This window comes from Quercus suber, unplaced genomic scaffold (genome assembly GCF_002906115.3).
Source record: "Quercus suber isolate HL8 unplaced genomic scaffold, Cork oak 2.0 scaffold_23, whole genome shotgun sequence".
Taxonomy (NCBI): Eukaryota; Viridiplantae; Streptophyta; class Magnoliopsida; order Fagales; family Fagaceae; genus Quercus; species Quercus suber.
In genome coordinates this window covers 575,826-647,914 of record NW_027069488.1, presented here as the reverse complement: position 1 = coordinate 647,914, position 72,089 = coordinate 575,826, and the positions used below count along the sequence as shown (strand labels likewise).

At 34.1% G+C, this 72,089-nt stretch overlaps 2 protein-coding genes and 1 pseudogene across 2 annotated transcripts; 1 reads left to right on the top strand and 2 right to left on the bottom strand.

Annotated features, from left to right (window-relative positions):
• Nucleotides 1–13,919: 13,919 nt before the first annotated feature.
• On the bottom strand, nt 13,920–19,065 carry LOC112012595 (G-type lectin S-receptor-like serine/threonine-protein kinase LECRK1; annotated as a pseudogene).
• A 1,129-nt stretch (nt 19,066–20,194) lies between these two features.
• LOC112004964 (probable CoA ligase CCL9) lies at nt 20,195–23,341 on the bottom strand. Its single transcript, XM_024037206.2, has 4 exons — nt 22,875–23,341; nt 21,719–22,769; nt 20,770–20,873; nt 20,195–20,672 (listed from the first exon to the last, which is right to left on the bottom strand). The coding sequence occupies exons 1-4, from the start codon at nt 23,073–23,075 to the stop codon at nt 20,454–20,456; spliced, it is 1,575 nt and encodes a 524-aa protein (XP_023892974.1). The 5' UTR covers nt 23,076–23,341; the 3' UTR covers nt 20,195–20,453.
• A 28,784-nt stretch (nt 23,342–52,125) lies between these two features.
• Nucleotides 52,126–58,426, top strand: LOC112004769 (probable copper-transporting ATPase HMA5). The gene is made up of 6 exons (XM_024037000.2): nt 52,126–52,560; nt 54,801–56,192; nt 56,307–56,561; nt 56,922–57,044; nt 57,201–57,680; nt 57,774–58,426. Exons 1-6 carry the CDS (start codon nt 52,246–52,248, stop codon nt 58,188–58,190), a joined length of 2,982 nt encoding a protein of 993 aa, XP_023892768.1. The 5' UTR covers nt 52,126–52,245; the 3' UTR covers nt 58,191–58,426.
• The last annotated feature ends 13,663 nt before the right edge of the window (nt 58,427–72,089 follow it).

The following is a 72,089-nucleotide window of genomic DNA, read 5'->3' as shown; positions in this document are numbered from 1 at the left end:
ACGAGCTTACACTCATCAATAACATTACTCAAAAATCAAATATTTGCATACCTCCTATGAATATATTTTTTTTTTATTGCTGCAAAAAGTACTGAGTTTGTATTAGAAAGAGTAAAAAAATTGTGTATGCAGTATACTCATCCTATGTTTTGGCCGTGTGTGAAGGGAGAGAATGAATTGAGAGAAGAACTAAAGAAGGGTAAATATAATTTGGGTTAAACTTGTCTATTTCATACAGTTTTATGGACACCCTCAAAAGCAACTAAAATCATGATAATATGTTTGTTTGGGATGAGTAAAGAGAGGAAAGAATATTTGTAGACTATTTTTCACCCGAGTACACAAATTTTTTTATTCCGTTAATTTTGTAGGAAATTTTTTAACCATTCTTTATGAAAAAATTAAATAAATCAATGTTTTAAGTTTCTTTCTTAATGGACTAAAAGTCCATGCAAGTACACATTTTATAGTCTATCCATTAGTCTGCCAAGGTCAGGGCCGGCCACTCGGCCAGGGTCATTTTTGCTCAATAATACCAATTTCCAAGTTACCTGACCAGATAACATTGTTTTTAAATCACTTTAAAAATAGTATTTTCTCTCTTTTCTTTTTCTTTTTTTAATCTAAGATTGAATTTTACTCCAACATAATCTATGTGTATGAATGTGAAGTTTCTTCCTAGAGATTTGAACTCTGACTCTTACCCCCAACATCTCAAACCACTTATATCTGTAAAGTGACCATTATGCCAAAAATGTGCAGTAATACTCTTAAAAATGCGAGTTTCATGCCATATTTGCTAATGTGGTTGCTCCAACAAAAATGGAGCTCTTTGTTGTTGTTGTTTTTGTTGTTGTTGTTGTTGTTTTTTTTTTTTTTTTTTTTTTTTTTTTTTTTTTTTTTTTTTTTTTTTTTTTATTTTTATATTCTGAATGGTTAGCTAACACAGTGGTGGTAAAAAAGAAAAATGGAAAGTGGCACGTATGTGTAGATTTCACGGACTTGAATAAAGCCTGCTCAAAGGACCCCTTCCCTATGTCTCGGATTGACCAGCTAGTGGACGCAACTATAGGCCATCCTCGGATGAGTTTTTTGGATGCCTTCCAAGGGTACCACCAGATACCTCTGGCTGTTGAAGACCAAGAAAGGACGGCTTTTGTCACCCCTATAGGGAATTATCATTACAAGGTGGTGTCATTCGATTTAAAAAAATGCAGGGGCTACCTATCAAAGGATGATGACCAGGATGTTTGAGCCTCAATTAGGAAAAAATATGGAAATCTACATCGATGACATGGTAGTTAAGAGCAAAGTAAAATCCAACCACATTGTTGATCTTGGGAATACTTTTGATACCTTGAGGAAGCACAAGCTACAGCTTAATGCTTCCAGTGTTCATTTGGCGTTAGATCAAGGAAATTCTTGGGTTACATGGTTACTCACTATGAAATTGAAGTCAACCCTAACCAGATTAAGGCAATTAACAACCTACAACCACCTCAGAATCCCAAGGAAGTTCTGAGGCTTATAGGGATGACTGCTGCTTTAAACCGATTCATTTCTCTGTCAGCCGATAGGTGTAAACCTTTCTTTCAGTTATTACATAAGTGGAAGGGGTTTGAGTGGACCAATGAGTGTGTCCTAACTTTCTAGCAGTTGAAAGAATATCTGTCTTGGCCTCTTATTATGTCTAAACCTGAGGTAGATGAGGTTTTATTTGCCTACATCGCAGTGGCCTCCTATGCGGTAAGTCTGGTGCTAATACATGTTGATAATGATGTACAAAGGCCAATTTACTACATGAGTAAGTCATTACATGAAGCCGAGGTTCGTTACTTACTACTAGAGAGGGCCATTTTGGTAGTAGTGCATGCTAAACGTAAGCTTCCCTACTATTTTCAATCACACACAGTTATCGTCCTAACCCAGCTCCCATTTAAATCTTTACTACAGAGTGCGGATTACATAGGAAGAATTGCAAAGTGGGGCATGATTTTAGGGGCTTTTGATATCAAATACATGCCACGCACCTCTATCAAGGGTCAGGTTCTTGCTGACCTGGTTGTTGAATTTGCTAAATACTCGAAAGAAGAAAAAACAAAAGAGTGAAACATGGATGGAAAATCGATTGGAATGATATCCATACAAGAACCTGCATTTTAGAAAGTCTATGTTGATGGTGCAACGAACAATAGAGGATCTGGTGTGGGGCTAGTCTTAATATCTCCAGAGAGCATTACGATTGAAAAATCCTTAAGATTGGGCTTCTCGGTTACAAACAATGAAGCTGAATATGAAGCTCTGCTAGAAGGGATAATCATCGTATAGAAAATGGGTGGAAAGGCTGTGGAATTGATATCTGATTCAAGATTAGTTGTTGGCCAAGTCCAAGGAGAGTTGGAAGCCAGAGATCCCAGAATGCAAGAGTACTTAAACCAGGTCAGATATTTACAGTCTAAGTTTGAAACTTTCAATTTAACACAAGTCCCTAGAAGTAAAAATACACATGCAGACTCTTGAAAAACTAACATTGAATGAAGAAAACCTTTCACTTTTGAAATTAATGAAATTAAAAGTAAAAGAGTTCAAGAAGTTGGAAAAGTAGGTGGAACGAAATCTCTTAATCTTCTACATTTATAGCTTAAACTAGTCACTGATAAAAAGATGAGGTGATGCGAAAGGCTATATGAAATACCATACAAAGCACCACATGGTGGAGCCTCATTTTCTCTTGCATGAGGTATTTGCAAATATATATATATATATATATATATTGATTTTGTAAAAAAGTTTGTGTCTATAACTGACGAGATTGATAAGTACTGACGAAATTGGCAAGTCTATCCTATGTGGACGAGTCCTTCGATATGGACAAGTATACCCTCAGGACAGACGACGTGGAAAATAACACTACTGACAAGGGCATCCAAGCCATTTAATACAATCAACTAAACGGTTATACCTCCAACTGTATGAACCGTTTGAAGACATTGATGCCTCATTACACAGCCCCAAAACGTTACCAAAAGGAGCATTAAGACCTCCATAACTCCTCCAACGGCTAAAGGCCATGAGAGCATATATAAAGCCCACACACACTCCCACGAAGGGGAGAAAGATATACAAGTAAGAAAGGAGATTTTTTCTTTAATTTCTATTCATCTTATATTGCTTTATTTTGAAGAGAGTTTCATATTTTGACTTTGGCATCGGAGACATAGTGGCAGGCACCACACCGGTGACCATCGGTGAAAGTTGGAAGATCACCTCCATCTGACGAACATTACTGACGAGCTTAAACTCATCAGTTTGGCGCAGTCTGTGGGAACAACATTTTCGTGTTTAAACTTGAAATAGTGGTTTCCTATTCTTACTCTTTTTTGGATGGAGTCTAATCAAGATTCTGCAGCCCTAGCTCAACAAGTTCAGGCCCTTGCAGCCACAGTTGAAGAGCTGACTAGGCAAAACCAGGAAATGAGGCTACGGCTTCAGCAGGAGGAAAATCGTTCAAGGGGGAATCAGGAAGATGAAGGGGATAGCCACAGAAGAAGTGACTATCGAGGGCTAAACACTCCCGCTGGGCAAAATTCAGACCTTCTTCGGGAGATGAGGAGAAAGATGGACAAACTTAGGAATGCCATCAAGGAAAAAACAGAGCGGAGTGTGGATCGGATGGTCCAAGCGACGGATTCGCCATTCACAACAACAATCCTCGACTGTCCAGTGTCGTCAAAATTCCGGTTACCTCAGCTCGAGCCCTTTGATGGGCTGAAGGATCCCCAAGATCACCTAAATACCTTCAAAACGACCCTGGGACTTTAGCAGCCCCCAGATGAAATATTGTGTCGTTCCTTCCCAACAACACTTAAGGGAGCTGCCCGGGAATGGTTCACAAAGTTACCAACGTTGTCCATCGACACATTCGAGCAGTTGAGCAACGCCTTCCTGCGTCACTTTATTGGAGGACAACGATCAAAGAGAACCACGGATCACTTGCTCACCATCAGGCAGGGAGAGAAGGAGACCTTGAGGTCATATGTGAAACGCTTTACCAGGGAGACACTGGAGGTAGACGAGGCTGACGATATGGTGCAGTTGACGACCTTTAAGGCAGGGTTGAAGTCTAAGGAGCTCGTTACCTCACTCGCGAAGAACCCCCCAAAGACGATGGCTGAAATGCTCCTTAAAGCGCAGAAGTACATGAACGCTGAGGACGCGTTGGCTGCTATCAGGGACGGAGATAGACCGGGGGACAAAGGGAGAAGGGAAGACGACCGTAGAGGACAAAAGCGGGACCGTCCAAATCGTCGAAATAATGACGGAGTCAAAAGGAAAGATGATAAAAGTCCACGAATGTGTCCATGACAGGAGTAAGTATTGTCGATTTCACAAAGATCATGGCCATTACACCGAAGATTGTAGGGATCTCAAAGAGCAAATAGAGGAATTAATACGAAAAGGGAAGTTGCAGAAGTTTATAAAGAAGGGAGAGTACAACAAATTCCAAGACGAAAACAAAGGCCAACATGAGTCCTCGTCCAAGAGCGAAAGCCGTCAGTCCCAGCTTCCTCAAAATGTGATCGGGGAAATACAGACGATTACAGGGGGGCCTGTCACAGGAGGCTCATTCAAATCACTTAAGAAAGCACATCAACGAAAGGCGAATAGCATCCACAGAGTGCCCCTGCCTAAGTACAGACGAACTGATCAGGATATGACCTTCAATGAGAATGATGCTAGAGGAGTGAAACAGCCTCATAATGACCCTTTGGTCGTGATGCTTACCATAGAAGGGTTCAACACCAAAAGGATCCTTGTGGACAATGGTAGTTCTGCTGACATCATTTACTTTCCTGCATTCCAACAACTGAAACTGGATCTAAGAAAACTACGTCCGTTTGATTCCCCCCTTGTTAGCTTTAACGGTGACAGAGTATATCCCAAAGGCATAGTGACGCTGGCTGTAACAGTGGGAACATACCCGAAGCAGTTGACTCGTCAGATAGACTTCTTGGTAGTAGACCCTAAGTCCTGAGATGAGAACGAAGCTCATTCAGTTTCTTAAAGAGAACTTAGACGTCTTTGCTTGGAGCCATAACGACATGCCAGGCATATCCCTAGAAGTCATCCAACACAGGTTGAATGTGGACCCAGAGAGGAAGCCCATCAAGCAGAGATGAAGAACCTTTGCGCCCGAGAAAGACCAAGCCATCACTGACGAAGTGAGCAAACTCTTGACTGCAGGCTTCATCAGAGAGGTATATTATCCAGATTGACTTGCAAACGTCGTTCTAGTAAAGAAAGCAAATAGGAAATGGAGGATGTGTGTGGACTTCACAAACCTAAACAAGGTCTGCCCAAAGGACAGCTTTCCTCTTTCTAGTATAGACCAGCTCGTAGACTCTACAGCTGGGCACAAGCTGTTAACGTTCATAGACGCGTTCTCAGGGTACAACCAGATAAAAATGGCTGACGAGGACCAGGAGAAAACCGCCTTCATTACCAGTCAAAGGCTCTACTGTTATAAGGTAATGCCGTTTGGACTGAAGAACGCAGGAGCGACTTATTAGAGGTTGGTAAATAAAATGTTCTTCAAGCAGATAGGCAGGAATATAGAGGTGTACGTCGACGATATGCTCGTCAAGAGCAAGGAAGAGCTTGCACATCTGGACGACCTTAAGGAGACATCCGATACCCTCAAACAATACCAAATGAAGCTGAATCCTGATAAATGTGTTTTTGGTGTTGCCTCCAAAAAATTCCTAGGATTTATGGTGTCTCAAAGAGGAATAGAAGCAAATCCTAAGAAGGTACAGGCCATAATCAATATGGCATCACCTAAGACCGTCAAGGAGGTCCAGAAGCTCACAGGCCAGATTGCAGCACTCAACAGGTTCGTCTCTAAAGCAACGGACAAATGCTTGCCATTCTTTAAGACCCTGAAGCAAGCCTTTGAATGGACTGACGAATGTGAAGCGGCATTCCAAGAGCTCAAACGTTACCTTAGCAATCCACCACTTCTAAGCCCGTCCAAAGAAGGTGAAAACTTGTATTTGTACTTTGCTGTATCATCTACAGCCGTCAGTGTAGCCTTAATCTGAGAAGAAGATAAGAAACAGCTCCTAGTTTACTACGTCAGCCAAGCTTTCCAAGGAGCTGAATCCAGGTACCCAAAAATCGAGAAAATCACGGTCGCATTAATAGTAGCCTCACGCAAGCTCAGGCAATACTTCCACGCAAATCCAATCTTAGTGATGACGGACCAACCCATCAAGAAGTCTATGAGCAAGCCCGAAGCAGCTGGGAGGATGGTCCAATGTGCGATTGAACTCAGCCAATTCGACGTGGAATACTATCCCAAGACGGCCATTAAAGCACAAGCGTTGGCAGACTTCATCGCCGAGTTTACCTATCCAAACGAGCCCAACCATGCCAGCAAGGACAAAACATGGGTAATGCAAACTGATGGCTCGTCAACCCAAAAAAGAGGGGGAGTAAGGGTCGTCATAACCACTCCTGACAGAGAAGTATTGAGATATGGAGTTCAGCTAAAATTCCCAGCCACCAATAACGAGGCTGAGTACGAAGGAATTCTGACAGGCTTAAGGCTCGGAAAAGGGCTTGGGGCCAGGAACCTACTGGTCCAGAACGACTCAAAGTTAGTAATTAGGCAGATCAGAGGAGAATACGATGCAAAAGAAGAAAGAATGCAGAATTTCTCAAATTGACGAAGCACTTGACTCAAGAATTCGAAAGAATGGAATTCATCCAAATCCCGAGAAGCCAGAATAGGGCCGCAGACGAAGTTTCAAAGATAGCCTCGTCGGAAGAAGCAAAATCGAAGACAGACCTGATGATTGAGATACAGAAAAACCCTAACATAGAAGAAATTTTAACATTCGCAGTACAGAGCACAAGTAGCTGGATGACGCCCATCATGTCCTTCCTCCAGGATGGCCACCTACCTCAGGATGCAGATGAAGCCAGGAAGATCAAGAAGAGAGCTGCCAGATTCACGATTCTCAATGACACCTTATACAAAAGGGGTTTCTCCATGCCCTACTTGAGGTGCGTTGACGAAGGAGAAGCCGAATACGTCCTGAGAGAGGTCCATGAAGGAATTTGCGGAGACCATGCAGGACTAAGATCCTTAGTGAGAAAGATTATGCGAGCAGGGTACTTCTGGCTAACCATGCAAGATGACGCATCAAGGTTTGTCAAGAAATGTGACAAGTGTCAGAGGTTCGGGAATATTCAACGACTGCCATCAGAAAAGCTGACGACGATAACATCTCCATGGCCGTTTGCACAATGGGGAATCGACATCGTTGGCCCCATGCCTCAAGGCAAAGGTCAAGTAAAATTCTTGCTAGTTGCTATTGATTATTTTACTAAATGGGTTGAAGCAGAGGCATTGTCGACCATCACCGAGACCAGAATCTAGGGTTTTGTGTGGAAGAATATAATCTGCAAATTCGGGATTCCACGGACGATCATATCAGACAACGGACGATAGTTCGATTGCCAGGGTTTCAAAGACTTCTGCTCAGGCCTAGGCATCAAGAACCAGTTCTCATCACTAGGCCACCCACAGGCGAATGGACAGACGGAAGTGACGAACCGCACGTTGCTCAAGACCATAAAGACCAAACTGGACGATGCGAAGGGTGCCTGGCCAGAAAAGCTGCCCAACGTCTTGTGGGCCTACAGAACCACGGCTAAAACCCCAACGGGAAAGACCCCCTTCAGACTTACCTACAGTACGGAAGCAGTGATCCCTGTCGAAGTGGGAATAACCAGCACCAGACGAGAAGCGTTCAATGAAGAAGAGAATGGCAACCTACTACGAGTTGACCTAGATTGTCTTGACGAAGTACGAGACAAAGCCTTCAGCAGGATGACGGAATACCAGAAAAAAAATGACAGACTACTACAACAGAAGGGTGAAGCTCAGGCGACTCAACATAGGAGACCTCGTCCTGTGCAAAGTGACCCAAGCAACCAAAGACCCAACTCAAGGAAAGCTCGGCCCCACGTGGGAAGGACCATACAAAGTCATTCACTACTCCAGACAAGGTAGCTACCACCTATGTGGACGAGTCCTTCGATATGGACGAGTATACCCTCAGGACAGACGACGTGGAAAACAACACTACTGACGAGGGCATCCAAGCCATTTAATACAATCAACTAAACGATTATACCTCCAACTGTATGAACCGTTTGAAGACATTGATGCCTCATTACACAGCCCCAAAACATTACCAAAAGGAGCATTAAGACCTCCATAACTCCTCCAACGGCTAGAGGCCATGAGAGCATATATAAAGCCCACACACACTCCCACGAAGGGGAGAGAGATATACAAGTAAGAAAGGATATTTTTTCTTTGATTTCTATTCATCTTATATTGCTTTATTTTGAAGAGAGTTTCATATTCTGACTTTGGCATCGGAGACATTGTAGCAGGCACCACACCGGTGACCATTGGTGAAAGTTGGAAGATCACCTCCATCCAACGAACATTACTGACGAGCTTACACTCATCAATAACATTACTCAAAAATCAAATATTTGCATACCTCCTATGAATATATATATTTTTTTATTGCTGCAAAAAGTACTGAGTTTGTATTAGAAAGAGTAAAAAAATTGTGTATGCAGTATACTCATCCTATGTTTTGGCCGTGTGTGAAGGGAGAGAATGAATTGAGAGAAGAACTAAAGAAGGGTAAATATAATTTGGGTTAAACTTGTCTATTTCATACAGTTTTACGGACACCCTGAAAAGCAACTAAAATCATGATAATATGTTTGTTTGGGATCAGGGCCGGCTCAATACATTGTGGGGCCTAAGGCGAAAATGTTATGTGGGGCCTTTCTCATACTATAATATTAAATTAATAAATTTTTTATTTAACTTTTTATATCAATTTTTATTTAAATATATTTTTTCTGTTTTTTAAGATACAAAGTTATTGAAAAAAAAATTGTATTCAAGTTTCTTTAACATTTTCTTCAATATAACTAATCAACCTTTTTTTTTTTTTTGTGGCATAACTGATTATTTATACTTTTTTTTAGCAAAATTAATTTTTTTTTGTTAACAACTAGAATATTATAATTAAAAATCCAAAAAAATATATATGCATATATACATAGAAACAAAGAAGAAATTGAACGTAAAATTTGTTTTAATTTTTTTTTTGTGACTAAAATAATAATAAAATTAAAAAAAAAAAAAAAACCCTAAGAGATAAGTATGTAGGAATGAGTGGTTGGAGATTACTATGCTACCACATGTCCCAAGGACCCTAGCCCAACCCAATTTGACAAGTCTATGCTTTGTCAGAAGGTTAAAGTTTCACAGTGTAGCAAAAAGTATCAAACAACCAAGTAAACATTCTGAGAAAATAAAACAAAGTAGCAAGAACCAAACAACGACATAAGTAAGCAAGAATAAGACATTTCAGAGAAGTGCAAAAACCTCAAGGAGGGCAACGCTCAACGGAGAGGAGGGTCCAATGTGCTGCTAAGAAACGTATGAAAAAGTCACTCTCCAACAATTCATTAAAAATATTTGAGGTTTGAGGTTTGAGATTGATTTTGATTTTGATTTTTTTGTCTTTTGATTTCTGTTTTGCACAGTCAATTTGGTGGTTTTTTTATAAAAAAATTAATAATACTTTCAATTTATTGGTTAATATTTGGGGCTTAATTCATACTCTCAATGGTAAAGAAATATCTCTATTTCTTAAATTTGATTTTTTCTTTTACTTTTATTGGTTAATATTTTAGGCCTAATTAATCTCACAATGACAAAGAGATATTTGTATTGCTTAAATTTGGGGGCCTTAGGAACTTAGGGGGCCTTAGGCGGTTGCCTCAATTGCTTCATGCATTGAGCCGGCCCTGTTTGGGATGAGTAAAGAGAGGAAAGAATATTTGTAGACTATTTTTCACCCGACAAATTTTTTTATTCCGTTAATTTTGGAGGAAATTTTTTAACCATTCTTTATGAAAAAATTAAATAAATCAATGTTTTAAGTTTCTTTCTTAATGGACTAAAAGTCCATGCAAGTACACATTTTATAGTCTATCCATTAGTCTGCCAAGGTCAGGGCCGGCCACTCGGCCAGGGTCATTTTTGCTCAATAATACTAATTTCCAAGTTACCTGACCAGATAACATTGTTTTTAAATCACTTTAAAAATAGTATTTTCTCTCTTTTTTTTTTTTTTTTTTTTTTAAAAATCTAAGATTGAATTTTACTCCAACATAATCTATGTGTATGAATGTGAAGTTTCTTCCTAGAGATTTGAACTCTGTCTCTTACCCACAACATCTCACACCACTTATATCTGTAGAGTGACCATTATGCCAAAAATGTGCAGTAATACTCTTAAAAATGCGAGTTTCATGCCATATTTGCTAATGTGGTTGCTCCAACAAAAATGGAGCTCTTTGTTGTTGTTGTTGTTGTTGATTTTTTTTTGGTTGAATTGCTAAAAGAAAAAGAAAGAGCAAGATAGTTGCCATCCGGGACAATATCTTCTCCATCTTTTTTCCTTAACACTGGTTTGAAATGGAAAATAAATAATAACGCTTAGGAATTAAAAATTCAAATTCAGTCCATCTCTCTCTCTCTCTCTCTCTCTCTCTCTCTATATATATATATATATATTTTATGGAATATATAGTTTTGTTTTCTTTGGTAAGCATATATTACAAATAGCCAATATATAGACTACAAATCGAACAATGGCTCGAGTGGTTGTCTCTTATAGTTTGACTTAGTCTGTATCAAGACCAAATATCTGCATACCTAGAGCATATTACATATAGTCCATAAATCAAACAATGGCTCGAGTGTTTGTCTCTTATATTTTTTAACAATGGCTCGAGTGGTTGTCTCTTATAGTTTGACTTAGTCTGTATCAAGACCAAATATCTGCATACCTAGAGCATATTACATATAGTCCATAAATCAAACAATGGCTCGAGTGTTTGTCTCTTATATTTTTATAATGCTGCAAACAATACCAACTTTTGGTGTTGTATAGGTTAAACAATTGTGTATGTGCAAAGAATCTGCATATCAAGAAAAAATCATTCCTTTTAAGTCTCTTTCTTAGTGGATTGAAATGTCAGTGCCTATACACATTCATAATCTTTCCACTTGTCTCCCAGTGAATTATCTGAGAGCCAGCTTTTACTCGGAAAATTCTAGTGGCGCATCCAAACCTATAATAAACTTGTGTGCAAGTGCTAACTTGTAATTAGAGCACTAAGGGTCTGTTTGAATACCACTTATTTATTGAAAATTGAAAATTTATTGTTGAAAACACTTACCAAAATATTTTTTAAAAAGCAAAACACTGTTCACAAACACTATTCATGCGTTTTGTGTTTTGGCTGGTCCATAAACAGTGCCATGGGACCAGCTAAAAAAATGCAAACACAGCTTCAGTGCTAGGCAAACGCACACTAAATTGTAAATCCTCTTTTCACCAAGTATCCATGGTGATTGTAAGTGTATATGTGATAATTCAATCACATGTTGACACACAAGCATAATATAAAACTGAATGTAAATTTAGGCGAGTTTATAGACGGACTGTATACCCAATAACATTATTTTGCAAATTATTTTGAAAGATAATATTGTTTCAAAAATTATTTGAAATATAGCAAATTTTGTACCTATCCTTAAAGAATGGAGTCTTCAATAAGACGAATTTAACCACATGTGACATTGGACTGTAATTATTAGAAAACTAGCCGCAAACCCGCATGTTGTGCGTGATAATTATTTTTATGGTGGTTTTATTAAAAAAATTTTACAATTTAAACTAATCTAATAATGAGTAATGTATTTCGTAATTATATTTTTATTTATTATAAGAACAATCCTAAATGTAATATAGGATCAATCCAGAACACCAAAAAAACATAAACTAAAAAAAATTAATAAAACTTAACAATGATTAATTGAACCAATATTAGGATAAAATTTTGTTTTTGATAATCTATTAAGGTTATTTTCTTTGTAGAAATTATAATTTCGGCCGCCCAAAACATATTATCAAATACACAATTATTAGCAATTGAGGGACTCAATTTAGAAAAGTTCCCTAACAATACATTTCTAGAGAGTGGGACGAAAGGTTAGGCCATAACAGACTAGCAACAGAACACAAGTCACTTTTCACCATAGAAGGGGAGTAGACCCAATTTACAACTAAGGGTAGCTCATTGGCGCTCGTCCGAGGAGGTTTCCCCCCCCCCCCCACCCCCCTGAACTACTTTCTGCCTTTCTTATATAGGTCCCTCCCTCCTATCCCTTCTTCCTTTGTTGATCATCCATTGGCCTTCCCTCTGACCGTCTCCCATAGAGGCTAATCATACTCGCGTGGTTCACCATGATCAATGTTACCGTCAAGGGGTTACCTCCCCATTAATGCGCCAGGGGGTTAGGTGACCGCATTCAGTGTGAGGTGACAACTTGTTCTGGTTGTCCCCCACCTGAAATTAGCCTCGGTATGCCGAGGACAGGGATGTCCTCGGCGGGTCAAAAAGGCATAGGTCTTCATATACCAGCCTCGGACGATCATCTCCCCTCGGCATGGGCCTTGGGCTAGATGCAAATGGGCCCAGGCTACAGGCCTACGAGCCCACAAGCAAAATCTAAAAATTAAATTTCTATACATGCATTGTTATAAAATAATAATAATAAAATAAAATTTGCAAAAGTTAAAATTTGTCACCTATCCGATTATTTTTGTTTGGCTAACCTTTGCTTTTCTTTCGTTTGGCTAACCTTTGCTTTTCTTTAAATAAATTGTATTATAAAGTAGTTCTAGTACAACTATTAAGAGTACTTTGTCCACCACAAAGGATTAGAAATAAACAAAAATTAGTAAAGTCTCATAGTTTAACATTAAATTGAGCATTATAAAAATCATCTATGTAATAGAATAAATACCAAATTATCTAAATCATGTATGTAATAGAATAATATTATATTTTTATATGCTATATTTAATTCTTTAGAATCCAATAGGATAACATTTAACATTCAAAGAGAATAAAAAATAAAAAAAAAAAAAAAAAAAACAACAACAACAACACATTTAAAAAACAAAACTAATCAATTAACCCAAAATAGAGTTTTAAAGAATATAAAAAAATTATCAACCTAAAGTAGAGATGCAAGAAAAAAAAAATCCACCAAAAAATTTAGAGAGAGAGAGGGAGAGAGAGGGAATCTTTTTTTTTTTTTTTTTTTGGTAAGGGAAAACTATGCATAGAATAGAAGAGATAGTGACAAATTTATAGTAAGATGTATGAATAAGAAGAGACAAAAATAAAGAAATGAAGGGAAAAGGAAGAATAATATTAATGTAGAGGGTGGTGGGGAGATGAAAAGGTAAAGAGGGAGAAAAATTAAAGAAGTAGTGGGGAGATAAAATGGTAAGGGAGAGAGAAAGGTTGGAGAAGTGTAAATATTAAAAAATAAATAAATGTTAAAAAAATTATAGGAAAATTGAAAAAAAAAAAAAAAAAAAAAAACACCTAAAGCTTGAAAGGCTTCAACGTTTTTTTTTTTTTTTTATTTTAAGCTGAAAAGGCTTACACAAAACCCTAAAGCTGAACTGAAAAAGTTTTGGGTTGGGCTTGATAGTGGAACTAAATAAATAAAAAGTAGGCTGGATTAATTATACAAATTTATTATAGGGTGATAGTGGAAGTAAATAAATAAGCAGTGGACTAGATTTATTATAGGGTGATAGTCGAAGTAAATAAATAAGTAGTTGGCTGCATTTATAGGGTTGAAAATTGTAAAAACCATTTTAAAATTGTAGGAAAATAATATTTTAAAAAAGAAAAGAAAAAAAAGAATGACGTGGCAATTGATGTGGCGCAACATGAGAGCAGCAGCATTAAACGCTACACTTCAGCTTTTAGTAATATATAGATTTAGAACTCGGTTGATTTGAGAGTGTACAAGAAAGAAACTTAACAATATGATTGCACGAATCAGCCTTCCATAACATCCTATGTGAGTTTTAAAAAGATAGAAGTACAACTATATTTTTCCATGGCCTTTAGGCCAATTGAATACTGAAACATCCCTATGTAATGGAGGGAGTTATTTCACTCAAATTCTTTATAAAACTTCGCCTAAGAAAAAAAAAATACAAACACCTTTTACACGATACTAAGAGAAGAATTCGAATTTGGAAGGATTGGGATATATATCTACACTATACAGTCCCTTCCAGCATTAGCAGAACCTTCTTTATTGAAGGGTGGACTGATGGGTCATCAAGAATGCACCAAAGTCCCACTTTAACCATTCTCTCTGATTGCCTTTTGTCAACGTCCTTAGCACTCACAAGTTTTCCAAGTTCATGAGCCTTAAAGCAATGGTATGTCCATTCTTCAAGAATAGCTTCTTTTTCTTCAGGAAGATTCCAATCCTTATTATTTCCACAACATATAAGCTACAACAACACAATTCCAAAGCTGTATGCATCTGCTTTGATTGTCACTGGCTGTTTTCGGTGCCACTCCGGTGCAACATACACCTTTGTCTGTTGGATGCCCATAGAGGTGTTGGTTTGGTCTGGCTTTAGCAGCTTTGCCAATCCAAAGTTAGAGATTTTTGCGCATCTATATTCATCAATGAGTATGTTTTGGGGTTTTATGTCACAATGAATGATTTGTGACTCACCCTTTTCATGAAGATATAGAATTCCTTTCTCTATGTTGCAAGCGATTTCAATTCTTTCATTCCAACAAGGCTGTTTTTCATGTTTGAAGAGCATATCTGCAAGTGAACCATAACAAATATACTCTCCATCATCTCAATACCCGAGTAGATGGACAAGGTTCTTGTGGTATGTTCTACCAATGATAATGACATTGACCTCAGTTTGAAACTCTTTTATCCCTTCTACCAACACTTTCTCTAGCCTTTTGAAGGCTACAAGCTTTTGATCATTCAATATTGTTCCCTTGCACACAGTCCCAAATAGGGGTGTTCATAGTGCAGTGCAATGCAGTTTTGGGCCATTTTTAGCATTGCACTTTACAGTGCGATTTAGCCAAAACCATAACTGTAACACACCTTATTTTTGCGGTCACATGTGTGTTATGGTGCGGTTTAGAGTTTAGCCAAAACCATAACCGCACCTCATTTTTGTAGTTACATGTGCAATGTGGTATATAAGATGTTGTTTGAATGATTTGAAGTTGATATATTTGTCAAATTTTGGGTTTTTCTTACCTAGCCCAAGACTAATTTTTCTCTTTTTGAGCCAAGTTTTAAACTATTGAGCTAGTTTTTCTTTATTTTGGGCTGGCTTTCCTAGTCAACACTTGCTAGAAGTATCAAACTTTTTTTTTTAAACTAGGGTTATTAAACTATTAATAATATATTTAATATTAAAAATAAATTAATTAATTAATATATAGAGAGGGTGCGGTGCAATGCAGTGCAGTGTAGTTATGTCATTTTACGAGCAGTTTTGGTTCAATTTTTGCATTTTGTGCAATTTGGTGAACACCCTAGTCCCAAATGATCCCCTGCCTCTACCTAGCTCTTCCTTGAAACCATTAGTTATTTTCTCAAATTTGAATAAGTAAATGATCTTGGAGAAAAATCATGATCTTAGTGAAAAATCCACGATCAGACCAACTTGTCCACTATTACAGACCCTTTTATACACCCAGACCCATTTCTATTAATCACAATCCTAAAAATTACTAACATAATGTGTTCGAAAGCAGCAAGTGAGATGCTTATAATGAGTATATGTTCTTTAGATGCCTTTTGTGGTTACCCATGAGTACAGTTTTATTATCTATGGTGGGTTTGGATATGCCTACCTTGAAAAATGCTGTGTTTGAATCATTTAGTACCATTCTTCCATATTTTAAAGGAAGCTTCAGCTTTTGACACGTACTATTTTTGTACATAGGAGCTTCACAGTTACAGTCCTCCAAACAAGCTGCTCGGCATTCCTATTTAGTTGATAATGGCAGAACGGAAAAATAATTATTATCCCATACAGTATTGGATCCTGTTTCCATGGTATAGTTCATATATGTCTTTGCTTTTGCAACTTTCTGCAGTGAAATTCCTTTTCGCAGCCTGAGCTCCAATTCCCCCAGTTAACACTTGTAAATCCTGGAATGCATGAGCAATTAGCTTCTGTACCAATATTAGTACAAAATCCGTCGAGGCCACACAAGCCCTTAGGGTCACTTATTATCAGAAGATGACCATATGACTGACCAACTCCCAAAATTGTGAGTATAGCCTGAAGATCCCATCGGCATCAATTCGCATAAGATACAATTTATCTTTTGTTGGATATCCATCTTGAGTCAAATTTTTTATGTTTGTGCCAGCAGAACTGAGCAAGTAAAGATGACCATCATCAACAAGACATAGTGAAACGTTATCGCCTTTTCTATCTATCCAAGAAGTCCAATAACAATATTCATGCCGTGTCTGAGTTTTGCACTGGCTCTGCACAAGGTTTCCATCTGTCTGCATTTTCAATTGAAATATTCCTGTTGATTGATCAGATTCTGATACTCTTGAAACCAGCTCTTTTCCCGCTGCGTGGCATTGACCCTGTAAAAGAGTATTGGTTGGAATATCAAAAGTTTGACATGTTATCTTATTATTAGAATTATAGAGAACAAAGTTTCCTGAATCAAGCATCGATGCTGATGTTGCACCATCAGAAGGATTGGCAATGTTGGTCTCTTTGCCTTGTGCCGATTGCAGGATGAGATTCCCATCTGTAGTGAAATTGAATGTAGCATCAGGGAGAACGGGAGGATCGTCTCGGTTGGCTGTCCAGAGTCCCAGACTACTGTCCTTTCAGGCATCCCGGCAAGAAAAACTCCTATAGCATAGCCATTAGCTTGTTGGTAGAAGCCAAAGGCATATAGATCAGAGGGTGACAGCCATGGAGACAGTGGTACGTGCTAAAAAAGAGCCCTGGTTTACTATGGATACTCCTTGCTGAATAGCTAGCTCTCTCTCTGTTTTCCATTCACTCAGTTTTCAAATAGAAAATGAATAATAACGTTTTGGAACCAAGAATTCAATCCACCTCCATGCAATATATATTGTCAATAAAACAGACAATGACTCAAGTCTTTGTCTCTACATGAAGATCGAATATCTGCAAACCTTGTACGAATATGTATGATTGCTTCAAATTTCAAAAACCAAGTTTGGTGTGGTTTAAGAGAAAATTTTTGAAGTTGTTTGAAACGAAATAGTTTAAAAAGAATACCAGGGACTTGAGGAAATAGCTTTTCAGTGTAATGAAAAGTGGTCACTTGTCGGTTTGTGTATATTCTTCAAAGAATCTGTATAGGAAAGGAATTATTCACTTTAAGTTTCTTGCTTAGTGAACTGAAGTCTCTGCCTGTGTGCACATTCAAAGTCTCTCAAGTCTACACTAGTCTCTGCCAATGAATCATTAGTCTTATGGTCCTTGCTTCTAATCAGAGATATGTTAATCCAGGGGCAAATTGCAATATTGATAGAAATATCATAACTCATAAATTTATAAATAAAAAAATTATCAACTTTGATATATTGTCATATTCTTAAATATTAATGGAAGTACAAAAGGCAGTCTATTTTACCATACACATATACAAAAATTTGCATACTATTATTTTAAGCACTATCAACCCATCATTATATATAATACTGAAAATTTTATTATTTTTTAATGAATTATTCAGCTCCTAATTTCAAATTTAAAAAAAAAAAATGATGATGTGGAAAGATATAATGTATTATCATATAGCAATACAACAAATTGAACAACTTAATAAACAAAGTATATTCATAAAACTAAATGACCATTATCATATATAAAAAAAGCATAAATCTAAATGCCCATATGATGTAGAAGAAACAAACAAACCTAAAATACTGAGACACAAGAAGAAGCTGGAACTGAAAGCAAATATGGATAATTTTTTTTAGATGAAAGGAGTTTATTTGATTTCTACCCTTATTGAGAAGAGAATTAATGTGTTTAGAGCAATCAATAATGAGAGTAAAGAAACATGAGGCAGTGTAGGCTTGTATCAACAGGAGAAAAAGTAGTAGTGATTACTTCTATTTTCTTTGAGAATCCCGTAGGTGGCTTCTTGAGATTGAGAATGATGGAAAGAAAAAGAGTAAATTTTTGTTTGAAATGAGTGGTAAAAGATGAAACTTTGAGGGTGTGGATTATCGTCTATTGGATATTTAGATTGTCAACAAATCATTTAGACAATTGGGAGAGCTAACTAGTATTTTATTTGAGGACTTTAGGTTATCTATTGGACTAAATAGAGATCCTAGGAAGAATTGGGGGGCCGGTCATTATTTTCTAGGAGGCCATAGTCTTTTACTAATTTTTTGCTATCAGACTCATAGCCTAACAGCAGAAGAAACCAAAATTTTGGGGGGGCCAGATAACGTAGCTCCGCCCCTGTGTTAATCTAATGCAATAGGCCCAAGTTCAATCCTTCTAGTCTGGGTTTAGTCCTAGACTAGAAGGATTGAGCTTGGGCCTATTGTGGGCTAACATATCTCTAACGCTGGCAATTTGTCAGCTGAGTTTGACTCGCCAATCCAAGCTGGCTTGACCCAATGCATGTTCGATCAACAAAGGGACATTTGTTTTGCTGTTGAGAATGTAATATTAAAAAAAATTTACAAAGAATTAGACAGGGAGTTCAAAATAATCATTGAAACCTGAAAGTGAAAGGTAACTCGGTTCAAATAATCACAAATTTTGTCAAGTAAACCTCTAGATTGTCTCAAAGATTAATTCTTGGTCCCATGACTCCGGGCTAGAAAAGTTGAAATGAAATCTAACGAAGATGTGTAAATATTAATGGTTGTTGAGTATTTATGGTAATGATTTTAAAAGATACCTGCAGAAAGTCCAACTCTGATCCAGTCTATCTGATTAATAGGTTTTATAGTAACTTCATATTCTCCTTCAAAGGTACCAGCAGAAAAAGTCCCATTTCTAAGGCTTAGATTGACTGCGTTGTGTGCCAACGCTAAACTAAGATGTAACACTAAATCAAATTTTTCACCATAATTGTTTAGTGTCAGTTCTTAGAACCTATAAAAACAAAGACACCCTTTAAGAAAACAAAAACAAAAACACCCAATCAAATAGTCGTAGTCTTAGAGAGTTTGCCCCTTTTTTATCAAGCCTAAATAGCACCGATGCTGGGCCTGGCATCAAAGCAAATGATGTAAAAGTAATCCTAGTATATATTTTATAGTTGACAGAGTTAGTGCACCCCATTAATTCCATCATTCTCAGACTCTCAGTCTTTACTCAAGTCTCCACTATTTCTAATTCGAGCAATCACCATTCACCAACCATGTTTGTATAATTGTATTTGTGTTTGCGTAATGGGATTGGCTTCGCCCATGACCATCGACTTTCAGTATTCAATTCCAATTTTTTACTAACTCTCTTTTAGATTCCATATTGCCATTTCCGTTACGGCTTGGTTGTCCTCCTGTTTCCCTTATTCCCTGGATCTGGACTATACAAACGTGTACTTTACTTTAATTATAACAAGTCAACATTTTTTTACAACAATATACCAACAAATCCTATTATAGACTTAGCATTACTCAGTTACTATATTTTATTTTGCAGTGACAATGACACTAACATGAATGTTTTTTGCTTTTAAAAAAACATTACCGATCATTTGGAATTATTTCAAAATAAAAGATTTTTAATTGGAAGAATGCATGCATTTACTTGCACGGGGAATCTACTTGCTGGATAAGGTGCAAATGAACCAACGTATCCAATTAAAAGTAAGCTCTACAGTTACACAAAATGTCAGCTCAGCTGTTTCATGTTTGATCATCTTAAAAACTGAAAAACATAAAACATTGCTTTTACAGCTCTGCATTCTTTGCGCCAGGAAGGATGCCATGCTTGAAAATTGAAATATACACACCCCTGCGGTCTGGCATTACCATGCTTCGAATATACACACTTATGAGGTCAATCAAAAAAAGTGACCGACTGAATTGTAAAATTAGGTACACGTACTGTCATATTTGTATATTTAGCTATTTATTATAATAAAAAAAAAAATCATAAGGACAGGGCTCAAAGACTGAATTGTAAAAATTGCTCATAATTTTATTCGACCATGTAAATAACAGCTGTCAAAAGAATTTAGGAACAAATTCATTCATCATATTTACAAAAGAAAAAGTAATACAGCAACCATTTGAAGAGGAGCTCAAATTAAATCAACCAACCATACCGCATATTCCTATCATTGAGAATTTTGTCATACTTGAATATCAAGCGCTAGAAACTAGTCCGTTTGAACTATAATAGCCATGCCACAAATGATGTTTGAAAAACTCATCAAGCTCCAAACTTGGGAACTTTGGCAGTGGAGATTTGAGCAAGGAAATGCTCTGCTACCAACCTGCGTTGAATCTTGCCCGTAGCAGTCTTTGGAAGAGAATCAGTGATGAAAACCTTCTTGGGGACCTTGAAAGCTGCAAGATTTTTCTTACAAAATTGCAACACTTCTGCCTCATCTATATTCGACTCTTCTCTAGGAATTATCGCACAGTTAATCTGAAAAAAGATTGAACACCAAAACAATTAGAACTTTTAACACCAAAAAATATAAATCTCAAATGGTTTGGGTTGAAGGGAATGACAATTTTCTTACCTCTTCACCATATTTATCGTCAGGGACTCCAAAGGCAACAGCCTGAGCAACATCCGGATGAGATAAAAGCACCGCATCAACTTCAATTGGCGATATCTTCTCCCCTAAACAACAAAAAAGAAGAAGGAAAACAACCCATAAGTAAAAAATTATATAGCATTATTACTACTCCCATTCAATGTACCAAACAAAACACATTGCATATGCAATACCTACCAATATCCGAGCATCAATTATGAATATAAATTATAGAGTATAGACCCACAGTTTCCCATTTGACCCCACATTTCGAATCCATGCCTAACCTAACAACTCAAGTTTGGGTCTTTACTCTTTAGTCATGTATGCGTTTCATGCATGTCATCTATCATTTGTTACATAGTAGAATAAATGAATAATCAAATTTAATGGTAAGTACATTCTAGTTAGTTCAACTAAGACACTTTTAGTCATGTTTCATGCATGCCATTTATCATTTGTTATCAACTATCAAGTAGAATAATCAAATTTAATGATAAGCATATTCAAGTTATTGAATTAGTAAAGTTTAGAGAGGTTTTTCTAATATTGTTTTTACCACACAAAAAATAATTAATAATTATTGTTTTAACTTTTTTTTTTTTTTGAGAGAGAGTTCCAGTCTATGACGTCCGCTCCTGATGATAGGTCTTTATACCAAAATACCAATCAATTTTTGATGTAGGCAAGAATTGAACCCCAGATATCTTATAAAACCATTAGAAATTTTACCAATTGAGCTAACTAGAACTATAAAAAATTATTATCATGATAAAAACAATATCATAGCTAATCTTATTGTATCATATAGTGTTATTAATATATCTATAATTGTAGCATCTAGCGGTCAAATCTTAATTTACTAACATAAATATTGCATAAACTATGAACACATGTGAGAAATATGTTACATTAAAGTAAAAGAAAATACCTCCACGGTTAATGAGCTCCTTGATCCGACCCACAAGGTGCAAATACCCATCGGAGTCAAAAAACCCGAGATCACCAGTATGAAACCACCCGAATTGAAAAGCAACCTTATTAGCCTCTGGATTGTGCTTGTAACCCTTTGTCACATTGGGTCCCCTAATACAAACCTCACCGGTGACACCTTCTTTTTGTGGGACCCCATTTTCATCCAAAACCGACATCTCCTGACCCACGGGTCGACCCACCGACCCGGCTTTGTGCCCACCATCTTCGGGCAACGGGTTTGAAGCCATCAAATGAGAAGCTTCGGTCATTGCATAAGCTTCTAGAACCGGCGCGCCGAACGATTCCTCGAGCCGAGACAACACTATTGGAGCCAGTGATGCGCTGCAGCTACGAATGAATCGGAGCTTCGGGTACGACGGTTCGGGTTTGCTGAGGTGGCGATCCAAGATGATTTGGTGGATGGTGGGGACAGCGGTGTACCACGTGGCGTTGTAAGCGCGCATGTCGGACCAGAAAGTTGAAGCGGAGAATCGGCCGGCGGATGGAAGAGTTGCGGCGGCGCCGGAAATGAGTGAACTCAGTAACCCGGCAATTAACCCGTGGACGTGGAATAAAGGTAGGACCAACACGGTCGAGTCGGACTCACTGAGTCTGTACACCGATTTGATGTTCCGGACCGAAGAAGCTAGGTTGAGCTGAGTCAAAGGCACGCCCTTGGGCCGGCTCGTGGTGCCTGACGTGTGCAAGAAGAGTGCCACGTCGGACGGATCGTTCACGAGTTCCTTAACCGACTCGGAGTTGGAATCGGTGGAAACAGAGTTTCCGATACTGATACTCGACGCGCCGTCTGAGAGCGCGGCGGTCACGTGAGGGAGTTTCAGCTTGGAAGCGGCGGATTGAGCCTGTTGAAGTCCTTCTTTCGGTGTAATCAAAAGCTTCGACTCGGAATCGGAAAGGTAAAACTCGAACTCCTCCGCCGTGTAAGCCTGGTTCAACGGCGCCGCTATGGCTCGGCATCGAATAACTGCCAAGAACATCACCACAAACTGCACAATCCCAAAAAAAAAGGTTAAAATTTTAATTTTTGTTTATTGTGTTTGGTTAGCGAGAAAATGAAGGAAAATAAGAAAGAAAGAAAATTGAGTGTGTACCTCGATTGTGTTGGGAAAAGAGAGAGCGACAACATCGCCGGGATGGATTCCGGAGGCGAGTAAGAGAGAGGCGGCGTGATCGACGAGGTGCTGTAATTGGGAGTGAGTCAAATCGAGTTTTCCAGAGACGGAAAGGGCTCGGCGAGTTGGGAATTCCAACGCGGCTTTGTTCAACAATCCTGTGAGAGTTAGATTTTCCATTTCTTTTTGTGTGTGTGTGTATTTTGTTGTTTTTGATGTGAGTGTAAAATTGATTGTGAGAAATAAATAAAGGAATTGGTGACTCTTGATAGGAACGAAGGGCCGGGTTTTGGGTTATATATACAGGAGAGGGAGGGGGAGGGAAGGAAGAGTGTGGGCGGGCTTTAGGGGAGGGGAAGGTTGGAGCTGGGAAGGGAGGTATTGGGACACGTGGCAGATTTGAATGTCGTTTTGGAGGTTTCTGCGTCCGTCAGTTTTGATCAGAGACTTCTGGTCTGTCGGTCACTTCGAGTCGAGTGTGCTTCGTCATGAATTTGCTATGTTTCTTCTTTGGCTGACGCGTGCATAGCTGCAATGCTACTTACACAACATTTTATACTATTTTTGTCACAACTCTTCGTATTGTAAGGGATGAAAATATGGACCCATATGTACCCATAATTTTTTTACATCAGTTGAGAGTTGTAATAAAAATTATGTAAAATATTGTGATATTAACATTTTCACCCATGAGTCTTTAAGAAAAATTTATTTGATACATGACTGCGTGTGATTACTATTTAAAATTTGTTCTAAAAATATTATTTACATAACATTTTTTCATAAAAAATATTAGAAAGTGCTAGTTAAATACTTAAGTTAAGGCTTTAATTTTTTTTTTTTTTTTGAATTTTTATGAGAAGTAATACATGCTTGCATGATACTTAACATCAATAAATACTAAAAAATTGACAAATAATTCGTAGTTAGAAAAAAGGATATCAAACTAATTGAGTTATAAGATTATTAACAAAAAATTTGATATAAGCTTATTTAGGGTTCGAATTTGAGCACTTCTACTATTGAGAAAGTGAACTCAAGTCCGGTTGACCTATTACAATGAATTTGTAAAGAGTGGGTTTAAGAACTAGGCCTTAACAAACGGACAACGCCCAATGTAGAATTCCCCTCCATTGAAGGCTGACACACCAGGGTTACCTTCAAAGGTCGCTCCTCGACACCAAGCCGAGGAGCTTTGCCGTGGTCTCCCACCCCCCTCCTCATTTATCTGTTTTTTCCCCTTATATAGCCCCCTTTTCTCACAATCTCTTATTTCCACCTGTTGATCATCCGCGCCCCTCCCTTCTGACAGCCCGTCCCATCAGCCGCTTTACCAATACTCATGTAAGTTACAACAACCAAGGCTACCCTGTCCAGAAGTCACATCCCCATTAGTGCGGCCAGAGGGTTAGGTGAGCGCATTTAGTGTGGGGGTGACAACCTATCCTGGGCTTGCTCCCCTACTTAATGTTGGTCTCGGTCCTCCGAGGACAGGGTCATCCTCGGCGGGGCTCCGAGCAACTTAGTCCTTCATGCTTCGTCCTCGGGCGCTCCTTCTTCCTCAGCATGGGCCCTGGGCCGGATGTAAAGTGAGTCTGGGTTACTAAATTCTCAGGCCCCACAGCTTATAAATTAATATATAAAATTTAAATTTTTTTTAATAATTATAATAGAATTAGAATATGTACATGTTCCATTCTATAATAATACCATTTATCATCAATCTGTTTGTTATAGGTGGAATTTAAATTTATATCTGTTACTTAAGAATGAGAGATTTTACCAATTGAATAAATTCTAATATTAATTAACAAGCATTTGTTAGTGTGAAATGCTATAATCAATTGTATAGTGGGAGTACCCATTTTGTTAAGTTAATAAATGTTTGCAAAAAAATTAGCTACAATTATTGATTTAAAACTATCCTCCTTCAATTCACTATTTAATACTCGTTTGGATAGAGCTTCTTTGTGTTTGCGTCTGCGTCTATGTTTTTTTTTTTCTCTAAAAAAAAAAAAAAAAAAAAAACCTCTTCGTGAAAAGATAGGAAAGGTGTGGATCCCGTGCACTATTCACGGGGCCTACAAACCTCTTTTTTCACCAATACTTTTATTAAAAATGGATCACATGCCACTATTCACACATTTAAAAATTATTTTGCTACAATGTTTTCAATTTTCAGCAAAATAAGCAGTATCTAAACACACCCTTAGTAACTAAAAAGACCATCAATTTCATGTGTAATTTTGTGATATAACCTTTTTAATGAGTCGTATGATTTGTTTGAATAATATATATGGATGGTCTATTAAATCGGCACGTAAGGGGGGTTGGAGGAGATAGCTCCAAATTGATTTAGAGTTTAAACTTTATTATTTAGTTTTAAGCCATTTGAAGTTGCTTCTAAAAAAAATTATTGAAGTTGCTATATTTTTCTTAGAATTTTTTTTTTTTTTAAAGTTCTTAGAGAAGCTTAGATTCAAGATTTATTATAAGTTTTATTTGTTTGTCTTTTATTCTGTGGCGCCACTCTTTTTCACTGTTATTGTGGTTGCGGGATCTTCTCTTGTGATTTGTCTAGCTCGACATTGACTCTCATTTAACCAAAAAAAGAGACTAAAGTGGAACAAGTATCCTTGATAAGTGCAAAGACTACAACCAATTTCCAAACCAATTATAGACAAAACAACTAAACAAGCAATTACGACTTCAAACATATTCCATTCTCATCCCAAAAAAATAAAATAAAATAAATGATAGTGTCTGTCATTTCATATTCACCTATCTAATTGACAGATTACATTTGTCCTTCTACATCCCAACAAAAATAAACCATGTATTGTTTATTTGACAATGTTGTACCACAACTTATGTGGTTTGGAATATTATTACTATATAAAGGAAAAACCTCAACCATTTATTGTTCATGCTTTTCTATAAAGGAACAATTAATAGATGGATTCAGATGACTCACCGCACAAGTTAGAATGTATAGTTCTTCTCAAAAACAAAAAACAAAAGTTAGAATATATAGAATATAATATATGGTTACACTTTCTTGCATATATAAGTCTTGCTTCCTGGGTTTATCAAAAAAAAAAAAAGTCTTGCTTCCTGGAAACATGTTAATAGCATATAATATATAGCTGGATCCCTTTGTAATATCCTTGGTTAATAGTAATAATCCACTAACTCTTCCACGTCTATGTCATTTAATTTGCTAGCTTCATTTTCTTTAAGCCCAAGTTTGTTCAAAAGTGAATTGTCTTAATTTATTAGATTATCATTATTATTTTTTTCCCTTTATTGTATATGTTAACCAATACCAGAATAGGAATTTACGTATGGTAGTCCCATGATATGATAATGAGTCCTGTATATGATGGGGACTTAACCTCATCATGTATATTTTTAATGCAAAAAATGTCCATCATCTTATATGTCTCAACTCAAGCCTTTCGTTCTTTATTTCTAGGCCACCAAAAATGACCATTTATTTCTCCTCTCACTCTTCTGTGTGTTCAGCGTGTGTTTACGTTCAACACAAGGATGTGACCCAGTTGAACTTACGAGAAGATTTTCCATTCAAAAAAAAAATTCTCCATTGAAAAAAGATTCTTCATGCATCTAGTGTATGTATCCCCTTCTCACATGGGAATACATACATTCAATGCATGGTATATTTTCTCCTTTCAATAGTGCTTGAGATGATCATAAATAATATTGCCATGCAACTGTCCTTTAAATTTTCTTCAAAGGATCTGACATTATATATATATATATATATGTTGACAATGATAATTGGATATCTTCTTTACACTACATTTTATACGTTATTGAGTTTGAGTCTATAAACAATAAACCCAATAACTTATAAAATAAATAAAATAAAAATAAAAAAAGACTTTGAAACCCCGTTAGTTTTACCTGACCTGTATAAATTTTGAATGAAATCAGTCGTTAAAAGGAATATGATAACCAGGAGAATGAGAGGTGGACTTTCATAGTTCATTGCCGACCATACTTTGTAATTTTAGCATCGCTAGTTCTCTCATTGGAAAAGGGTTGCTCAAGTTAATTGATTGATTAAAAGTTTTTTTTTTTTTTGGTACGAATGATTATCCAAAATTCGTCTTAATCGATTGAAAATTACGTCAGGTCTTTTGGATTAGGTATAGTAAAACTTTAAATGTGTTTTTATGTATTTAAATATCACTTAAATAATATTTAGTTTGGTTTAAAAATAAAATAATATTTAGTTTATTATTAATCATTTTAATTAATGTTCAATACTACAATTTTTTATATTAAAATTTTTTATTCTTACTTTTTATTATAACTGTAGGGACTGAATTTGAGCACTTCTTTTATTAGATAAGTGGACTCAGACCCAACTAGCCCAATAGAATAAATTTGTAGAAAACGGGTCAAAAAGTTAGGTTTTAGTGCATAGGCAATAGTTAATATGGTGTTCATGACAATCAAACAGAGATAAATCGAGTTTATCAAAGAAAGTTTGTTCTCAGCACAATCCGAGGAGTTTTGTTCTAGTAAATATTGAATAAGAATGATTACAGGAGTTCTTGAGATTGTTATAGTGCTATTTCCCCTGATCCCAGCCCCATCTCTATGGTGAGTTTCTCCTATTATATAATCCTCTTTAAACGATCTTGGCCTTCCATTTGTTGATCATTCAAGCCTATACTGGAGTGTCTGTCCCATCAGACACCCTCTCTAGCGTTCTGTGAGTTGCAATAATCGAGGTAGTACTTTTTTTTTTTTTTTTTGGTACGAATGATTATCCAAAATTCGTCTTAATCGATTGAAAATTACGTCAGGTCTTTTGGATTAGGTATAGTAAAACTTTAAATGTGTTTTTATGTATTTAAATATCACTTAAATAATATTTAGTTTGATTTAAAAATAAAATAATATTTAGTTTATTATTAATCATTTTAATTAATGTTCAATACTACAATTTTTTATTTAAAATTTTTTATTCTTACTTTTTATTATAACTGTATGGACTGAATTTGAGCACTTCTTTTATTAGATGAGTGGACTCAGACCCAACTAGCCCAATAGAATAAATTTGTAGAAAACGGGTCAAAAAGTTAGGTTTTAGTGCATAGGCAATAGTTAATATGGTATTCATGACAATTAAACAGAGATAAATCGAGTTTATCAAAGAAAGTTTGTTCTCAGCACAATCCGAGGAGTTTTGTTCTAGTAAATATTGAATAAGAATGATTACAGGAGTTCTTGAGATTGTTATAGTACTATTTCCCCTGATCCCAGCCCCATCTCTATGGTGAGTTTCTCCTATTATATAATCCTCTTTAAACGATCTTGGCCTTCCATTTGTTGATCATTCAAGCCTATACTGGAGTGTCTGTCCCATCAGACACCCTCTCTAGCGTTCTGTGAGTTGCAATAATCGAGGTAGTACTATTCAGGGGTCATTTCCTCATTAATGTGGCCAAAACGTTAGTTGTGGGCATTTATTGCGGAGGTAACAGTTTCTCCTTAAATTGCTCCTCCATTATGCTCCCATGGCTGACTCATTATACCTGTCCTTTTCCTTAGGATGCTCCGGAAGGCTGCCTTTGATGGCATGCCGCTCTTCCCTTCTGTGATCTTGGTTTGCCAAGGACAAGATTGTCCTCGGCGATGTTTCATGGCACCTTGGACTTGCTTCTTTCGTCCTCGGACATTTCTTCCTCTTCGGCGTGGGCCTTAGGCTTAGTATAAAATGGGTCGAAGTTATCAAATTCTATGGCCTCACAATAGCTAATTCACTTGAGCGGTGTTTGGATTTTATTATTTTATTTTATGAAAGATAATATGAGTCTTTGTGATATATATATATATATATTTGGAGAAAAAAATACAAAAAATTATGAAGGAAGTTAGATATTCAGTGTTAATAAATACAAAAGATTTGACAAGCTTTTTTTAGAAAGGAAATTAGAAAGTTGGGGAAAAGGTGTGTGTAATAAAAATCACCCTTTGAGAAAATCAAATTATAGCAAAATCAAATTATAGCAAGATAAGGTGAATGAGGGTAATCAGAACAAGTCTTTCCATAATATAGAAAAGAGATTGTATACAATATTTTCACAACAAATCATAGGTGGTAAGTTACTACTGATTCTAATTTGAACCTATCACTAAATTACTCTTTTACCTACCAATTAAGACTAGTAACAACATATTGTAAAAATATTGTGAACATAAATACATCACATTTCTTAGTAGGAAAATATCTATATAACCATCATTTGTGTTTCAAAAAGGTCCCTACAATAACCATGTTAGATGTAAGAGGTTCAATTTAATTGATTGTAGTCCCATGATAGTCAGTCCTATATATAATGGGGACTTGACCTAATCATGTATACTTTCTATTGCAACGAATGTCCTTCATCAGGTGACCTCATATGTCTCAACTCAAGCCTTTCTTTTTAACTGTCACTGACCTAGCTATGGTACTCTTTATTTCTAGGCCACCAAAAATGGCTATTTATGCCTTTCAAGCGTGCTTGGGATTCCTATCAAAAAAAAAAAAAAAGTGTGAGGCCATGGTTGAGGTTCTAGGGAAGTTTTGCTCCGAGTTTGGTCAAAAAATCAGTATGGAGAAATCTGGCATCTACTTCTTAGCTAATGTGAGTAATAGTGTAAAAGAGGAAGTCTGTGAGATATTGGGCATCTAGGCAACCCAAAACATTGGGAAATACCTTGGCTTCCCTATAATACATAGAGAAGCAAGTACACGACAGTACAACTTTATTGCTGAAAAGGTCATGAATAAACTTGCGGGTTGGAAGGCGAAGTTCCTTTCCTTTGTAGGATGGGCTGTCCTAATTAAATTTGTAATGTCTGCCATCCCCAACCATGTGATGCAAGGGGTGGCTCTCCCTGTGCACATATGCGATAAGTTGATAAGATAAATAGAGACTTTTTGTGGGGTTCCACGAGTGAGAAGAGAAAAATGCACCTTGTTGGCTGCAATAAAATTGTCAAACCCAAAGAGGAAGGGGGTCTTGGAATACAAGAAGCTAGAGCTAAGAATATAGCTCTTCTTGCCAAATTGAATTGGAGAATGTATCAGGATCAAAAGGCATTATGGGCTAGAGTAATCCTGAAAAAAATATTGCTCCTCCTCAAGAGCAAGAGATAGAGATCCGAATAAGCTTCCTTCCATCCCCTAATTGGAAGGCAGTCAAACTAGGCTTCCCTGTTTTCCTTAAAGGAGTTTGTTGGGGAGTTGGTTATAGTTCAAGAATTCAGGTTTGGATAGATAATTGGATAAAAGGTGAATCTCTTAGAGAATTAATTGAAGGCCCGCTGAAACAAGAAGATCATATGCTGACTATGGAAGATATCCATGGGGATTACAGTTGGAAGTGGGAGCTATTGTCCTTTGATCTCCCTGAGTCCATTAAGGATAAAATTAAAGTATCCCAATTCAAAACTATGGCCTTATGGAGGATACCATAATGTGGAAGCACACATTAGATGGTGAGTTCTCAACTAAATTAGCTTATCTTTTATCTATCAAGGGAGAAAATTCTAGTCCGGTATTCAAGGGAGCATGGGTATGGAAGCTTGATATTCTTCCAAAGATCACTACCTTCCTATGGCTATGCCTACACAATAGTATTCCTGTAAGAGAGGTTTTGGCCTTAAGGGGCATTATGTGTGATAAAATCTACCCATTATGTAAATCTCAAGAAGAAATAATTCTTCATCTTCTTAGAGATTGTGAGTTAGCCCATGATTGTTGGAGGAAACTGGAGGTCCCCCCCATGTTAGTCTCCATCTTTTCCAGAAATCTAGAGGACTGGTTGCAAGCCAATTGTCTAAGCAATGTGGGGCATAAATTTGCCAACCCGTGGAGCACACTCTTCCTGTTCACAGTATGGTCCATCTGGAAGAATAGAAATAAGATAGTATTTAACAATGCCATTCCCAACTCCTCTCTCCATAAAATCTGCCTAAGCCAAACTTATGAATACTCCTTTTGTGTGAACAAATTTAAACTCATAGTGCAGAAAGTTGTTGTTCCAGTTAGATGGAGTAAACCTTTGGAGGTGTGGTACAAGCTCAATACTAATGGTGCATCCTTTGGGAATTCAGGAAAAGCTGGTGGAGGGGGCATTATCAAAGACAGCCAAGGGAATTGGGTGAAAGGATATTCTAGAGCTATTGGCTTCACTACCAGCATCATTGCTGAACTGTGGGTTTTGAGGGATGGGTTGAACTTAGCCATTCAACTGGGTCTACATTGAACTTGATGCCAAGGTGATTGTGGACTTGCTTAAGTCTAATAAAAAGCCTAACACAGCCTACACCCCTCTCTTGTCTGACTGTAGGTTACTCCTCGCCATGGTTCCACAAGTCAGGGTAGCTCATGTGTTTAGGGAAGCTAACAAATGCGCTAATCTATTGGCTAAGAAGGGTTGCTTCATGAGGATGATTTTGTTCAGTTTGATTTTTCCCCTTCTTCTGATTTTGAGTCTGTGCTAGCCACGGACTGTAATGGTCTGTATGTTTGTAGAATTGTAACTGCCAATGTGGCTGCTGTACTAAACTGGCTTTGGCTTCTTTTGTTTAATAATAAAATGATTGAAAATAAACTAAAAATGATCCAAGTGTCCTATCAAAAAAAAAAAAAATATATATATATATATATATTTAAGTGATATTTAAATACACAAAATCCCTTTTAAAGTTTCACTATCATGAAATGACCTCACCCAAATGACGCGACGTTCCAAGTCATATGTGCTTGTAGTACCCAAAAGCAATTTATTTGTAGGGCGTGGTCGGCTGTATTAACACACATAAGCCACCTTTTTTGTTCCTAAAAAAAAAAAAAAAATGACGCGACGTAATTTTCAATTGATTATGATGAATTCTAGATCAATCATTCATACTAGAAAAGAACTTTAGATCAATCAATTAAGGTTCACACACTTGAGCATCACTTTTTCCAATGAGAGCACTAGCGAGTAGTGATGCTAAAATTGCAGAGTATGGTCGGCAATGAATTATGAAAAGCCCACCTCTTATTCCTTTTAACAAACTGATTTCATTCATATTTAACGGGGTTTCATAGTCCTTTTATTTTTTTAAAGTTATTGGGTTTATTGTTTATAGACTCAAACTCAATACCTTGTAAAATGTGATATAAAAATCACCGTTGTCAAGATGCTATCATGTTGGATCCTCTAAAGAAAATTCAAAAGGAACATACATAATAATAATAATAATATATAGAAGGGTCATCCCAAGCACGCTGCAACTTCAACTTTGTTAAACAAAATGATGTCATCAGCAAAAAGAAGGTGCAAGATGTCCAAATTACCACAAGAAGCTTTCAAGGGTGCCCAGGAACCAACCACACACTTCTGCTCAATAAGGTGGCTCAGGTATTCCATACACATAATACAAATGTATGGCAACAAGGGATCCCCCTGTCTGAGGCCCCTAGAAGGCTCAAAAGGTTCTAAAGCGCCCCCATTAACCAAAATAACTATATTTGATGATGCCACACAGCTCATGATGATCTTTATTAGCATGTGAGGCAAATGGAAAGCTTGCAACAATTTATGGATAAAACTCCATTCTAACCTGTCATAAGCCTTCTCTAAGTCCAGCTTCACAGCCATGTAACCCACTTTTCATTTTTTATTTTCAAGCGTGTGGAACAGCTCTTGAGTAATAAGAGCATTATCAATACCTCTTCGCCCTGGTACAAATGCAATTTGGATTGGGGAAATAAGTTTATCGAGGAGAGGTCTAATACGGGCCACAATGATTTTTGAAATGACCTTGTACGTAGAGTTGCACAAACTGATAGGTCTGAAGTTACTCAATGACTCTGGGTTTTGGCATTAAGGGATTAAAGTGACCAAAGTTTCATTGAGGTACTTTGGCATAGCTCCCTTAGCGAAGAATTCCTTTATTTTAGAGCAGACATAATTTTTAACATCTGCTTAAAAACGCTGAAAAACCCCAACATGTAGTTCATTAGGGCCTAGGGCCTTAAAAGCCTTGAGAGACCACAGACAGGACCTTATCTCCTCATTCGTCACATTTTTGCTGATCCTAATACTCTCCTCATCCGAGAGGTGGCAATAGGAAAACTTCAAGACAATAGATGACACAGGAACTGAGCATAACTCCGTGGTGTACAAATCCTTGAAGCCATTCCTAATGTTTCATCTCTTTTTCATCCATTATCCAATTTCCAATAGAGTCCTTGATGCATCGGATTTTATTTCTATGACATCTCACTACCATAGACACGTGGAAGAAGGATGTGTTTCAATCCCCAAAGGTGGCCACATTAAGTGTGGATTTTAGTGCCCAATATTCCTCTTCCTGAATCAAAATCAAAGAGTACCCCTCAATTAATTTTTCCTCCAATGCCACATAAAATTATTAGGATTATTAGCTAACGCTTTTTAAGTACCATTCAGTCTCATAAGAACTCTTCTTTTTCTAGCGAAAAGATTTCCAAACACCTCTACATTCCATTTCTTAGCCCTATTTGCAAAATCTAAAATAGCCATTTGTAGCTCTCTATCCTCAAGCCAAGCTTCTTGCACAACTTTAGGGAAGCCACATAGTTTGGAATCAAAACAGCTTACCTAGGTTGTTAGTGTTGGGCCTACAGAGCTCAAGTAAGACTAGACAGTGGTATGAAAAGGTTCTGGGAAGGTGGGTCACCGTAGCCTCCGCGTAAAGAGTTCTCCAAGATGGATTTGCAAAGCATCTGTCAATCCTTTCTAGTATGAGGGCTGAAATGGGCCTCCGCTTTGTCCATGTGTATCTTGGACCAGCAAAACCCAAGTCCAACATATTACATTCGTCTAGGCAATCTTTGAACTCCAACAAGTAAAACTTCCACATCTTCCTTCTTCCATAAAATCCATAGCCCCCCAGCATAGCCAATGGTGTCAGTAGTGATGCAACCATCAAAAGGCAGCTCTTCAATGATCCTAGCTGCTCTGTCTCCTCCCACCCTTGTCTTAGTGACCACCATAATAGAAGGGTGATGGTTAATAGTCATTTCAAAAATCCTCCTTTTAAAATTAGCATTCAATTCTCCTCTACAATTCCACTATAGAATATTCATATTTACAAATTGTCCTAACAGGACCTCGATCTCTTGTGGATTAGAATTCATCATGGCTTCCTCCACCATACTGCATCCCATCCTTCTCGGTAAATCTTTGGACCCCATCCACTCTGGTTTCCATATCATCATATACTTTAGGATGCCCATTATGTCCTCCCTGTAACATAGGAGGGTGTCGCATTTCTAAACCGAAGTTAGAAGTTGGATCAGCTTCAATGTTGGATGATTCCCGATGTGAGTTGTAACCGTTCCTTTGCAATCCATTAGCTTCCTTTCCTGAATGAGCCATCCTGATTCATCCCAGTGAGGCATAGCTGATGGCCGTCGTTACCTGCTCAATTCATCCACCATCTCCCACGATACCACTGGGATGTCCGTGATAAACTTCCACCATGGGTTGGGTGTGCGATTCCACACAGGGTGATCCAAAGCTAGGTCCCCTGATTTGATGGTCATTGGGGTTATGGGAAATAGGTGCTTCCACGCTTGCCCCAACTCCTCCTCAAACCAACCCAGAGTTTCTGTCGGAGCCGCCCTTATCTGAGCTATCACCTTATCCGAAATTATCATAATCTTGTTCCTGTACTACATGGCCCATCCGATTCAGGGTAAAGAACTCATTCACAAGGAAAACCCTTCCATTCTCCCTAAACTCTTCACTACCAGAGACTTCACTCTTATCTCTAGCTCTAGAGGATATACGCTTTTGAACTTTGGGACCTTTGAGATTTTTTGTACCCCTTAACCCCAAAAAAAAAAAAATCATTTTATTTAATGTTCTATGCTATCATTTTTTTTTATTTAAAATTCATTTATTACGACTAATTCACTTAGGCTACGTTTGTTTCAGTATAAAATATTTTTCGGGTGTAAAATATTTTCAGGTGAAAATATTTTCGAGAAATGAAAATATTTTCAAGTGTTTGGTTGCATTTCAAAAAATGCTTTGAAAAATATTTTTTGGTGTTTGGTTGTATTTTTGAAAATAATATAGAAAACACATTTTCTACTTGTTCCTCACATTTTCTCAGCTTCTAAACAAATATATAATATAATTTTCAATAGATAAACACAAAAGAAACAAAACCCAACCAAAAAAAAATTCATCAAATCCGATCAAATTGAGAGAAGAAGGAAGAGAGAGTGAGAGATAGATCAGTATCAACGGAGGACGGCGGCACCAGATCGGGAAAGAGAGAGATCAGTGCGATCTCGATGCGATCTCAATGCGAATCTCGCCGAAGCTGGGCAGGCTTGGCTTGGCTGGGCTGGCCTTGGCTTGGCTGGGCGGCCAAAGCTTGGCATCGAACTATGTGTGGAGTTGAGGTTGGTGCGTGGGCTGGAGCTGAAATGAGGTTGGTGCGTGTGTGAGAGGAGTGTGTGAGGAGTGAGTAATTTCAAAAATGATTTAAAGGTAAAATTGGAACGGAAGGAATATTTTCGGTCAAACTGAAAATTTTTTCAGTTTGACTTTATTTTCAGGTGGTGCCAAACATGGACCCGGGTGTAAAGTATTTTCCGGAAATCATTTACACCCAAAACAAACACGGCCTTAAATGGTGCTAGAGATACAATAATTTTACTACATATATCTTACAAATTAGCATCTTTAATTTGAAAAATTGATTTAAACATTCATTTATTATGTTTTTTAAGTGGTTCAAGTTATATTCTTACCGCATTAGTTTATAAGAAATTTTTTAGTAAATTTTTTGTAGTTTTAGCATTTTTCATTTATTTAACAGTGATTTGTTGGAATTTTTTTTATTTTTTATTTTTGAAAATGCTAAAGCTATATCAACTTTTACTACAAAAAAACTTACAAATTTATGTGGAAAAGAATATGATTGATGACCCTTCAACAATATACTACATGAGTGTTTGAATTATTTTTTATGATTAGTGACACATCAATTTGTAAGATTTATAAAATAAAATTTATAATATTTCTAGCATCAATCAATTTATTTGTTTTTTAGTTTTTCTTAATAACGGAGAAAAAAAAAGTGTAGGCCATGGCCTAAGTGATGTAGGCTTATAGTTGGCCTTACTTGGTCTATTGCTCGTAATCTTAAAAGTTAAATCGATCCCACAATTCCCACTCGTATCATAAAATAGTAGAAACTAATAAAAATAGGTTTTTGTTAATTGCTGCTCTTAACTCTTAAGTATTTGTTAAGAAAGTATCGATTGGGTCCTACTTATCGGGGGGAAGTGGTAACTGTACTATATTAGGTTCTCTAATAGTGGGCACGTTTGGTACACTGTTATGATTATTATATGAGAATAAGAATAAGTATTACAATGAATACATTAAGTTGGAATGTAATAAGTATTACTATTCATTAGTTTGGTGATCATTTAAAAATAAAATCCTGAATATGCATCCACAATTTAGTAGAATATAAAAAAAAAAAAAAATGTCATTAAATAATTTTTAAGTCAAATTTCCTAAAATACACTTATTTTAGGTTGTTCAAAATAGAGTTAATAATTAACAATAACAAAAATTTATTTTCTTTCCTTTTGAAAATATGACAACTAATGACTTTTTAGGAAATTTTTTAAAAAGTTATTATCTAAGGTGAAGGAATAGATATTCTCAATACTTTTGGTAAGAAATAGTTATTCTTTATTTTGAACAATAGCTATTCATAAAAAATAACTATTCATTGTAATAAAAACATAACCAAACAACCGAATAGTTATGTCATAGGAATATCTATTACATTACAGTGTCTATTACAGTCTACCAAATGTGCCCGTAGTCATTAACTAGAATCTAGTTTTCATTCTCAAAAAAAAAAAAAAAAAAAAAAAAAAAAAAAAAAAAAACTAGATTCTTGAAATATAAATTTCAGACTAAAAGTGGCTCAATCTCTATTAAAAAAATGGCAGATCAACTGCATTATAATTGGACCCTATATTTATTTATTTTTAAAAAATAATAGAACATTAAAAGCCAAAAAAAAAAAAAAGCCTTGTATGTAAAACGGGAATTTGGAAATAATTTTACTGAATGGTAAAAAGGCATTGGCGAATTTTAATATTGATGAGGTTGAGCCGTTGTCGGCGTTGATTAAGGTTCGGCGAAACTTTGAAAATAGAAATTCAGAACTATAACGCAAGCGCTTACGTGCAATAATAAATATTAAAAAAAAGTCATCACCCATCAGGGTCTGTGAGACCGTGACGCCTCCGACACTACAGGGTTCATGATCGTGAGCCAAACTCAATTTGGCCTCTAGAACTGCTCGACACTTTGCCCCCAGTTAAAGCCTATCCCAGTTGCTAATAAAGGCTAAAATGAATAACCCATTGTCCACTGATAATGCTGCCTAACCAATGCTAATAATGTTCCTTTGGTTTGGCCCATTTTGTCAAAGGAAAGGAGTACTACTGCTTTAGCTACCAGCCACATGCAAGAGTTACAGTCCACATCTTTTTTAGTATTCTCATCCACAAATTTTAATTTTTTATCGTTAGATTAGTAATTGGATGTTTGTCTTACATGAAGTTTCAGGGTATTCTTCCGTCAAGGATAATTAAAATTTATCATTTTTTAATAGTTTAATTTTTTGAAACTAGTGAAACAAGATTATTTTCTATATTTTTATAATTTTTTTTTTCAATTGTCACATATTTGAACTTAAATGGACTTCCTCACTAACTCAAATTTAGTTTCAGGAGCCAAATAAACTACTCAAATCTACAATGATAATGACAAAATCTAACTATGCGTCACATGTTTAAACTTAATTGGACTTTCTCATTGACCCCAATTTAGTTCCAGGAGCTAAATCCACTACTCGCATCTACAATAATAATGAAAAATACGAGGTTGGATGACATTTAGCAAATATGCAAGAAAAATCCAGCAACCAGCTCATTCATCCGGTGAAAATCATACTTTAGATTTGTAAGAAAGGGTATTTAAGTGTGATGTGATAAAGGAGAGAGTCACTCTTGTTTAGTATGCTTAGAAACTCATGGAAGTGTACTGAATCATTTGTTTTGTGTGATTGAAAGTTTTGGGAAATGTAAGAGAGCACCTGAATGCAAATGTAATTTTTTGTATATATCTAGATCTCCTAAGGTTTGAACCCCTAAACGTTGAGATCTTCCCCCATTTTATAGATTTTGTAGAGTCACTAAAAATTCCACTAATTGAGGAGAAAACCTATTGTATTTACTCCACTTGCTTTGAGTAGTGGATACCCAAAATAGAGCAAACTATCACTAATTTTCCTCAAGCTTCAAGCAAATGGTTGGCCAAAGGCCACGAAAATTGTTTCTTTAAAATGAAATTGACCTTCCCGATTTGTTGAATTTGAGGAATCAAGGCAATCAGTATTAAATGTTGATTAAATCCTTTATTGGGAGCAAAAATGTATGTTGGATGAAAGGTGTATATTTATTATTCAACATGAGCAAGATTTAGATACAATACTTATGTGTTGTTTTTTAGATTTCTCTTATAAGATTCTGCCATGTGATTTTTTCTCATAGATGTAAGTGTATTTTTTAAGTTAAGTAGTCACATAGCAGAATTTTAAAAGAAGAATCTAAAGAATAGTATTTAAGGTACTGTACATAAATTTTGTTCATTCAATATATATATATATATATAATGAGTAGCCATTGATTACACATTACATCTAATATAGGTTCATTGGTCTCATCAGTATTCCAAGCCCAATGGAGGACAGTTTAGTGAGCCCATACCAATGCAAATTGAATATTTTGCCCTCCAATCCACATCTCCTAAATTCCTAATTATCCATTTGTTGAGTTCTCTTACATGTGGGCTTGGTCCACAGTAAAAAAAGGAAGATAAATTAGCAGAGGATTAAGTCCAGACCCTCTCGTATTGGAATGGGCCTAATTTGGTTAGTTTTGTGGGATAGCTCTTGTTAGCATCATGGGTTACCACAATTGATTTTGGGCCTGGCCCATAATGCATAACATATATGGGCTATGCCTATTTGCTAAGATAAGTATTTTTATAGGCATGATGGTGTTCAATAAAAGTGACACGACATCAACAAAGTTATAGAGTAGTTATTTGTTAAACCCAATTTTTTCTTTTTTGTTTTGGTTGTTGACGAGTGTAGAGAGATTCGGACTAAGGTTCTTCTGGTGAAGGTTTTAATGCCTAATGTAATTATGCCATCTATAGCGAAGCACTGAAGCAAGGAACAATTTGAATTACAAAGAAGTTGGTCGAGGAGGCGATATTGATGGATGAGTAAATGAACATAATCTATCATAGCTTTTGGTTAAGTTGCGTCTGGGAAACAACTTCATGGTTGAGTTGACATTTATGTGACTCTCGCCATAGATTTCCGTGGTCAAGTTGGATCCCATGATAGTCATTCAACCAAGATAGACAGCTTTTGTTTTGTACGCAAATTTCTAGCTATCTCAGAGGTAATGACTTGTCTGACACTATCATTTATCATGTAACAAACTAACAATTTCCGAATCAGAAGGGTGTGTAATTTAATGACAGAGAGGCGCTCCGTGGACAATATTTTTATAATAAATTATAAATGATTAGTTGCTGTTAGTTTAAATTTAAATTTAATATTAAGATTACTTTTTTGTCTCAACAATAACAACCAATAACAACCTGCCACTTAAAATTTGTTGTAAAAATATTGTGGACATATTATCTCTCTTAATGATATATAGTTATTGTGTTTAAGCAATTGTTTTAGTAAGTTTAAACTATTAAGAGAGGGTATATTTAATCATTTAAAGAAATAATTTTAACAAGTTATAAATTGTTGGATCATAATATCAACCAAAATTACTAAAAAAACATAATTTTTGGATACTTTGATTTTCTTTTGAGTTAAATCAACGCTATTTTATCATCCTAACCATAATAGTGGATTTTGACCATAGGGCAGGAATGGACCTAAGATTTTAAGCTAGTAGAGCCAGAGTATAAAGAAAAAAAAAAGTCTAAATAGGCATCCATATAGTATTAAAAAACTATAAACACACAAAATTGTTGTTTCTAAATACTTTAAGATGCAATCATCTACCAACAAAGATAAAAACAAAAAAAAAAATAATGTTTTTTTTTTAAAAAATACTAGGCTATTTAGGATTTTTTTTTTAATTGAAATTAAAGCATTCATTGTGGTGGTACTAAAAATTTTAGCTTTTTAGCACCTCAAAAAGCTACTTTATCTATTTTACCACCTCACTTTACAATACACCCAATATCAAATGTTCTTTTTTTTTATCACCTCATTTAAAATAATATAAACAACTCATTAAAATAATAAAGGAAGAGAGAAAATTTGAGTTTTTTAATTGAAGGAAGATATATAATCTTAATAAAATATTATATTTTACTTTTAACAATTTGCTATAGTCAACTGGTATTTATACCAGTTAATTGTAGTTGCAAAAATTTTAGCTTTAACTTCTCTAATAACACACAATTTTTTTGGTTCTTTGATAGTAAAATATTTTTTTGCTAGAATACAATCATCATTGTGAATATTTTTATTATTTTTGTTAAATTTTTGAGTTAGATTGTTGCTATTTGGGTTAGACTAGCTAGGCTGGTTGGGGAGAAATGGAGTCTAAGGTTTTGGCGAGAGGCCCAACTACAAAATAAAATATATAATAACTTTAAAAAAAAATTATTTTGGACCGCGTGGGCCCATCCTTGCTTTAGGGTAATTATTATAGAATGCTTTGAGATAAATATAAATGTATATTCTCCCATCTCATATAATAGTGAGTTTTATTAATTAAATTTATGGTGAGACTTACAATTCATGTAAAATGAGAGAATGCGCATTAATAATACTTTCAAAATTCCCAAAGTATTTTATAATTTTTCCAAAAAAAAAAACCCTTTAGGCTTGGATGTTTACGACTGCCCTTCACCAGGGGATCTTCTCATGTTCCTGCGTAGCTAAACATGGACTCCCATTTGATGAAAACTAAATAAATCAATAAATAAATACATAAATAAAAAACGCCTTTTCTTTTTTCTTCTTTGAGACAAAAGCAGAACAATAATCCTTGATAAATGCAAATGCCATACTACCAAACCAATTATGGAAAAACAAGCAATTACAACTTCAAGCATCTTCCATTCTCTCTCTCTTTTTCTTTTATTTTAAAGGAAGTAATCATCTTCCACGGATGCACTACTAGCAAAAAATTTGATTCTCTGTTGTAAGTGGTGGGGAATTTTTAGGTTAGGAAGGCTATCACAATAAAGGGGACCAGGTCCAACAATAAATAGCACAACACCACAGTGAGACCAGCAGCCCTTGGAGGATCAACACCATGTAATAGGCCTTTGGGTTTCCTCAAGAATTTTCTGGGCCCATAAAACTAATAAAGGTTACAACCTAAACTGTCCAAAAGCAAAAAAGAGTGGTTCCAAACTAAAGGACAAAAGTCATTGTCAAATCAAATCCTACTTTCCACCAAAAATGTAAATGTTGATTCCCAATAACCAAGGTCCTCACCAACCATGCTTGCTTGTACTTTACGAATAGAATTGAATTGATGGTGTAAATTGAACTTGGGCCCCTTGGAATTCAAAATAAAAACCTTTTGGGCTTGCTTGTTAGGTCCAAAATCCATTTGTGGATTAAAATAAACCATCTACGCTTCTGCTACACGCATTGTGCATAAGGTCTTCACGTTTTATCTTTTGGGCATATTTTAAAGGATTCCAATGCCAACTAATACTGGCCAATGATCATATTAAACTCAATTTATGTAACGATCAAATGGGCCTTGTTGGAATTTACAACTCCATTTGAAATTGTCAAAATGGTCGGCTTTATTGTGAGGATCAAATTCCACTTTGCAAAGAAAAAAGTTGTCCTCTAAACCCAATCCATGATGTGACAAAACGTGCAATGCCAAAGTCTCAGCATAAAATTATTGGAAAAAGTAATAATCAATAATCAATTGGACCTCTTCTATTGGATTCTCAAAAAAATCTGTCTTGTTTGTTAGGCCCAATCTCCATTGGTAGATTAAGGTAGTGCCTAATCGCAAAATAACATTTTGTCGTCATGGCTTGCGTACTGTGGACAGCTATATTCCTTTGCAAAGTGGCTTTGGGCCTCACTAGAAAGAAGGCCCACATTTTACAATTTCAAGTAGCCTAACATCGCCCATCAAATCAATAAAATATGAAACCAAAAATGTACTAGAACAAGAACTTTTTTTTTTTTGTTTTGTTGTCTAACACCCATTTTAAAGATCTTGTTTTTGTATATTTTTGGGTTCATATTTTATTGATTTGATGGCTGGTGTTAGGCTACTTTAAAATTTTAAATGTAAGCCTTCTTTCTAGTGAGGCCCAAAGTCCACTTTGCAAAGGAATGTGGCTGACTAGCTGTCCACAATACGCAAGCCATGACGACCAAATGTGTTTTGTCTTAGCCCATAGTGCAATTATAGTTCCATTGCAGCCCTATTCACGTTTCCTAATGAAGATTAATTTGATTGCCGTGTCGTAAATGAGCATTACATGGTTTTTTTTTTTTTAATATATTAAACACGTAGTCAACGCTGTTATTTTAAAATTTTAACCAAATGTGTGAATTTCCTTCTTTATTTTTTTTTTCTTTTTTTTTTCATTTTTAAATAAGTTGAAGTGCCAATTTTCTTTTCAATAATACTAGTACCACACATTTTTCCCATGTGCTTTGCCATAACTGTTCTACATATTAGATTGTGAGTGCAATGAAAAAAAAAATAGTAGGTCCATATAATAGTTATTAGTGACAAATTATAGTTGATCATGTAAAATAATTGTGACACAGTGTATGATATTAAATATTACCATTATTATTTCCCACCTAAACCATGCCATTGAGTTGATGGGCCCAATATTGTCAGCCATATTTCTAAAAAAGAATTCCAACAATGTTAATTTGTTATTAAGAATGAGAGAGAAAACGAGTAGGTGGCCATAGGGGAAAGAGAGAGGGAATAAAAAAAATGTTTACATATTAGTTGTTACTATAGAGAACATGTACACATAAGCAAGATGCAACATTTATTTTATTTTATTTATTTTAAAGTATTTGGGAGGCGTCTAATTATTTAGGGTCTTGTGTTCAAAGTTAGTTACCTTCCTACTCTTCTTTTGTTTTTGTTTTATTATAATTATTTATTAGGTGGCTAAGCAACGATATTCTGACTATAATACGTGCTGAACATAAAATAAGGATCTTCGAGACTAGGCAAATAAAATAACTGTTTCTCAAAACAAAACAAAAAATGGCAAATAAAATAACAACTGTGTTATTTTAATGAAAATATATTACACTATGGGGAAAAAAAAAAAACTTTTTTATTTAATTAATTGAACCGGTTGCTTTAAAAAAACTTACTTGCTTTAATCAATCGAGATTTAATCCTATTCTACAATATGCGTGGAATATGAGCTTTATTTATCCTTGGAAGTTAGAAGGTTGCCAACCATTACTACAGACCAAAAAGATGGAATTAATGAATATGTAGCCATTATCGTCTCCATTCATAATATAATGCTTTGATGGAATGAATAAGGACGTATAGTCATCTTCTTTCATTGCTATATATATAGTGTTCAACATATAATTTAAGTTAAAAAGAAAGCAATCAAAGCATATCAACTAATATCATCTATGGTTTATAAAATAAAATTAAAAATTAAAAAAAAAAAACTTTATATCGTCTATACGCTGATTGCTACTAAATCTTATTTTAGTTTTACCGGGTTTTATCAGGTCTTCTGAAAAATAATATTTGCTATTTACATGATGCACAAAATGCCACCACCACAATAAATATTTAATGGACAAAGTTTGGCTACTAACTTAGTTGTAGTCTTTTCTCAAAAAAATAATAATAATAATAATAATTAATTTTAGTTAATAGCTACAACTCTCACAAAAAAAAAAAATTTAATAATATGACTACATATTTGGGAAATTTTAACTGTTAAATTGTATATTCTTTATACTCTTAACACACGTATGTCAAATTTTATGACAATCAGATGTTATTTACTATTTGATCCATAAAGTTAATTTTTTATGCATAATTTTAAATTACAAAAATTTGAAATTTAAATATTTGATTGATGACATAATTATTGATGTTTGATTTTTTAAAATTTTGCGAACATGAAAAATATAAGAAAAAAATTGTTGTCTAATAGTGAATTTATCAAAACTCATATTTAATAAAAAGACATTAAATAGAGTTGTAGCTATTGACTTCAACTAAATTTGTAGCCAAACTTTCACCATATGTAATAATCTAAACTTATTTTGATTTTGGCACTATATATTTATGATACTAAGTTATGGAAAAAGCTATACAATACATTGAACATGACACGAGCCCCAACATAAAGAGTGCATATCTTGAACTCAACTTCCACTCATGTTCCTACAAAATGCTTTGGAAAGAAGACCCATTATCTTTGTGCCAAAATTGTGCATGGTTGGATGATGATGATAGACTATAATACAGTAATATGCACCATATTCGCTGGATCTAAGTTATCTAAGACTATCACATCCTCCTCGGATAATCTTACCAACGACAATAATGAAGATTCGAAAAGATATATTTGGTTATGTGCTATATTGGGCCAATTACTCATATGTTATGTTTCAGACACTCATGAAATGTAAGATCTTTTGGTGGTGACGCAGCCAACCCACTCCTTCATTTTTGTCTATCATGGGATAGTGCAAAGAGAGAGACAGAGAGAGAGAGAGAGAAGAAGAGGACTTATTGAAACACACGTTGCAATTAAATATTTTTCCTAATCACTGACATTGAAGCCTGAGTTGACTCTACTCTTTTGTTTTGGAACTGCTAAAATGCAAGAAGGTACGGCTAAAAGCATCGCACTCAAATGACATAAGTTGCTTTTAATTTTTATCTCTTTGACACACAAAGTTTGTTTTGATTGAGAATATATATATATATATATATTTTTTTTTTTTTTTAAATTGACTCGTTCTTATATATATATATATATATATATATTTTTTTTTTTTAAATTGACTCGTTCATCTATAGTTGTTTGTGACAATTTGATCTGATTAGCTGTTTACTTAGTAGATCTGAAATCCTTGAATTTTCTGTGAATTGACTTTAATCAAGATGATATGTTGTAGTTTAGCTTCAATCGAGATGATTTACTTCAAACTCCTTAATTTCGAGATTATGCAACCTCATTTAGTCAATTTCAAGTTGGCACGTAGTTTGATTTAGTCATTTTAAAAAAATAATCACTTAGGATTTATCATTCTCTTGTTATTAACTTATACATATTTCAAAAGTCCTATTAAGTTAGACGTTTTTGGACTCCAAACCCTAGTTTATGATATTAGATAGTACTTTTAGCTAGTAACAATATCTTGAGAACCATCTCAAGTAATAGCAACGAACCTAAAACCATCCTGAGTAACTTGAAAAGGAAATTAAGAAACCAAGATTAACTTAAAATTTGGTTTTTGATCAAACAGTTTCAAACAAAAAGTTGTTATATTTATATACTAAAAAAGTTTCAATCACAACATGAAAATTTTCTTTTATTAGAGAATCCTTATCAACTTAGTTTTAAGGATGGAAAATGTTTTTCACTCAGAAGTCAGAATCCATTATTTACTGTTTCATCATTGTTTTCTTTGTTATAGAAGTACCAAATTCCTAAAAAGACGGAAAACGATGAAAACAAAGTTCAAGTTCTTCTAGTTCCTACTATTGAGTGCGTTGATGTTCATATTCATTCATGTTGCCTTAGACTCGTAGGGATTGCTACCTTCCCCCTCCAACAATTTTTTTCTTTTAAAAAATTATAAATAAATAAATAAATTCCAAATTGTAAGATCAACGATTTAACGGTAATGCTATATAACTCAATTTCAAAAGATGAATTTTTGTTGGTTCTTGGTGCTGCTCTCATCCTTAAAATCACTAAGTCCAAGAGGTAATATTGACCTGTTCTCACTTTTCCATCACCACATCTTTCAAAAAAAAGGCTCAGATTTTGCATATTATATTGTTATATGGTTATTATTGAGTACTTAGGAGTATACTCTCTCCCTTTCACATGGGATGGTAGGTCGACTCAACAATTTTGAGTTCTTAGGCGAAAATTTAAAGTGAGTCATTTTTTAAACTTTAGAGTCTAAACTTGCACAAATAAAAATTAATTTATTACATGTTTCAATAAATTAGTATCACTATAATACAAATGAGTTGATATAATATATATCAAATTATTAATTGGTGTGATAATTTATAATAATTGATAAAGTAAGGGTTTGCATTAAAAAAAAAAAGGTGATAACTTATTAATTAGTGTGTGGCCGTGTGGCATGTGGGGCTAGTTGAGAAGTCAGAAGTGTGAACTATGGGCTTAGCTTGGCCTTATGATATGCTGTGGCTTGTGAACAAGACTGTGTAGTGCTATGTGTACTGTGCAGTCTTGTCCTGTCAAGTTTTGTGCATTATTATTGTGCAGTATTCTGCATTTTAAGATATAATGTGGCCTTTTTAATGCATTTTATTTACCAATAAAAGTACTTAAAAAAATTCTTATTAAAATATATGGATAAATATTATATATTTATTAATTTTTTTTTTATAAGTGGAGACCTTCTTTTATTTGGGGGTCTTAGGCAATTGCATTAATTGCATCTATGGTTCAGTTGGCCCTGTGGAGTGGGCCCCAAGTATATTCCATCCCCTCACATTGGGGTGGATCTCATTCATGTGAGAACGAGAGAGTATACTCTCGGAGTACTTAATAAATTTCTATTGTTATAGACTAAGTGCTTTGCATGATTGGTGAGCTTAAGGCAATAATTTTAAATAGGATTTGTTATAGTATTTAAATATCTCTTAAATGATATTTAGTTAATGTCCTATATTATTATTTTTTACTATTTAAAATTCATTATTTTTATATGATCATTTCACTTAATGATGATTTGGTTGGATTTCTATTAATTCATAATTTTTTTGGGGTGGAAAAATGCTAAAGTTATTATATAATTTTTACTAAAAAAAGTTTTCAAACTAATGTGTCAATGAATACAATTAGTGGCATTTCAACAAAATAATAAATGAGTACAGAAAGTACTAGAGATTACAAATTAATATGACAATAAATATAATTAGTGGATATCAAAAACAAAATACATTAATGTTTGATAACTTTTTCGGTGATTGGTGCTATAACAATTTGCAAAGGTTATATAGTAAAAGTCATAGTATCTCTACCATCTCATGAATTATGATAAGTATTAAATTACTTTTTGTGATTGGTTACACATCAATTTATAAGAACTATGTAGTAAAATTTGTAACATCATTCAATTTATATATATATACAAGATAGAATTTATACTTTAGCCTAATCTAAGTGTATATGTGTGTGAAGCTCTCTCTTAGAGACTTGAACCCTGGCCTTTGTCCTCCACACCCCATAAACATTTATACTTATGAAGTGAACACCGCACCAAAGGGAGCAGTGGTTTTGAAAATGGAGAAAAGTACCACTCATATATTTAATTTAAAAGTTCACTTATTGCTCCCCAAATTTAGGGGCCTTTTTCTATTTGAGACGGCCTAGGTCTGACCTTGACGCTATACATTTTCCGAATTCAAGACTAAGATTTACTCTAACCTGCTTTTAAATTAACAATATCTTTTGATATGATAACATATTTTAAAATTGGTGATTTCCTTTCTAATGACATCAGCCATTGTTGTTCAATTGGAGTTACGAGGTCTATTTGAAAGTTTTTTATAATAAAATTAGTAGTAACCTTCCCATAACCTTTTACAATTACCAACTTTTTTTATCATGAAATTAAAACCACTAACATCTTTCTTGATTAAGTTAAGAGTCTTGTGTTATTTTTTATTCTAAAATTGTTTTAAAAAAATTAAGAGTCTTGTAACTTCATTAATGCCAATGTTTTTTTGATTAAGTTAAGAGTCTTGTGTTATTTTTTATTCTAAAATTGTTTTAAAAAATTAAGAGTCTTGTAACTTCATTAATGCCAATGTTTGGTCTCACTCATAACGAAAGAAATGGGCATGTTGCTTCCCTAATTCAAAGGCTAAACCAAGCATATCAGGCCGATGAAATTGAAGCTATGGCTGCTGTCCAAGCAATTGAATTTGCTGCAGAAATAGGCTTGGACGGTTGAGGGGACTCGAAGGTAGTTACTCATGCTTTGAAGACCACAGAACCGGTCCTGGCTGGGTTTGGCTTACTGGTTGAGGATGCGCAAGCATGTGTTAGTAATTTTATAGAATTATCTTACTCTCATGTAAAGAGGGATGGTAATAATGTGGCACATTGTTTAGCCAAATTAGCAGTTAAAATTTTTAATTGTGCTGTATGAATGAAGGATGTTCCACCATCAGTTTTTCCTTTTATTCAAGCTGATCAAGCCTCATTTTCTAATTAATAATAGCTGACTTCCTTCTCAAAAAAAAAAAAAACAAAAACAAAAACAAAACAAACAAACAAAAAAACCTAAGGAATGAAATGGACATGTTATGTCTATCAAGTATCAAATATGCATCTTTCAAACTAATTTTAAAAAATGCTATATTCTAATACATTAGAGGGCGTTTCATATTAGTGTCCTGCGTTATTTGAAAAGATAAGAAGTTGGAGGAATTATCATTTGAATTATCCAAAAAATATATAAAATAAATGTATTTGACTTTTTGCTGACTCACATTTTCCATGGCATTATTATACTTTTTTTAATTTACTTTTAAGATTTCAAATAGTGTTATGTTAATTCTCTCCAAAAAAAAAAATATAGTGTTATGTTAATTTAAACTAACTACAATTCACCAACTTTTTGGATAAAGTAACCCAACATTTTAAAAAATAAATGTCTATTTGATTAAATTAGGTTTGATATTTTCTAAACAAACTAGCATGTGTCTCATTTTTAAAAAAATACATATCATTTTATTTAAGTACTTCTACATATTCTTTATCAGAAAATTGAAAAGAAAAAATAATACGCACTCATGCTATCCTAATTAAAGTAGGATAACTATATATATATATATATATATTTATAAAAGGGTCTTTTTTTGGAGATTTTTTTTATCATGCTATCCTAATTAAAGTAGGATAACTATATATATATATATATATATTTATAAAAGGGTCTTTTTTTGGAGATTTTTTTTAGAGAAGATTATAAAAGGATAACCTAAAATATTGAATTGGTTTGCATTTAGGGAAAAAAGAAATCGTCAAAATGGAAAACATACTACATAAGGACAATTATTACTATAAAAATAAAAATAAAATAAAAAATAAAAAAAACAACAAAAGTGAAATTAAAAAAAGTATAAAGAATTTTTCGATCGACTATGCCAACACTATGGGATTTTTTTTTTTTTTTTTGGGTTATAAGTCATAACATGTAAGTTACTACTATTTTCATTAGGCGGAAATGCATTTTTCGTCCCTACATTTAGACCTATTTTCTATTTTGATCCCTATTTTTATTTTTACCACATTTAGTCCCTATGTCATTATTCTTCTTATCGTGTCAAAAACTGAAACAAATGTCGTTTTTCAAAATAGGGACTAAATGTGGTAAAAATAAAAATAGGAATCAAAATAGAAAATAGGTCTAAATGTAGGGACGATGATAATGGGCAGTTTTTTTACATTGTGCTTCAAAAGTTCAAATTAGTAATTTCTCACCTGATGCTCTACTTGCAATGGGAAAGATTTATCAATGGAACAACAAATTTTCATTAATGTGATGTGTTCTGGAATTTATGTTAGTCAATTGTCAGACATATACTTGGTGTATTGATAGGACCTGAATTTAGACCTTGCTCTTATGTTGGATACCGATATAGTAGGCAATTAATGAAATGGCAAGACCTAATATGGTATGCATTTTTGAACCTTATATGATATGTTATGAAAGAAAAACTTCCAAAAATGTTAGTTGGTGATATGGTATGCTATTTTCAAAAAACTTAAAAATAATATAAAAAAAAAAAAAAAGGTGTCTATTTGATTAAATTAGATTTAATATTTTCTAGTGGATTCCAGTTAGCTCAACAAATAAAGTTTCTAATAGTTGGATAAGAGAGCTGGGATTCAATCTTCCTCTGCACCAAAAATTGGTGTCTTGATCTAATGATAAAGAGTATCATTAGGAACAGATGTTATAGGTTGAAATTATCTCTAAAAAAAAAAAAATTCTAAACTCTCAAAAAGAAAGATTAATATTTTTTAAACAAACTAACATATATATCATGCAATACATGCGTGTATGCTATAAGCCTATAAATTCATTTTGAAAATTTTATTAAGATTTTTTTTATTACTCATGTATAATATGATTAGCATTACTTATAATAAATGAGTATTTAAATTACTAATTATTCTTTGTGAGAAAATTTTAACAAAATGTCTTACAAAATAAAAGACTGAAGCAAGTTATCTTGCAACCTTCAAATTTGTAATTGGGTTTAGCAACATAGAGATGGACCCTACGTGTAATTGGGTTAGCAACAGAGAGATGGACCCTACGCATTTTCTACTAAAATCATTAGCGTTCAATCAAAGTCAATATAGGACCCTCCTATAAAAAAAATAAAATAAAATAAAATAAAAAGTCAATATAGGACCCCCAATCCAACCACTCGTCCAACTCCTTTTACTTTTTTTTAAAAAAATAATAATTTTTGTTCAAACCCTTGCACTGGTCCGCCATTAGCTCCTCAAAATCATCAAAAAAAAAATAATGAAAAAAGAAATTATAAGAATAAAAAAACTAATAGTACAAACTTAGACGCAATTTTTGCGATAACTCTACCAGATAGCAGACTTTTAATGGTATATAAAAAAAAATTATTGGATCATACAAAAATAATAAGATTGGTAATCAATCACAGTCTGCTGCAACTTTGTAAAATATATATAAAATATATACTAGCCTTATTACACATACTTCGTATATGCGATGGTGCTTTTTTTTTTAATTTAAAAAAATTGTGCTTTTATTTTTTATATATAATTTTTTATTTTGAAAATCTAATTTATAAGTGAATAAAGTAATTTGAAAATCAATAGTAGTGTGTGCGATAAGGTTTTTTTTTTTTAATTTAAAAAAAAAAACTTGTGTTTTTATTTTATATATATAGTTTTTATTTTGAGAATCTAATCTATCTGTACTATTATTTCTATATTATTATTTAAGGGGTTTCAACGGTTTGGAATCCTCATTTTTTTTGTTCAAAAATGCCTCTATAATCTTATGTTTAAGTAAAGACAAAACTAAATGACAATCTAGTAAAAATACAATTTTAACTTTTACTAATACATGGCCTAAAAAATAGGGTCACTTTCCTATTGATTTTTAAATTAATTTATCTACCTATAAATTAATTTCTCAAAATAAAAATTATATATATAATAAAAACACAATTTTTTTTTTTACAAAATAGGACCACTAAAGTTGTTTTTTTGGGTAATGTTTTAGCGGGAATTAAAATTATATTTTTACCGAATTATCATTTAGTTTTATCTCTATTTAAACATAGGAGTATAGAGGCATTTTTAAAGAAGAAAGAAGAAATCTAAATAGAGAAAGCCATTTAAATAGTAATATAAATTATTAGATATATAAGAAAAAAAACCAAATGAAAACAGTAATATACGCGTATAAGTAGTAAAAATTATATAATCCTCTAGTGGACAAGTGATATGATTAATTATTTTACTAAAAAACTTTCACTTTTTTAAAATTATTGAGTTAGTAATTAATTTCTGTTTAAAAAAAATTTCTAACTAACAATTTTAAACATCACTTATTTAAAATTACTGAATTAATAATTAATTTTTATTTAAAAAAATTTTTTAACTAATAATTTTAAATAATTAAAATTTTTTATTTAAAATTTTTTTAGTAAAATAATAGATCACAACACTTACCCGCTATGTGTATCTACACATACAATTTCTCTTATAAGTAGATTCTCACGCCACGTTCCCTCCCTCTTTACTCTGTACTCACATCCAAAAAAGAAAAAGAAAAAAAAGAAGACACTTCTACGTTAACAAGTTACCTACTTCAAAAATAACAACCTTTTGAATTAAAAAACCACAGAGCAAAGGTTGTTTCATTCATGGCTGCCAAGTTGATAGCTTTGGCTTGCTTTCGCAGCGAAGGCTATGGCGATCTCTCGCCAAGGCCACACTATCCCTCCATGCCCAGTTACCCAAAAGGCAAGGGCGTGTCTGCGCAAGAGAGCTGCAGCGTGGAGCAGGGTTCGTCGCCGCCTGAAGCCAAGGCTGCGACCTTCTCTGTTTTCGGAATGACATGCTCTGCATGCGCTGGATCGGTCGAGAAAGCCGTCAAAAGGCTTCCGGGGATACGTGAGGCCGTTATTGATGTCTTGAACAACAAGGCACAGGTCCTCTTTTATCCTACCTTCGTCAATGTAAGTTTTTCTGCTCCTGGGTTTTAACTGTTTGTTTCTTTGGAAAAATGTTTCTGGGAAAGTTTTTTTTGGGAAAAAGGTTTGATTTTGTATATGGGTTTGAAGAAATTTTGTTGTTGATCTTGGGAAGTTAGTTGAAAAGACATGAATTGGATTTTTTTTTTTTTTTTTTCTTTGGGGAAGTATTCTTAGAAATAAAAGGAAGAGTTTTTCATTAAATTTTAATTCCCTTTGTAAAATTAACAGTTAGTATTCATCTTTCCTATGTTTGGGAACTGGTAATTATTTCTTGACTGTTTTGATTTCAAATGAAAATTTGTTTAAACTCTGGAGGACTTTTTGTTGTTGCTCATATTTACTTAATTTTCAATGCCAATTGGACTATTATTCTTTTCAACGAGGAAAATAATTTGATACTTTGAAAATAAATTTTCAAAATAATTTCCTGTGTCATTTTCATCCTTTATTAAACCGCTATGTGTGATTGACGAATGGCCCTTTTGTTGGTATGCAATTAAATGGCCCTTCTCTTTCCAACTTTCCCTTGTACAAACTTTTGCAATTATCATGCTTTTCTTCTATTTTCCCTTGATAACTTTAGGATGACTGTGAGATGTGTCATGTTTCCCATGACTATGACTTTATACGTAAATTTGTTGTTTTTTTGACTCTCAAATGATTTAGGCTTGTAATTTAGAGTAAGCTAAGGAAGCCAATTAAAAAAAAAAAAAAAATTAAATTAAAAAAAAAAAAAAAAAAAAGCTTGTTTATGTTTGTTTATTTAGCAAAGAAGTCAAGCTTAAGGGCTCAACTATTAAACGAGCTAAACTTAAATATAATAATGTGTATGCAAATAAGCTCATAGGTATAAGGCTCAATTTATATATAATATTATATGTTTATTTTCTTATAAAATATATTTATATAGATGTGAGATTGAATTCTCATATTTGTAAATAAGTTCATAAGATATCAATTTATTATTTTTAATTTACTAATAAATATAAACAGTCAATTTCCTAATAAAAAATATGTATGATTATTATAAAACAAGGTTAGTGAATCTAATTTTGTAAGTTCATAAATGAAAATTACTATACTTAAGCTAACTCTAATAATATGATTCCAACTTTAATTTTAAGATTAATTATTATAGTATAGATTATGAAGGGGTAACAAATTTTAGTCCTAGTGTTTACTTTACATGGGGGAAAGGATAAGTTAATCAAGTAACTCATAAAAAAACTTGAACTTTTTCTTTTACAAGAAAATGAATGCAAGCTAACTTGGTGATGAGCTTGAACTCAAGCTCAGCTTGTGTTCAAAATAAAAATTAAAAATTAACCAATCCTAAACTTTTAATACTCAACGTGGCTCAACTTAGTTACAACTCTGGTTACAAGGGCTGGTGATTAAATGAAATTATTTATATAAAAGATAATTTCTCTTAATTTTCCTTTAAGCAATGGTTCCAAAGAGAAACTTTTAATTTGATCACCTACTTTAGGTTGTTGGGGCTAAGGCTGGTTTAGGGTGGAGCAATTTGAAGTTGACCTTATGCCTGATGTTGGACTCTACTCTGCACAGTTGTACCATATATTGCTTAGATTGTTCAAATATCTGGTTCAACAGACTAGTTTGAAGCCATCAATGTCTAATTTGTGCCAAGTTGAAATTAGTCCAGATAAACCTCACTGCAGAAATGTTAATAATATCAAGTAGTTACTATTAGGACTTTAATAAGTTGTCTAGTTGTAATGCAAATAAATTGGTTGCAGTTACAAGCTTCTTTTATTTATTTATTTATTTTTTTTTTTTGGCATTTTCTCACAACGATTCTGCTATGCCATGGTCATTGACTGAGAAGAGAAGCTCAGATCACTAGTTTTGAGTCTGGCTTTAGTAAACCTTTTGCGTTGTCACTACTGTTACAGATAATGAACTTTTAAGGTGGTGATTGAGTCACTTTATCTAGCTCAGCATGAACTTGCTGAATGCTGTTGTTTATACCTTATCAATTTCATCACAACTTAACTGGAAAAGTTGGACGCATGACAATTTGTTCTAGTAATTAAGGTTAACTAGTGTATGATTACATAAATTCTGTTTCTAGTCCAATTACAATTTTTTTCGATTTTCTTTCTTACTCAACAATGCACATTGTATTGTATTGTTTTAAATACGCTTATTGTTGAATTTATTTGTAATGAACTTTGATATTGCTGTTTAACATTATATAGGAGGAGACCATTCGTGAAACAATTGAAGACGTTGGATTTGAAGCCACATTGATTGAAGATCAAATGAATGAAAGAGCCACTCAAGTATGCCGAATACATATAAATGGAATGACTTGCACATCTTGCTCCTCCACTATCGAATCAGCTTTACAAGCAATTCATGGTGTACAGAAGGCTCAAGTGGCCTTGGCAACTGAAGAAGCAGAAGTTCAATACGATCCAAAGATTGTGAGCTACACCCAGATATTGGAAGCCATAGAAGACACTGGATTTGAAGCCATACTTATTAGTTCAGGGGAAGACATAAGCAAGATATCGCTCAAAGTTGATGGCTTTCGTACTGATCATTCCCGGAGAATTATCGAGGAGTCTCTTCAAGCACTTCCAGGTGTTCGGGATATAAATGTATCTCCAGAACTTAACAAAATATCCCTTTCCTACAAACCTGATATGACAGGACCTAGAAATTTCATAAATGTGATTGAGTCAACTGGGTCAAAACGTTTCAAGGCTAGAATATATCCTGAAGGAGGAGTAAGGGAAACTCATAGAAAGGATGAAATTAAGCAATATTATAGATCCTTTATGTGGAGTCTGATTTTTACAATTCCCGTCTTTCTAACTTCCATGGTTTTTATGTATATTCCTGGAATAAAGAATGCATTTGATAAAAAAGTTGTCAATATGCTGAGTGTTGGAATGGTTTTAAGGTGGGTGCTATCGACTCCAGTGCAATTCATCATAGGCCGGCGATTCTACATTGGGGCCTACAAAGCGCTACGCCATGGTTCTGCTAATATGGACGTTTTGATTGCCTTAGGAACAAATGCAGCCTACTTCTTTTCTGTCTACTCTGTATTGAGAGCTGCTACCTCTAAAGATTTCAAGGGTACTGATTTCTTTGAGACTAGTGCAATGCTTATCTCATTTATTCTACTTGGGAAGTACTTAGAGGTTTTGGCTAAGGGAAAGACATCAGCAGCCATTGCCAAACTTATGGACTTGGCACCTGAGACAGCAACATTGTTAACCTTGGATAGTGAAGGAAACATCGTGAATGAAGAAGAAATTGACAGTCGGTTGATACAAAAGAATGATGTAATTAAAATTATTCCTGGAGCGAAAGTCGCTTCAGATGGTTTTGTCCTCTGGGGTCAAAGCCACGTAAATGAGAGTATGATAACAGGAGAAGCACGGCCAGTTGCAAAAAGGAAGGGTGACACAGTGATTGGAGGCACTGTGAATGAGAATGGTGTGTTGCACATAAAAGCAACAAGAGTAGGATCAGAAAGTGCTCTTTCACAGATTGTTCGACTTGTTGAGTCGGCCCAGTTGGCTAAAGCTCCTGTTCAGAAGTTTGCTGATCGCATTTCTAAATTTTTTGTGCCCCTGGTAAGTATATACTGATCTACATCTTTCCTGGATTATGTTGTAGGGTGTTCAATTAAAGTTATCAATATGAAACTATGGAGGCTCTTTTTAGTGAATGGATTTCTTTTCCCACAGGTCATTATACTTTCATTTTCAACTTGGCTTGCCTGGTTTTTAGCTGGAAAGTTCCATTGGTACCCAAAATCTTGGATTCCATCTTCCCTGGACAGCTTTGAGCTTGCACTCCAGTTTGGGATATCAGTCATGGTCATAGCCTGCCCTTGTGCTCTAGGTCTAGCAACACCCACTGCTGTTATGGTTGGCACTGGAGTTGGTGCATCTGAAGGTGTACTTATCAAAGGGGGTAAAGCATTAGAAAGTGCACATAAGGTTTGCATTTACAATCATCTTCCTGTTTTTTTATTTTTGTATAGCACAGGCTCCATCAACGTTAGTTGATCCAGAAGATTTTTATGTACTGCTTAGGTCTCTTTCTTCCATTTGGCTTGTAATTGACTGTATCAGAAGTAAAAATTTGTCCTGAAAGTATACTCTGCTACAGAATTAGAATCACTGCTCCCCATAACCCCCTGCGCAGGGGGAAAAATAATGTTGAATTTTTACCATTAATCTTTCTAATGATTTTTTATCTGTATGATTAAACTGCTGAACATTATTTTGTATTTTGTTTCCATCCTAAGATTTTTTTTTTTCTCTCTTGGATTCTTGGACTGATTAACGGTATTTCAGGTAAACTGCATTGTATTTGACAAGACGGGAACTCTCACAGTTGGAAAGCCTGTTGTCGTTAACAGAAGACTCTTGAAAAATATGTTACTGCAAGAATTCTTAGAACTTACTGCTGCAACTGAGGTAGCTATTCTTCTATTAAAACTGACTTAAGAAAATATGAAGTTATCATATCGCTATTTTTCAAAAGGGATTTGATTTTAGTTTGACAGAGGTGGAGTGGACTATAATATTTTCTTATTACATGACTATTGATAATGTTGGTTTGACATATATCAGGTGAACAGTGAGCACCCATTAGCGAAGGCCGTTGTTGAGTATGCCAAGAAATTTCGAGAAGATGAAGAGAACCCTGCCTGGCCAGAAGCACGAGACTTTGTTTCCATTACTGGCCATGGGGTGAAGGCCATTGTCCGGAACAAGGAAATAATTGTAGGAAACAAGAGCCTGATGTTGAGCCACAACATTGCAATTCCAATGGATGCCGAAGAGATACTAGCAGAAGCTGAAAGGATGGCCCAAACTGGGATTCTAGTATCCATTGATAGGGAAGTGGTAGGAGTTCTAGCCATATCTGATCCACTGAAACCAGGTGCAGAAGAAGCTATTTCCATACTGAAGTCTATGAAAATTAAGAGCATCATGGTTACAGGCGATAATTGGGGAACTGCCAATTCCATTGCCAAAGAAGTTGGAATTGAAACTGTTGTTGCAGAAGCCAAACCTGAGCAGAAATCAGAGAAAGTAAAGGATCTGCAGGTACATATAAGAACATTGTTTCAAGGAGTTGTTCACTTCATTCTGAAATTCTTATTAGTCATTCGAACACATATTTTCTTGATTCTTTCACAGGCTTCAGGCTACATTGTTGCAATGGTGGGGGATGGCATAAATGACTCGCCAGCACTCGTGGCAGCAGATGTTGGAATGGCAATTGGTGCTGGCACAGACATTGCTATCGAGGCAGCAGACATTGTTCTCATGAAGAGCAACTTGGAGGATGTCATAACTGCCATTGACCTTTCCCGGAGAACCTTCTTCCATATCCGGCTGAACTATATTTGGGCTTTAGGATATAATCTGCTTGGCATCCCAATTGCTGCTGGGGTTCTGTTCCCATCCACTGGATTCAGGTTACCACCATGGATTGCAGGAGCTGCAATGGCAGCCTCTTCTGTAAGTGTTGTTTGCTGCTCTCTTCTGTTGAAATATTACAAGAGGCCCAAGAAGCTGGACAACCTTGAGATACGTGGAATAAAGATAGAGTGATTGTTGATGATGATGTTGATATAGTTTGGTGTAAATGCATGTAGGAATGAAGTTCTCGTTGGAATAAATGTAGAGGAGTGTGCTGGGTTTTTTTTTTTTTTGAAGAATAGAAGTGTTGGTTGAAGAAAATAAAATTCATCTGAACAAGTTACCTTATTTGGTTGGATGGCCACCCTTGTACATTTGGTATTAAAGTTAATCTGTAAATAAATGGACTTTTATGCAGTGAAGATCAATGAAGCCTTTGAGGTGAACCAAAAGGACATGCAGTAATCTTTCCAGACTAACTTTTTTCTGTTAGATTATCTTTTATGAGAATCCCTGGCATATACAGTCTGGAAGATGATATATATAATTAGAACCATTTCAGAAGCTAATTGCCACGTATTTCTCCAATCCAACTCTAATTCACAATATTAAGATAGAACATATATAAATGATATGGCTCACAAGGTTTTGCAATTAAGTTTAAAATATTTATTTGATGGAAAAATGTTCTCAGCTAAAATATAGTGTCATAAAAATGACTTTACGTGTAAATTCACAATGGAGCAATTGTGCACGGGTTTGGCTTGTCTAGAGTTCCATTGCACTATGTGCCACAAAGACATAACTTGTGTCTAAAGGTGGCCACGTGTTAATTTTGTATTTCATTTATTGTACTAGAGCTCTAATGGGGCAATTATACATAGGTTTGGCTTACGTCTAGTGTTTTAATGCACTAAATGCGACAAAAATGCATGCGTTCAAACGTGGCCAATGTTAGCTCAAGGCTTAGGCCTAAGTAAGCGAGCATTCTCATTTGATCCTTTGAAACCAGATGAAATGCAAAATAGATCATGGTTTCCAAAAATTAAATATAAAAAATAAAAAATAAATGCAAAATCAGCCCTACATCCCATTATGCATCACTATTCAAACTTGTGCATATTGCTAATAGGAACATCTAAATTTGATTAGAGCAACATCTAGATCTTAAAATAAGATAATTTTATTCACCCACATCTATATCTATATAAATCTAAAAGCTGAAAGTTGAAATGTAGCATTTAATATTGCTACGCTTAGGTTGAGCCACATCGGCAACCATGTCATTACCATTCTTTTTCTTGAACTTCTCCTACAATTTAAAAATAGTTTTCCTAAATTTTAAAATACTAATAAAGAGAAAATAACTCACAGCCCTTCTCCACCATAAAGCCCAATCTTTATAGCTTTAATTCCACCATAAAGCCCAAACCCAAGCCTGTGTTGAATGGTTTCAATTTTGTATTTTGCGGTTTCAAATTTAAACACCACAACCCTTTTTGTTTCATGGTTACAAACTCAAACGGTAACCCTTTGTATTTCACGGTTACAATCTCAAACGGCTGTTGGGGTACTTTTCTTTACACCTAATGTTATTGAAATAAAACCTATTTATTTACCTTTCAAATGTATTATTGGACATGCTTAAATATTTTTTCCAACTATCACTATGCTAGCCCACAAACTTTCTCCTTTCTACCACAAAACTGGGCTATGCTATAGGGCTCAATACTTTCTCGTAAAAGCCTGAATTATTTAGTAAGGTGAGATAAAATCTAATCTTTTCTAAAGACCAAGAATACTTATGCTTGGCAAGGTTTGAAAAGCCCACGATTCAAATCCATGGCAAACAACTTTGTCAATAGAATTCAAGTCCATAATCAAAACCCATGGTAATTTATTCAAAAGCCCAATTTTCATTGGCAACATCAAAGCCCAGTTCTCACTAGCAATATCAAAAGCCCAATCTTCATTGGCAATATCAAAAGCCCAAGTCCCCATTGGCAACATCAAAGCCCAATTTTCATTGGCACTATTTTATTAAAAAAAAACCCAAGATTATTAAACACTTGGCAAGAGAAAAAATAATATATCATGGTATAATCGTTGCCTAAATATTGTGATGACAATAGTCTTATAAAAAAAACTCATTGGGGGTTATCTTGAAGATGATGTTATAAACCCATGAAGTACATAATCACCATTTGTGTCACGACATCAACACTCATGGATGCACACAACTCGACCCAAAGGAACCAGCCTAGGTGAACAAACCCAATTTAAGAGATCCCAACAAGAAGCAGAGGACTGAAAGTAGGCAAAACAGCTCTTGTTCATCCCTGACCGAAAGTACAACAAGAGAACCAAGTCCTTAAGGATGAACTAGAGGTTGTCCCATCGGCTTTTGATCACTCTCTACCTGACATGAACAGTACCCGAGGCTTGTAACATCAGCTGAAGTCTAAAGGGTGATGGAACCCCATCATCTTTTTCAAGGCTGCACCTCAAGCGAAGAGAAGCTAAAACCAAATTATTCAAACTGCAGCAAATTGATGCTATAAATGTTAAAAACGTTCAAGACATGATTCATATGCCAAGCCCATGAATCCTAAAGGGGAAAAAATTGGGAACATGTGATTTGGAGGGCATAAAGGGACCTCCAGCTGAACCCCTTGAAGTAGGCTTAGAACTTGATACCTGGGTTGGGCTGTTGAATCTTACTTCTTGGGGGTCTAAATCTCAGTTGCTGCTTTAGAATTTGCTCTTGATACACACCCCAATCACATTAATTAAACTCAGCCCCAGAAATCCTGACATTTAATCCTATCATTACCCAAAGAAGCAAAGCAGCCCATAAAGCAAGCCTTCTACTTCTGACCAAAAAATCCCAAGAAGATCCACCTCTGATTAACCCTACAACCTTGGTTCTCAACCTCTGATTAACCCTACGTTTTTTGGACTTATGTTAATTAATGCTTCCCCAAAGCTCCATTATAAAAAGATAAGCATCTCAGCCCACAGGGACAGACTACTCCCTCTGAAACCTTTGGTCTACTTGCCATTTTGCTGGTAGCTTAGCTCTCTTTAAGCTCACTACTCATCTTTCTCAGCCCACATCCATCTAACCTCAAACGTTCTTCCCTCTCTTTTACACAATCACAACTCGTAAACGCCTTCCACTACTCACCAAAAGCTTTAATCTTAGAGTTAATCTCATCTCACTCACTAAAACAACCCATATTGTCTCATTCACGTCTTATGAACACACACCTACGAAAATATATTTCCATCAAGTTGAAATTATTTTGTATTTCCAAGTTGCTGCTATGTTAAACTACTTCCAAAATGTCCTGATACTCTATACTTACACAGTTCGGACTGTATGCTACAAGACTTCTGGTTGGAATCTAATTAAGATAAATTGGTGCTTTTATTTTGTCTTTTCCTTGAATTTTTCTGATTTTTTTTCTTTCATTTTCCCCTTTTAAAATCTTGCATAAAACTAATATGATCTACCCTCTCTCATGAACAACAACATTTAATTGTTTGTAGACTTGAGCAACTCAAATTATGGCCTTTTTTTATTTCAATACTGAAACAACAATCACCCACTCCTTGCTTCATTTGTAGTTAGGACATTTTGTTCCTACAAATGAATATGAATTGGATGCCTGCTCTGGTTGATCACTTTAGAAGTTTAAGATGTTTAATTTTCTTTATACATCTTCACTGCTGACTCTTTTGGTTCTTTTTTTTTTTGGTAATAGTTATCATTAAATTTGACACTTGGTATCTTTTCTTTTCATTCACGATTCCTTAATGTGATATCTTATAATTGGAACTATTTTTGGCTTTAACTAATGATAAGAGTTTCTAGCTCTATTTAACCATTAGTTTGATTGCCTTTTTGTAACCAATAGTTTGATAGTTATTCTTATATCCAATAGCAGACTTATACATGGAATTTCTAATCATGGAGTGGAATTTTGCACCTTAAAGATTAATTTTTTGGAATAGGAACAGAGAAACTCTTTCTATATTGCTGCTTTTGAGGATTGTGATGGTGCCAATAAATTCTTTTTACCCTACTAGAGTATTAATTGTCTTTCAAGATCTGGGTGATTCAGTGCTAACATCATTCCTTTATCAATAAAGGTAAACATTGCATCCCCTCCTACACATGCAAGGCAATATTTTTGTGACTGAACCAAGTATATGAGAAGATAAAATCATGAAAATCACTGTTCAAAATGTTCCAACCATATCATACTTTTTTTTAATTAAAATTCACCATCTCTAACATTCAATTTCTTGGGGTTTGTAACATCCTTTGAAAGTCTCTCTATCATGTGCATATACTTAATATGATTTTGTATAATATTTGGTGTTTTGGCTGCTTTTAATTCAGTTGAATCTCATTAGGTGAATTTCATGTAAAACGTAGTTGAGATTTTTAATAGAAATTGGATGTGTGGTTGACCTCAAGTATTTTGAATGCCTTTAAATCAAATCCACTATTTGGTGTGTATATTCTACTTCCAATTCTTAGCATATAGGTAATAGCCTCTTTGGTCTCATCAATCCTTGAACCCTATTTAGTTACATGATAAATTATTTCAACTGGTCTTTCACATCTTAATTCCCCAAAATCATTATTGTCCATAAATTCAACCGTTAGTGCTTTTTTTTTTATATTGATGAGCTTTTGAAAGGTTGCTGGCTTTTGTAAGTTGGGTCCATCAAATTAACAAATTTGATTTTTTTTTTTCCATTAATCCTTCTTTTGCTACTTAATATAAATTTGCAAGTGAGGTTTTAGATGGTATTTGCTCTAAAACTCATGGATGATATCTCAATACAAAGGACCTGGACAATTTTTCTGAACACATCAGCCAAGTAAATCATAAAGTTTCTCAGTTGCAATTAATCATGTGCCTTTTTTTTTTCCCCTCAATTGTCAAACATTAGGAATATTTTCTACACAATTTGGGTTATTTATTTATTTTTTATTATTAAATATGAAAATTTCAATTTAGGACTATTAAGTATTTAGGTCCAAAAAAAAAAAAAAAAGTGAGCCAACAAGCACTGTTCCTATTTCTCCTCATCTCAAACTGGGCATGGCACTGGCCTTTTTTTAAAAGCCACCAATTATACATGTTTAGGCATTATTTTTAGAGATAGTCAGGGTTCTCTTATTACAGTTCATACTAAATTAATTCCATGCCAAGAAAACCCATTGTGGATGACTGCCACACGCTCTTGGAAGCATTACACTCCTGTCACGAATTATGGATTAGGGATTTAATTACGAAGTTTGCCAACTCACAGTTGCTGGCATCAATTGGGTTGCAAGAACCATGCTTGAAGGAAATTTCTAATGTGTTAGATCATATTTATGTTGTAGTAAGCAAGACATATATCCTATAGGACAGTTTCTAGATTGTGTAATAAGTTAGCGGACGTGTTGGCTTATAATGCTAAGGAGTTAAGGGTGCCCTCAACTTGGGTTGAGGAAAGCCATCTTTCTCCTCTCTATTATACATTTGGATTATTATCAATAAAGTTCATATCTTTTCTACTATCTATTGAAATTTTAATTTGTTAAAAAAAAAAAAAAAAACTGTTTAGGATGTATCATATATATTTCATTTTTGGAACTTTTCCGTACATCGCATGAGTTAGCGACTAGTTAAAATAATAACTCTCTCTCTCTCTCTCTAACAAATAAAGAAATAATATTTAAATAGAGGAGTGTTAGGTTGAAATTTTGTAATTTTTTTTAACTAATATTTCTTTGTTGAGTTGTGACTACCACTAGATAATTAAATATTAATCTTAACTTTCATTCTTTTTATTGGATTAACTTTAACTTACATTTTTTTTTTACCGGATTAATTTCACCTTACATGATGCAACTTTTCGTTAGACAAGGGGTGAAAATGTATTTGAGTCATTTTACTCCTTGTTTCAAATAGGATAAAGTTTTGGCTACAAACTTGGCCATATCCAATATGGCTATAACTCCATCCAATATCTTTTTATTGGATGTGAATTTTTGATAAATCCATCATTGGATTATATATATGTATATATTTTATTTTTATAGTACTCTTCATACTTGCAAAATTTTCAAAAGCTCAAAGATCAATAACTATATTATCAATCAAATATTTGAATTTCAAGTTTTTGTTATCTAAAATTATGTATAAAAAAAATAAGTTAATGGAATATTGAATTCAAATTACACATTGCACCCTAAACTATGTAAAAAAACATTAAAAAATGTAATTTAATTGTAATTAATGTTAATTTTTTTTTTTAGTAAAAGTTGTAGTCATTGACTACAACCAAGTTTGTAAGCAAAAATTGTCCTATCAAATATTGGATTTGCTTCTTTTTTCTTTTTCTTTTTCTTTTTCTTTTAAATCGCAAATATTGGATTTGCTAATTGTTAAAAGCTAGGGATCTGATGCTGGAATCATTCATAAATAAAGAGAATCTGAGACACAACTCAAATTCACGGCATCCAGCTTATATTGACCAAAATGGATTTTGGTACCATTCCATAATGCCTGTTTTGCCACTGTGCTTGATGAGAGGTGCTACGTTTACAACAATTTTACAACATTTTTACAACAAATCACAGGTGGTTAATTGTTATTGGTTCAAATTTGAAACTAATACTAAGATTACTTTTTTGCCCCAACAATAACAACCAGTAACAACTTACCACTTAGGATTTGTTGTAAAAATGTTGTAGACATATCATTTCTCTTATTTAAATTGTGAAGCTAACGACAAGAACATAGATTTGCCAGTACTATTCACAAAATCCTTTTATAAGACCAAATAGCATGTTACTATCATTATCACACCAATCTTATTATCTAAATAAGCGTCCGATTAAGGGGTGTCCTTAGAACATTTGTTAAAAGATAATTTAAAAAAGTTTAATATCACTTTTACGAGAAATATAAAAATTTTCAAAAAAGTCAACTGTTATTTTCCCTTTAAATAAATATATAGTTTAAGATCTTAATTTATTATTTTTTTGCTGCCATGTACCGACTTTTGTAAAGCTTTTAAAAATATTTAATTAGTTATAACCATAATTGAATTTTATAAAAAATAAATCAATAAAAATAGAGAAGTGTCACATTCACAATATTTTTACAACAAATCATAGGTGATAATTGTTATTGGTTCAATTTTGAACATACCACTGAGATTATTTTTTTACCCCAACAATAACAACTAGTAACAACCTGTCACTTATGATTTATCGTGAAAATGTTATAGACATAGCATTTCTTATAAAAATAAGTTTATCCAAATACATTCTTAAAAATTATGATAATTTTCTTCTAAAAAAATTATAATTTTATTTTTGAGATGTATGTCACTTGAATTTTTTGTTTAATGTTTAATTATGTGTGCGTTTGGGAATTGTTGAAAATTTTTTTTTTTTTTGTCTCAACCTTTTAGGAAATAATTCAGCTTTTAATTTTTTTTTTTTGAAATAAACTAGTTCCTAACTTTTTGTAATACATTAAATTTAAAAGTGGCAAAAGCTATCTTTTGATAAAGTACCATGCATATAAATTACCAAAAATAAGCAATTCGCAGACAAATATCTCATATCACACTTATATAAAAAGATTTTTTTTTTTTTAATTTTTAAAAAAAGACATATCATTTTATTTAAGTACTTCTACATATTCTTTATCAGAAAATGGAAATGAAAAAAGTAATACGCACTCACACCATCCAAACTAAAGTAGGATAACTTAATATATATATATATATATATTTTTTTTTTATAAAAGGATAATTTTTTTTAGAAATTTTCGATTATACCAGCACTATGGTTTTTTTGGTTATAAGTTTTTTTTTTTTTTTTTTTTTTAAGAGAGTTTTAATCTATAGTATCTACTCCTGATAATAGTTCTTTATTATCAGACTAAGGCACCAATCAGTTTTTTGTGTAAGCAGAGATTGAATTTCAAATTTCTTATTCAACTATCAAAAACTTTACCAATTAAGTTAAGTGAATCTCACTTTTTAATTATAAGTAATAACACGTAAGTTACTACTATTGCTATTATCAATATTATATTATAAACACCACATTATTGTTTTTGTGTGTCACTGGCTACTACTTCCATAATAGCATTGTTACATCATTGCTGTCATCTTCAGCCACAGGGGGCCTCCTCTAAATTTTTTAATATAAAAAAAAATTATATGTGACTCGAATTTTCAAGTTGGCCTACCTAACTAAAGTTCCAAAAAAAAAAAAAAAAAAAGTTATTTACTCCAGTCTTGTGGCTGGTGATCCATCCTAAAACAAAAGCCTATATAGGTAATAAATTTTGTGGGTTCCAGTTAGATCAATTGGTAAATTTTTTTATAGTTGTATAAGAGATTTGAAATTCAATCCCCGCCTACACTATAACTGATTAGTATCTTGATTTAATAATAAAGAATTATTATCAGAAGCAGATGCTATAAGTCAAAATTCTCTCTCAAAAAAAAAAAGTAACAAATCTTAAGTATTACTGGCATCGAATTAATTATCAAATTGTTTAACTTTTTTTCTTTTTTATATTCGAATAATTTGTGTTTTACAAGTAATTTATTTGGTTTATTTTAACTGGCATCGAGTTTTTTTTTTTTTTTTGGTTACATCTTAACAATTTGTTTGGTTTATTTATTTTTATTTTTAACTTAACAACATCATTGTAGAATATATTAGATGTGGGGCCTAAGAATCTAGTGACCTAATCCACTTTGTACTAAGCCCAAGACTCACGCCGAGAAGGAGGAAATGCCCGAGGACGAAGTGAGAAAAGTAAAAATTGTCTAAGGACGTTGCCGAGGACAATCCTGTCCTTGGCCAATCAAGACCATGAGAGGAGGAAGCAGTGGGGCATCACAGGTAGCCTCCTAGAGCACCCCAGGAGAAAGGGCAAATACAAAGTGTCGGCTAGAGAAGCATGGTAGGGGAACGGTTCAAGGAGCATCTGTCACCTCCACATTAAGTGAGCACACCTAACTCTCTGGCCGCATTAATGGAGATGTAACCTCTGAACAGTGTTGCCTTGGTTGCTGCAACTCACACAAGTGCTGGTAAAGTGACTGATGAGACAGGCAATCAGAGAGGGGTATAGATGATCAACAAGTGGAAGAAAGAGATTATGAGAGAAGGACTATATAATAGGGAAAAACAAATCAAGAGAGAGGGCTCATGGAAGAACGACCAAAAAGCTCCTCGGACTGTGCCGAGGACAAACCTTCTTAGAAAATCTCAGTTCCTCTATGTATGATAGTGTTGACCATCATATTAGCCGCTATAATCCTCGCTAAGGCCTAGTCCTTAAACCCATCTTCTACAAATTCATTGTATTGGGCTAGTTGGGTTTGAGTTCACTCATCCAACAGTAGAGCTGCTCAAACCCAATCCCTACATTAGACATATTATTGAACATGATGTTGAGCGCTACTGAAACTGAGTAGTTTCAAAAGTTTTGTTTGTGTTTGTGCTTTTCTATTTTTTTTTTTTTTTTACTCGGAACTAGTTTTTAGTTACAAGAATATTGGATATATAACAACATATTAAATCTGAATTTTGTTTGATTTATAGAAAATGGGAAAACCAACTTCAATATTTGAGTTTTTCAACCATGAATACTGTTAAAATTAGTCTTTGTGGTTAAATGGAAGACCATTTTTTAATGGATTCCTTAACTTTTAATCATACTTTGACCTCCCAAAGGACAAAATCTTATTGTTGTCTTCGACTCATTGTTGTTGTGCTGTCATCAAGAAATTGCCACAATTTTGTGTTAAGAGATCTTATATGTATTACAAATTTTACTAAATAATCTTTACCGACTGATTTCTTATCGATCACGAAAAAGTAATTTAAATATTTATTCATTATGCTGCTGAAGTAAGTGATCATACAATTACAATTAAAGTTGGTAATAACTAATATATATATATATATATATATATATAGAGAGAGAGAGAGAGAGAGAGAGAGAGAGAGGAGAAAGAGAGAGAGAGAGAGAGAGAGAGAGAGAGAGAGAGATGAATTTAAGTTCTACCTGGTGTAACTCTTTCAGAGTTACACTTTTTTTTAACCATTAATTTCAATTAGATCTAATAGTTAATAACACACAAGCAGCCATGTCATCAACCTCTAAAAATAAATAATCTAATGCATTAAAAGTCATTAATTCTCTTTAAAAAAATCATTAACTCCTTCCACCTTTCCCATCTTCGTCTTTTTCTCTCTTTAGACCACTCACGTCCCTCCACTAACCTGCACAAGTCATTGGAGCTATATGTAGAATTTAGATCTAGATCTAAAATTTAGTTTTAGATATCAATGTAAACCAATTGAGGCAAAAAATTTAAATATTTTACTGGTCAGACTCGTTAGAGTACTGTTCCTTGGCAATGAAGTGAGATAGTTTTGATCTAAATGTCAATTTAGTAATCCCAAAAAAAAAAAAAAATTATCTATATTTCTTGAATCTTATCACTAAAGAGTCTTTTATTTGGTTTCTCTTAAGTGAGAATACGTCTAAAACTAAAGAAAACTACAAATCAGTTCAAACTTCATATAACTCCAGCCAAGCCAAATATTATCTCACGGAATTAATACACTTGTGTAATCCGAACTTTCAAAACAACTGTAATCTACATATTTGGATCTCATGTAAATCTGTGCATATATAAAATACATCCAAAAGAAATTAACAGGAAGCAAATTAACTTTGCTTTTGTATCAATTATTTGTAGATCTTATAATTGCTGCCAAAAAAAAAAAAAAAAAACTCTCCCTCAGAGCATTAATAGAAAGGACTAAAAATAATAAAATCTCATGTAATCAAAAGGATTAAAGCTTACTATTAAATAACAATGAAAACCATTAGAAATAGTTTTTATGTTAAAAACAATATTGGAAACTACACAAAAGAACAAACAAACAAAAATGTGGATATTGGCTTGCTGTGGAGATCAGGGAAGAGAGAAGCCGTAAGTTGGAGAAGAATGTGAAGAGAGAGAGAGAGAGAGAGAGAGAAGTAAAAAACCAAGAAAATTTAATTTTCTCTCATTGCGCTAAAAATGGTTTGGAATTTAATGCCAAAAGAGAGAGAAATATATTCTTAATGAGACAAGCTGACGTGGACAAAAGAGTTTTTTTAGCCATTAGATCTAATTGAAATCAATGGTTAGAAAAAAGTGTAACTCTTCTGTAACTTGAACATCTATATATATATATATATATATATATTATGTTCCAGTTTTGATCCTTGCTACCACCATTTCAATCATTAAATTATTATTATTATTATTTTTTTTTTTTCAGTAGGTATATAGTAAGGAATTTCTTTTTTGGGCGGGGGGGGGGGGGATGGGACATTAGATACTAAAAAGAAGCCATTATTGTTAGGTTATCACTTGAGCCTTATTTTATAATTATATATTTCGACAAAGACAAAGTTTGGTTACAAACCTAATTGTAGCCAATAGTTACAACTGCACTTCATATCTTTTTATTAGATGTGAATTTTGATAAATTTACCATTGGATAATATTTTCTTCTTATATCCTTCATACTTGCAAAATTTTCAGAAAATCAAAGACTAATAGTCATGTCATCAATCAAATGTTTATATTTTAAGTTTTTGTAGTCTAAAATTATGTATAAAAATTAGTTTATAGATCACATAGTATATAGTATCTAATTGGGACAAAATTTGATATGTATTTTAAAAACATAAAGAATATGCAATCAAATTATTAGATTTTCAAAATATGTAACCATGTTAAATTTTTAATGAAAATTTGTAGTCATTGTTTGTTTCGAAACAACTATTATTGTAGGGAAATTGGAAACACAATTGAATTGGCTAATGGAATGCCAAAAGGATTTCAATTTCTAGGAGATGCAGCACTATAAGATCTTGCAAATCTGATATTTCATGTGTGGTACAAATGAAAAGCACAATGATAAACAACTCAGAAAAAATAAAAGCGTGGGAAAGAGAGATTATTGAATTGCACCAAATAACAATGCCCGAAAAGGAATGGAAGCTATTGGAGTATTTGAATTATAAAAGTTTAGCCAAATTTTAGCTATCACGTCCAACATATAATAGTCATTGAATTGCACCAAACGACATGCCCTAAAAAGTAAAAACCAAGATATGAAGCTATTGGAGTATTTGATCAATTAAGCTAACTAAAATTTTAGCTAAAATGTCACTTTTCTATTTTAGCTATCACATCAAAAACGCTTTAGTAAGAGCATTTTGCAATGAACTCAGATAATTATTATTATTTTTTTTTTAATTTTAAATTTAGGAAAATGAACTCAGATAAGTTCTAGTTAAATTTTTGCTAAAAACCCCTTTTCCTAATTTAAAAACCTGTTTTAAAATTTAAATACAACCCAACCTTTGTCAATAATACAACCCAAACCAGCCAAAAAATTAAAATCAAACAGATCTCGTGAGAAAAACGAGACCCAACTATGGCAATATGCATGAAACTGTGAATGTGACGATGGAGGGAGAGACGGAGGAGGTGGCAGCAACGTGAGCAGAATAAAAAATTGCTGAGAAAGAATTTAGATTTGCTACAGTACTCAAAAATGGTGTTGGTTTGCTATAGCAAATCAAAATTTTTCTAGGGCACAAGTTAGCTTGTTGGAGACGAAAAGGGACTTTTCCTCACCCAAATTTGAAAGATAAACGAATTCACCAAAGCTAACCTCAGCCACTAAATTCATCGCTTGCTCAACAAAGTTAACCAGAAGGATAGTATTTTCTTCATTAATTAATTTAGAATTTGGCTTAAAAAAAAAAAAAAAAAGAGTGAATTATAGACTTATCTAAATCTAACCACATTCCAATTAAACCCTTGGCGCCATCTATAATATAATTCAGGGAGATACAATCATCATTAACAAAGAGTGAATCTAATATTTAAAAATCATTTTGTACAACTATACATTTCTCTCATATAAATATGAATTTCATATGTGAGGACTACAACATTTTCTTCTCACATTACCTGAGAAGAAGATGAATATATTAGATATACTCACAATTTTACTGAATGCTGCCCTTGAATAAAAAGAATTTAATACTTTTACAGTTTACTCAGTCAAGCACCTAAAAAAATTTAGTCAAACCAATCAAATGACAATTTTGTTGATATTTTTATCATAATATTCATGGTTCAAATATCTAGCTCCTCCATTAAAAAAAAAAAAAAATATTATATATATATATAAGGGGTCAAATTACAAGGTTTTTTTTTTTTTTTGAAAATGAAATTACAAGTTATTTTTTTAATGAATGCTCAAAAACTTAGAAATATATATTATCAGCCGCTATCAACTATAGTATAAACTTATTTTTCTACTATATCTTGGTAGAAAAAAGAAGTGGCATGTATATATGGTCTCCTCAAATCATTTTAACTGCTGACGCTAAGACGCTAATGGCTTATGGTATCATTCAAACAATGTGAGATTAATTTAAGACAACACCGACCTTTATGAGTAAGAAAGAGTAAGGCAAAAAAAAATAATAATAATAATAATAATTAAAAAAGAAAAAGAAAAGATACGCCAAGAAATGGGTTTTGAGTAATGCATACGAGTCCTCTACCACCATTAATTCTCACACCTCTTTTTAAGCACTTTTGAGACAAAAAGACAAAATCTTTCTCATCCCTTGATCTTGATCAATTTGGAATGTCTGATTTTATTTTTGGGAGAGCCTATAATAACGAGTTGCAGCACCAAATGGGGATGTCAGTTCTTTTGAGATGTTTTAAATTATTGTTCATTTAGAGCATTCTCATCAAAGGTGTTAAAAATACTAAATGCTATTTTTAGTATTTTTAACACCTCAAATTATAAAATCATACATACATCAAAGATGCTAAATGCTAAATATTTTAGTATTCAGCTACAGTGAGTTGTTATTGATAACAGCTCACATACATAACTGGATTGTAAAAAAAATTATATTCACAACTCTCTTTTTTCTCACTTCTCTCTTC

What these genes read in the sequence shown, in the direction of transcription:
- LOC112004964 (XM_024037206.2), bottom strand. Translation starts at nt 23,075, where the DNA reads ATGGAAAATCTAACTCTCACAGGATTGTTGAACAAAGCCGCGTTGGAA. An exon ending in CTTTTCCCAACACAATCGAG is followed by an intron (nt 22,770 to 22,874) that starts GTACACACTCAA and finishes GGGATTGTGCAG; the next exon opens with TTTGTGGTGATGTTCTTGGC. An exon ending in ACGATAAATATGGTGAAGAG is followed by an intron (nt 20,673 to 20,769) that starts GTAAGAAAATTG and finishes ATCTTTTTTCAG; the next exon opens with ATTAACTGTGCGATAATTCC.
- LOC112004769 (XM_024037000.2), top strand. Translation starts at nt 52,246, where the DNA reads ATGGCTGCCAAGTTGATAGCTTTGGCTTGCTTTCGCAGCGAAGGCTAT. An exon ending in AACTTACTGCTGCAACTGAG is followed by an intron (nt 57,045 to 57,200) that starts GTAGCTATTCTT and finishes GACATATATCAG; the next exon opens with GTGAACAGTGAGCACCCATT. An exon ending in AGAAAGTAAAGGATCTGCAG is followed by an intron (nt 57,681 to 57,773) that starts GTACATATAAGA and finishes ATTCTTTCACAG; the next exon opens with GCTTCAGGCTACATTGTTGC.